This window comes from Clarias gariepinus, chromosome 10 (genome assembly GCF_024256425.1).
Source record: "Clarias gariepinus isolate MV-2021 ecotype Netherlands chromosome 10, CGAR_prim_01v2, whole genome shotgun sequence".
In the NCBI taxonomy this organism is placed as follows: Eukaryota; Metazoa; Chordata; class Actinopteri; order Siluriformes; family Clariidae; genus Clarias; species Clarias gariepinus.
In genome coordinates, this window is record NC_071109.1 from 13,645,717 (window position 1) to 13,717,805 (window position 72,089).

Here is a 72,089-nt window from a genome sequence, read left to right on the forward strand (position 1 = left end):
GCCATCTGCAAGGTTTTTTCTACCTCAATTCTCACTCTACTTGTTAAAACACAAAAGGCTCTTGAAACAGCAGAAAAACACTCCATTCATCATTTTCCCTACAAGAAAAGCACTCACCCGGGCTACAAATGTCTGGTTCAAGAAACTGAGCTGATGATTGTATTATCTTATGCTTGCTTAAACATGTCTTTGATCATGTGCCCTTGAGCAAGGAGACAAGTGAGTAGTTACTAAATGTAACCCAAGTGACACAAAAAAAAACACTGTGTAAACATTCAAGTTTGACATCATTCCTATAGTGGCACCAAGTTTGGCCACTACGGGAAGCAGATGAAATTGCTCTTAAGGCTGCATTTCAGTAGGGTCTAAACCCAAAAGTTACCAAATATATCATGTGTAGAGGTAACAAGATGACTCTCAATTCACTCGTTGACTTTTTAATCAGTCTTGGCCACCCTCTTTAGAACCAGCTGCCTCACCAGTACAACTGGGCCATAACAAACACACCCAGCAACTCAGAGCCCATGCAATTAGGTCACACTCAGCTAAACAATGAGGAGAGGGAGAAATGTTGCAAAGACTTATTGAGCTTTTACTATGGACAGCAGTATCATTTCAAGAAAATATACCCTAGCAAGCACAGCCAAGCAGAACTCCCAGAAGAATGTCAGCAAACCCATAGGCCCTTCCCGAGTGAGTCAAATGTTTTTACTATTTCACCAATCCTTTTCCCTGCCTGTAAGAATCCTTTGTGCAAATGGGGTTTCTGTTTTGGCAGTGCTGATTGACTCTGAAGCAGCAAAAAGCTTAATCAAACAAACCATGGTCAAGAATATCATTTTATGATTTCTCCCTCATCCTATGTAAGTTCATATGACTGGCAGAGGATCCATCAGGGATTTCAATATCATGATATTACAGCAAAACATTCCATCATGCTGGGGTTCCCATAAATACATGAGCACAATCCTCAAATTGCATGGACTAAAAGGAATTTCACCCACTGGTCTTCCTCTGATCTCTTCGCACTACATCTCTTTGGTATTGGGGGCAAGATTGGCCATCACTTGTGGGGGTAGAGGAGGAAGTAAAAATGGAATTATGAGTTATAAAAAAATACTTTCAACATATTCTTATTTTTTTAAATACACTGTATTTTTCTATACTTATATTGTTATCAATTTGAATGATACAACTCCATCATTGTTAGATTACAATAAGCACTAGCAGGTATCACAGGTTTCAAGCATCTCATATAGGTGTGCTAATGTAAGATTTAACACATAGAGTCAAAACTCAAATGTCAAATTTTGTCATTATCATATAATGGCATCAAATGTAGGACCACTTTCCATTAGCTTCAGTAACCTAATAATCCCTTGGTTATCATTGTTTTTTTTACACTTGCTTTCATAAAAAAGCACATTTCTCTAAGTTGATTTTTTTTTAAGTATAAATAATTTTCCTTTTTATTTTATTTGTTAAAAAATATATAAACTGCTTGATTGATTTGAATCTAGTTAAGAGTGGATAATGGACATTGATTTTTTTTAATAGTGCTGTTGACAATTGTCATTGTTGCAAAGCAGCTTTACACAAACAAAAGAAATTGTGGAAGTTTGTATGAAATGTGAATGTGTATGAATCAAAATGATTAGATTGTCCCTGATGAGCAAACCTAGGGCGACGGTGGCAAAAAAAAAAAAACTCCCTGAGATGGCATTAGGAAGAAAGCTTAAGAGGAACCAGACTCAACAGGGAGATTATGGAATTATGGCAAATATACAGTTTATGGGCTCAAACAGTGACCTGTTACTATCAGCGTGTTTTAATAGTCATACGGGATAGCATATAAATTCATTCACACTTCTGCTTTAATTAAAAAGCCCTTGTGCAAAATCTAGGTTTAAATTAAATAGCCAATGGTGACTGTTTACTCATGTTTGTTATTAGAATGCTGTGTAGCTTGATCATGGGTATGTCTATAAAACCAACAGGGTAATCAATAGCTACACAGAATGTTAATGAAAAACTCTATGATCTTTTGTGATGCTGCTCAGTTCATAAGCACTTGTAGGATCAATTTTCTCCAAATGACACCCATTATGGCTGTAGATTAAAGGTTTCTAAAGCTATAAAAAGGGCAGAGTTTCATGAATCAATTTTACCATAAGCCTCCAAAACTATTTTTATGGACGTGTTCAATATTACTCATATGTGACTAATGTTCTTGCATTTTTTATAGTAATCTACAATATTTAGGGTCACATCATTGCATATTTGATTGACCAACCTTGGTTAAACATATCAGATTCTTATCAAATTAAGCTAAATCAGATGTGTTAGAGCTTAGAAAAACACTCGGATAAAAAAGATTGGATGTAAAGCAGAGAACCAAGATTGATGCTCATGATCTAAGTAAAAATACATTTTACAGCATAGTTGACTCCATTATGTCAATGGTATTTATGCATACAAACAAAGATGGCTATTTCCATGGATGATCATCTACAGAGACTACAGCTAAAACCAAGCTGCCACCTATCAATAGCTAACATGTAGTATGGGTGAACCATGGCACCAAATATACACACACTTATGTGATTAATTAATAATAAATATTTAACTTATGTTGTTATAAACTGTTTTGGCCTTGTATCAAGCAGGCTTTTAATGGTGGGTGTATCCTCTTGGATGAAAATTGTGGTGATATAGTAAACATTTTAGTGACTTCAATTTAAATCATTGAATTCTATGCGTAGGGTACACTTTAGTTTTTGGAGGCCCAGGTACAAAACTGTTTGTAGGAATTTCAGACCTGAACTATTGAGCTACCATAGTCACAAGTTACCAGTTGTCGGAATCAGCCAAGTAAAGGATCTTCATGGTCATGGTCATGAACTTGGAGTTTACTAAGTGTCTATAGTAACTATAGTAATACCATGATGGAGATGCCAGATTAAGACGGTTTGGACATGTGCAAGGGGAGTAGGGGTATATCAAGAGGATAATGTTAGAGATGGAGCTGCTGCTCAGGGGGGAGAAGAGGTAGGCCCAAGAGAAGCTTTATACATGTGGTTAGGGAGGACATGTAGGAGGTTGGAGTGACAGAAGATATGGTAGACAGAGTTCGGTGGAGACAAAGTCTTTGTGGTGACCCCAAATGAGAGCAGTGAGGAAGAAGAAGAAGAAGAAGAAGAAGAAGAATTCATCCAACACTGAGGACATGAGCAGTACTATTCCACTGGTCATCAGTAAGATAACAGCCAGTATTTGCCAGGTTACATCAACTGAACAATCACCTCATACACTCACACAACTGTAAGCTAAAGTTTTGTCAGCTGTTCGCGAAAAATCAGTGAAACAAGAGCAATTTGTTCAATTTTTTTTTATTTAATAAAATTTTGCCCCTCCTGCCACTGGAAACCTGTGTAGAGGGCAAGATGGATTCAATCAAGTATACTTGAAAAAAAACATTAACGCCAACAAGATGAACTTTCAGTATCATTGGACCTTCCAACAGGACCTTCCATCATAGTCCTGGAGGGTCATCATAGTCCACTGCCTTGAATCAAATAGAAAATAAAGTAAAAAAAAAAAAAAAAGCAGTTGCAGCATGCATAAATAATCTTACTGAACTACAGGCCAGAAGCTAGTGTCTGGCAATATATCACATTTGTAGCAGGTCATAATATGTAAAGGGGGCTCTGAAAAGTACTGAAGAGCCTTCTCATCAAGAGGTTGAATTATTTGTATACTGTAGTATTCATTAAAAGTAGCATTTTGTGTTGACTACGGAGAAACCACTTGTTATATTAGTTGTATTTAACTATTTAAACACCTAACGTTGAGTGCATGCACAATGGTACATGCACGAGATTTACTTTGGAACAGATATTGTGAGACACAAGCCTCCAACCCTGGAGCTGCAAGGCAACAGTGCAAACTGCTGAGCTACCATGCCCCCCAATGTCTGTCATGTGCAGTTGCTATCTAAATTCTTCTGAAATATTTTGTGTTTATGACCTATAATATCTTGTGTTTAAATTTTTATATTTTTACAGCAGTGTATTACAATGTCTTAAATAATAAGGGCCATATTTTAATATTTTAACTATAAAATTTTATACAGATTTCTGATTATTTTGTTTCATTTGCATGTTGTTTTCATGTTTGCATTTATTAATTTGACAAATTGCTTTTAATACAGAATTCTAAGCAGATATTTAGAAAACAGATTATGTATTTTATATATGTATGAATACTGTATATGTATAATTAAAATACATATACTACCGTTTAAAAGTTTGGGGTCACTTGCAAATTTCTTTGTTTTTGTTTAGGGATTTATTTTCTACATTCTACAACAATACTGGTGATTTCAAAACTATAAAATAACACATATGGAATTAGGTAATTCTGTAACAACAAGAAAAACAACAGTTAGTTGTGATTTTAAGACACAGAGGTCAGCCTTTCTGTAATAGATCTTGCAAGAACAGTATTGTCAAGTGCATTTGCAAAATCCGTCAAGCACCATAATGAAACTGGCTCTCATGAAGACCATTCCAGGAGGGCGAGAACAAAACCTACCTCTGCCGCAGACGAGAAGTTCATTTAGAATTTTCAGCCTAAAAATGACCAATTAACAGCACCTCAGATTAGAGGCATTATGAAGTCTTTACAGAGCATAAGTAGCAGACACATCTCACCATTAACTGGTTAAAGAAGATTAATGCATTTTTGGACGCTTTCAAAAGAAACAATCATGGAGTTAGAAAGTGAATACAAACTTTTGAACGGTATTGTCACTCTCATTGATCACTCAGGTTTGCTGACGGTGAGGTGATTGTTTGCTTTACATCTCAGGAAGCCCTCATGTTTGTGTTTCCGTCTCTGGCTCTCCCTTTTAGTTATGCTGTCATAGTTAGTCCTGTCGGAGTCTCTGCTTGCACTCTACAGTTAATATACATTCACATTATACATTGTGTGACTGTGACCATACCTAACTGCCATCTCTCCTCTTCTTCTCTTTCAACCCCTCTTTCTCTTTCCTCTCTCCCACTTTCACTCTTTCTCTCTCTCTGTCGAGCTACACATGTCATTCCTAAGCTCCCAGTGATCCAGGCTCCCTCTGCCCTCCGGACCTGTCTGACCCATCCTGGTGCCCCGCTTCTGGCTAAAGATCTCATCACATGGATGCCCCGTGTGTCTCTCTGGGATGCGTCTGGTGTCTGGGGATTCTCTCTACCTAGAAGATGGTTCTGGCCCCGACTGGTGTTGGCAACTGTTTCTCTGGGGACTTGACAGTTTGATAGTTCAGGACTAAAACTTCCTACAAGTCTACCCCAGTCTTCAATAACTACCTGGACTCCATATTAACATCAATTAACATCAGCTATTATAGCTGAACTGCCTCAAACCCTACACACTGTATAAATGCAGATCATTTCCTGCTTTCTGTTTCACCCAAATGAGGATGGGTTCCCTGTTGAGTCTGGTTCCTCTCAAGGTTTCTTCCTATTACCATCTCAGGGAGTTTTTCCTTGCCTCAGCTTGCTCACCAGGAACAAACTGACCATTGTGATTGTGTAAAGCTGCATTGCGACAATGACAATTGCTAAAAGCGCTATACAAATAAAATTTCATTGAAATTGAATAGTGAATATGCATATATATATACAGTACATATTAGACTTTACTAATATTTTTTTTATTTTCTTCATTTTGTAATGCTACAATCTGGATCTTAAATGGATCTTTTAAAAAGGTTTTTTTTTTGACCATTTGCATCTTTTACAGGTATCACTGACGTGTGTAAAATCTGGCTAGCTTAACATTTTTGTAATGAACTTATACAATAGATGCAGTGTGGAGGAGAACCATTTCCACAATATATTTAGTTCAATTACATTTAAAATGCATGCATTCACCTTGATCCTGGGTTGAACCCACTTTTGCCTTCTGAACTGCATTAATTGTTTATGGTGTGGATTCACCAAGGTGCTGGAAACATGCCTTAGAGATTTTGGCCCATTTTGACCATCTGATAGCATCACGCATTTGCTGCAGATTGGTTAGCTGCACATCTATGAGCAAATCTACTGTTGGTGCTCTGTTTGATTGGTGACTATGGAGGACATTTGAGTACAATGAGCTCGTTGTCGAGTTTAAAACTGTTTTGAAATAAAATCAGGTAGTGACATTGCACAATATTGTAATGATCATAAAGGGAAGGACATTAAGACATTTGTCCTTCATAAAATCCTCTACAGGTTTCAGTTTATCCACACATTTATTACCAAATCATTAATTAACAGATTAGGCAGATTCCTACCTGGTGCTCACTAACTTCAGAGAAAATTAGCCAATGTGCAAAGACTCCTATATTAGATGTGCAACGATGATGACTTTATCTCTGTTTGGGTTTTCCTGGAAAAGATGGCCTGACACCTTTCTTTACTCTCCATTCTATGTGCAAAACTTGCTTTTTCCATGTTGTCCTTTGAAACAAACATAAACATGTCCAAGTCATTGAAAATATGGAGACAATTTTGGATTTTTATTCTTTTACAAAGTCCATCTCCATTGCTTAAAAATCACATCTTCAAACATAACATTTAAATTTTGCTACAACAAGGGTGTCACCACTGTCAAAAAATATATATAAAAAACAAAATTTTTTCATCTTTTGCAAAGCTCAAATCCCTAAATAACTTACCAAACTCCAACCTCTCCTACTTTTAAGATTTAGGACTTTGTAAAAATAAATAAATACATTTTAAAAATCCCCTTTTATTCTCAACCACTCTTCCTGACTATAGGGCTAAACCAAAAAAAAAAAAGCATCTCCATACAATAAATTCATTAGTTATTTGCACCAAAACCACTCTAAATTCTAAAACTACAGAGGAAGATGACCTAAAGTTTAAATTAACTTATAAGCAAAAATATTTGGCCTTAGGTTCTCTCTAGAGTTCACTCCTCTTCCATACATGCCCCTCATTGCCTAATCCAATGCAAAGTCTTTAATAAAGTTCATTACAAAAATATGATGTTAGCCGGAATCTGCCTGTCGGTCAGTGATACCTGTAACAGATGCAACAACCCCCTGCTAATCACATTCATATGTTTTGGTCTTGCCCTAAATAGCCATCCTTTGGGGAAACCGCTTAAGACACAACAGGTAGGGCCTATGGTCAGAATCACTTTCAGACATTTTTGGGATTCCCTTAAAACTCTAGCCTCTATGTGACGACAAAAGATGCTCTGACTTAATTGGTCCAGAATCTGATTTTGCTCAACTTGAGGCTCTCTGTCCTTCAAACTTGAATTCAAGTTGGATTAAAGGAACTTGTTATAATCTTAAACTTGAAAGCCTTAGATTTTCACTTTCAGGCTCTAATAAGGGATTTCAAAACATAGGGAACCCTTTCTTGAAATTTGTTAACACTCTTAATTTACTGTACTCTGTGGCACATGTTCATTATGGATATGTGCGCAGTTGGTCTTTATTTATTTCCACCCTTAGGCGGCAGATGTAGGTATGGGTAAGGCATACAAAGGTCATTGACATAATACTGTATTATTATTATTATTATTATTAACATCATCAGTTGTTCCTTGTGTCATATGACAAGCCTGAATAAGGAGTTTAAAAAAGAGAATAGACATGATCAGCAACTATGCTCTGATAGGCTGTGGCATTTAAAAGATGCTCTATTGGTTCTAAGGGGCCTAAAGTAGATTGATGCTTTTCTGTTGTTTTTAAATTCTGCAGAATTTACAAAAAAAAAAATCAAGACTTATTAAACTAGACAACATTTTTCCAAAATTGTCCAATTGTGTGAACCCATGCGAACTGTGGCCTCAGTTTCATGTTTTTAGCTGACAGGACTGGCACCTGTTGTCGTCTTTAGCTGCTGTGGCCTTCAAAGTTTGCATGGTGTATGTTCTGTGATGTTCTTTGGCATTTTTTTTACAATGGTTGATTAGATATTTGCATTAACAAGGGTGAAAAGTATATATATATGTTAATGCAATATGTTTGATAAAATCATTAAAGTAAAAAAAAAATACACGAAAATAACATCTGGGATATTGTGGTGGTGTACAGAGGGGACAGAGCACTATATATAGAAAATGCTGCGATTTCCACATCATTCACCTAATTTAAATATCCTATAATGCTACATTTTGGGGTAATTAACATAAATGGGGTAAAATACAACGATAACTTGAATAATGATAAAAATAGATATGTATAATATTGCCTTCGACAAATTTATCTCTAGGGCTTAAGAGGGTTGATACAGTATGTAGTAATTTGACACATTAAGTTGTCACAGTGGGTGATGTTGCTGACATTGGAAACCTGCATGTATTTCCTATCCATAATTTTATGAACATGAAGCCAACCTTAAACAAAGACCCCATCATAGACCACCAAGGTGGAGTATGAAAAGCCAGGAGAACAACAGTTTGTGATAGACTTAAACCTACCCACCTGGCATTAAAACACATTTGCATGATGCCACATTAACCTTTTCATTCGAATGGATCCAAGTATTTGGCACAAAAAAATCTGACATCAAGCAGATAAGCTTGACCTTGTGCCGCAAAAGAATACATAGAATTACATAATTGCAATTCTAATAAGTAAAAAAAAAAAAAAAACATATGTCCACTTTGGAGAGATTTTAATAAGCATCACATAAACACTATCTATTAAAGTAACAATGCTCATTACCAACAGAAAATATTCACATTTTGGGATTACAGTTCTATTTTACAATAATATTATTAAGCAACAGTCAGTAGTGACAGTTATCCCTTCTCATTCTGGTCATAATGCCTAAGGTTTTCTCTATTCACCTTTTGGTAATAAAAAGCATAGATGAAATAATGTATGTCACTGTCCAGCTACAGATAGAAATACTTAGGCTAATCAACACTGCCAAAGTGTCTGTTAACGATCCAGCTGAAATACTCCTCAAATAACACATTTTTCATACCTCAAACTCCATCTGTTTCATTCCTCCTACTAACACTCCATTACAGTATCTATGAAAATGAGCTATGTCCTACCATAAAAGTGGAGAGCTGAGTACCGCTAGGCAGAGCTGAGCAAAAAGCCAGGAGAAGGTAACTTTTTATATGACATCCTATTGGGAGGGATGAAATCTAATTAGTGGGTTTAAGCCCCGGCCAATAGAAAAATAGAAATTATATTCCTGTTTCCCGTTTGTACATGCACACCAGAGACCTACATCAATATTAAAAAGGGAGGGAAATTACTAAAAAGTAAATTTTTAAAAAGCATTCCCCTTTAAAGGCACAAGTTTTAATCAGGTACGAAAATCAAAGTATGAACAAATAATGTAGAGAAGCCAGCTGAGGAAAATTCGAAGGTTTCATTTATTAAGAGACATCCAGAACGTCAGCTAGGGTACATGAACACCTGCATACTTCAGTAAAGATTCGAATTTCATACTAAAAAAATTATCATTGTTTAGAAAATTTCATATAACAGCATAGTTTTGGATTAGCTGCTCATGATAAAATATTGTTTTTGAACTAATGCAGGGTAGGGTGAAAAGAACAGGCCATGTATCTCTGCCCTGGAATGTTTTTCAGATGTTTTTTTCTGGTATTCCTCCATACTAACAATAATACACTGACGTGGAAAAAAAAAAAAATCTAGTAAAAGAGACAAAAAGCAAGTAGACTTACTGCACATATAAGGTTAAAAAAAAAAAAAAAAAAAGTAGAGAATGTGGGGGGCAAAAAAAATATCACTTGTTATATGGTAAAATACTTTGGATAAGGGGGATAGAAAAAAAAAAAAAAAAAAATAGGGTAACCATTCAAACCTGTAGACGCATTTATGCTCTTATGAGACCAAGCTATTAACACTCACAAAATGGCATTAAAAAAATTTAGTGTTCATCTTGCAGAAACTAATATTTACTGCTGCAGATCTGCAAGGTATGCCGCATTCAGCTTTAGTTTGTGCTAAAAATCTGTACTGATACTTATAAAATCATTGATAAAAATATTCCTCTGTTAACAATATGCCTTGAAGAGAGGGGCAACAGCATGAATGAGAGCGCTTTTGAAAGATGGAAAAAAGGGGACTGAACAGGGAGACACGGCTGATGCGAGGCAGTGGTGCTACTCAGACTTTGCTTCCTCCTTATTTTCAGCTGGAGTCTCCTCGACCTGAAAAAAGATATTGTTCATGATTACTATGCAGGCTTCACTTGAACAGAACTTGTCGATTTCCATAAGGTTCATCTTCCCTATCTTTATTTTATTAGAACGTTGCGGGTTCCTATCCCTTATACATTTGTCTCAGATTATCTGTCTTATATTTTTAACAGTGATCATATTTTATTTCCCTCTGTATAACAATCATGGGGTTCTTACCTAGTGTAAAAATGTCATTTTATACCAGAAAAATACATTTGGAAGACACATGCCTACTACTATTCATTAGAAATGCAAGGCTTCTACATTACATGGTCTACAGCTCTCTCAATGTGTAATGAAAATTATTGTTTAACTATTTTCTGTTTTTATTATAGTATAACATAACTCATTCTTGTCACTGGTAACATGTGTATGAAACAGTATGCACAATGCAATACGGTCAACATCAATCATATTATTTAGTCAATTTCCCACCTCAAATAAATAAGTTTTCTAGGTTGCTTAAAATACTAATGCAATTAGTACTGATTTGAACAATATTAAACAAACATCTTGATCTAAAACCGGTGCTAAACTTGTAAAAGATAAAAATTAACAAATTTTTGAACTGTACCGCGTTGCTCTTGGCTTCTCCATTTTCTGAGTGGTTCTCCTCGTTGGCCTCTGGCTCTGTAGACTCCTTGGCCTTCCCTTTGTTCTTTTTGTCTTCTTTCTTGTCTTTAACCACTTTGTCTTTCTGTTAGTAAAAAAAAGGTAGTATATTTTTTAGTTGTTAGAAAAGAAAACATGAAAAGAAAGTTGTCTAAAAACGACAAGTTAACATTTACTAAGCAAATTTAAAACTAATTAAACATTTTAACAACCAACAGCCCCTACCAAACAAATGCTATACACTGGAGCTCACTTTAATCCAACTGGACCTTTATAAACACTGTACAGTGTTTATTCAAACACTCTGGGTGTTACGGAACACCGCATTTATGTGGTGAGAAGGGTATTTCTGGGTAATCGCTTTTGATAAGGAATACCAAACACCAAATCACCGCCCAAACCCCACCTAAATATGCTCCACAATTAGGTCAACATTTGCCTATTTAAATGTAACCTAATACATCTGATATTGAAGTGGACCCAGCCATGCAACACTACTATTTAAAACCATTTCTTCTACAAGTAATTATTAAGTGTCTTCATGCCTCCAGTGGAAGTACAAAATTATTAACATGTACATACCTTAGCTGGCTTTTTTGCCTTCGGTTCAGGCTTGGGGGGAGCGGGTTTCTGTAAAGTATACACAGTTTACTATACATCATTTACTGCAAATGGATTAAAACACTTAAGCAACTTAATAATTAAAAACAACACTTGAGTTTATATGTAAAGAATGCAAGTTATTTTGTAAAAAACAAATACTAATTATTTTCAAACAACACAACTGTTATTGTTGACTTACTGCAGATAACCTCGCAGATCTTCTCTGAGGCTGAAAAGGCAGAAAGAACATCAAACATTAACAACTAAATAAAATACATCTTAACAAAAACCATAACTTGGCATATTTCATATGAATAACTATGAGGGGGAAAAAGGCAAATAGAAAATACAAATAAATACACATTGTTACATGTAAAAAGGTTTAGATAAGTTACCATAGAATAAAACAAATGCAACAAAATGGGTAACATTACATACTTCTTCCTTTGCATCACCCTCAGCACCCTGTTGCTAAAAGAAATATTGGAGAAAAACATGATTATATAGATACATACATACATACACACAACCACTGGTTTTAATAAAAGCATTACACAGATAAAAATATTCTATTTCCTACGTGCTTCTTCTGAAAATACCATTTTAAAACAAAAGTACGAAACTTATATATAATAATTGTACATTCGTATTGTTATTAACAAACTATTAACGGTGACATTGGAATTTCCTTCGGTATCTGCGTCTCGTGGGGGTGTGTGCACTTGAGCTGAATCAATTTTATTTGCCGGTTCGACAACAAAGCTTTAGGGACGACTCTTAAGTTCTCAAAGCCTCGAATCAGCCCTAGGGGGGAGGGGCCGTGGCGAAAAAAATCCAAGGCGCCATCTGCCGACAAATGACCGCCATTGCAGCCATCTGGCAGCACGGACAAAGGGAAAAAAACAACAAATATATCTTTTCGCCGCCATTAAAGTAGACCTTGGCGAGTGCAACTGAAAAGAAATTCCATGCGCCATTTTTCAAGCCCCGGTTGTAGTCCGTTTAGCGGTTTAAAACGATTAAAACAGCGTTTGTTCTCAGCCATTTTCACAGTTAACTGTAAAAGCATGGCTGCTTGAGGTTTACCAGCATGGAGACCAAAACTAGATTTCAGACTCCACCGAGCAAGGCTGCTGAAGAAACTGAATACTAGTCCACTCTCGATAATAATGGAAATTGGAATCGATTTGTACCGCAGCGCTTAAAATACGACTAAATAATACTTAGGAATATTAGATATTTTGCAAAGAAATGGAATTTGCCTAAAGCCAAGTCTTGTGGACATAGCTTTACAATAAACAGCCAGCTATCAATAGCTAACTCCTTCACTATTTTCAAGTAAAACTATTAACACAAACAATAGACTTACTTACCTTTCTTTTAGGCATGGTGGATTTCTACGAGATGCCTTTAAAAACGACTAAAACCAAGACTTTCTGTTGAAGACTCAGAGCATATACGTGACTGTGTCCTTATCCTAAATACAGTAGTAAACACACAGGAACATTACAGCTAGTGGCTGAATGGGGGGAGGGGAGCGGCTAAGAGGTGATTGATGTCCCTTTCCACCAATCAGCGCTCGGAATGGAGACCCGCTTACTAAGAAGAAAAACCCAGCCGGTATTTTCCTCATACGCGCCAAAAGATAGTTACAGCAGAGTAGGAAATAAGAAAGTAATTTAATTATTCAGTTAATCAGTTTCACTCTTTCGGTTGTATTAAGAACGTTTCATTGTAAACGTTCCCAGTGCCCTTCCCATGTATTTCACTCATATTTGAGGAAGCCTGTATTGTTTCGAGAGCCATTCGATTTCAAGGCTTCCTATAGCTTTACACCGTGCTTTATATTTAGCATGATCCAAAATGGCGCCCTCCTCACCCGGTGCATTCATGCCGGTCTTTTTCTTCAGCCAAATTCACAAGGGGAAAAGACACTCATTGTGCGAGGGGCTAAGAAAACGCCTGTAGGTGGCATCATTCGCCCTAGCTAACTTGTACAATCTCTAGGAAGCCATTTAAAACGAAATTGAATTCACGGAGAGATATATGGAGCTTTGCATGTAACAAGTTAATACATAGCTATTTAGTATTGCATACGTTGTTATCATAGGAATTTGTAGTTTAGACATATTTTAAAGTTCAAGACATTATTTTGACATGTTGGCTAAAATGTCCCCCAAAGTTTACTAATTCATGTTCCATAGTGTAAATATAGATGTTCTTTAAAGTATTAAATCTGCAAGGTCAGTTCTTTTGTTCTTGCTACACTGGCGATGTTTGTTTATATCTAACATGGATATCAGACAATAGATACATATATTAGAACAATGCACATTTACTTTGAAGCCACCCATTTTTTTAAGTTATTAAAAATAGTGGAATACGTCACTGACAGGTCTTTCTTGTTGCCCAGATGTGCCCTGCTAGAGTGATTGTTTAAACAGGTAATAGCTCTTACTCTAGAAATAATGGAACAGGTTGGCCAATTAAACCCCAGCAATTGATAACAGAAACATTGTGAGAGCTGTTAACATCCTCCAAGAAGAAACAAACAAACAAAAACAGTTAGACATCAACAGCACCCTTCACAAAGCAAGGGCGAAGGTGTCACAATCAAATATTGCCATACTCCAAGCAGTCCACCCATCAACAGAAAGAACAGGATGGACAAAGTTCACAAAGGATTCTCTCTCTATATATGTAACTAGGTTACTGATAATATTGTGTACCAAACATTCTAAACACAGTTTATTCTTCAATTTACTTGCCAGAACAGAAAAGAGTCTTGATACAGTACATGCTTTGTACAATGAGAGATGGTGGGATCAGTCAAGCAGTCGAGCTACAGTAGTGTGGTGCGTTGCATTGTGTGACAAGTGCATTGGAGTAAATGGGCATTGTCCTGTTTCTGGCTTTGTAGGCAAGCATCAGTGTTTTAAATCTGAAACAGGCAGCTAGATGTAACCAATGGAGAAAGTGAAGTAATAGGGCGCTGTGGGATAATTTAGAAAGATTGAAAACAGGTTGCACATCTGCATTTTGCACAAATTGAAGGGGTTGAATGGTGCATAGAGGCTGACCTGCCAGGATCAAATTGCAGGAGTCTAATCTCAAAATGAAGAAACTAAACAAGCACATGTGAGGTATGTGTGAATGGAAATGAGCGATTCCATCTGATGTAAAGAAGATATCGATATGGGCATGTAAGGTTAGCAATTGACAGTTGACAGTTTGGCAGTTGATTGTCCGGTCACCCCGATTACCTGGGTGAACAACAGTTCAGTTTTTCTGTGATTAAGTTTTAGAAATACAGAGATAAGTAATGGAAATGTCTGGGTGAGCTGCCCCTCAGGAGAAAAAAAAGTAAATCATTATTTTATTTAGCTGTTGTATCTGCACAAATATAAGTAGGCCTAAAATTTACCTAAATTAAATTGTAATATCACTAAACTTTTATTACTTATTGATCAGCTTTTTATTATGTTCCAATAATATGTTCAAAAATAGTTCAGTTTAGATCTCATTTCAGTTAGATTCTCAGGTAAAATTTTAAAACATGTGCCAAAATCAGCTTTGCTTAGTCATCATTGTGACAAAGTCGGGGTGTCATGGTGGTGCAGAGGGTAATGTAGCTGATGTAGAGCTCCAGGTTTCAATCTTTAGCTTGGTTTACAGACCTTTTATGCATATGAGATTCATGTGTAAGTAAGTTTTTATCTGAATTGTTTGGTTTGCTTCTGCTGACAAAAACAGACAGGTGGATTGAACAGTATTGTACTGTATATTACCACTATTAACCTGATTAGAATAAAGGATTTTCGGTGATGCAGTGAGAGAGGACATGAAGTTAGTTTGTGTGAGAGGAGAGGATGCAGAGGAAAGGGTTAGATGGAGGCAAATGATTCGCTGTGGTGACCCCTGAAAGGGAACAGCCGAAAGACAAAGAAGAAGAAGAACCTGATTAGGATAAAGTGGTTATTGAAGATAAATGAATGAATTGATCTGTCAGATGATTACATTTTTACATACAGTAAAAATCATTCATCCATTTAGCAATCTCTTTAGTCCAACTTGGGACAGTGGAGGCCAGAGGTGATTGCCAATGTATTTATTCTTATCTCATGGCCGTGGTAAGGTCCAGTCTATATTGACACACTACAGGCAATTTGGAACCTAGTGTCTGACCAAGCATGGGGAGAACATGCAAACATACCCTTGCAGCGGGAACTGATCCCCGAACCCAGACTCCAGATGTAAAGCTCACTATGCCAACGTTCGTACAATGTTCTTATTAATTGAATCAGCTGTTTTTTGAACATGGGACTCAAATGTCAAATGTGCAAAACACTTGGTACCCAGGTATAAACAGTATACACCATCTCATAAGCTAACTAAATGTACCAGTTGAATGAAAAAAGGAAATGAGCCTGTGTACATCGTCCATGCAATTTAACACATTTTAATATAGGTGCTGTTTGTTTAGTTATATGTGTTGTTTCCAGTGTAAACGAGTCCGTCCTATTCAATGTGTATGGCTGCAGTACTAGGTAAAGGATAGCCTGTTGTGCACTATTTTGCACACGGTAGCAATGTATTGTTCCCGCGTTGTTAGCAGACGAGGGGTGGGGCGTATGTGTGTGTCAGAGAGAGAGAGAGAGAGAGAGGGGCGGGGAAGTTGGGAAGTCTGTCGAGAAGCTAAGGGAGTCTTGCATATACTCCTCCGTCAGGAAGAACACTAGTCTACAGTTTTAGGTGAAAAGGACGCGCAAACACACGTAGCAGCCTCCAAAGCTTTGTGTTTTTTTCCACGTCGCAAGAAATTTCGAGAACGATGGTGGTCAAGGTTTACATCGCGACGTCTTCCGGATCAACCTCAGTAAGCTATTCCAGCAAATTCGTTTATTTATCATGCCAAAGATTGATGCAAGGAAACGGATCCTTTTCAACGTTATTTAAAAGCTGTGCATATGAGCCAGTCGCTAGCATCCTCGCAGGATATCAGGTTGCAGCTGAAAAATCTGAAAATCTTTCCAGGAGCGTTACGTCTGTACAGACTGGCTGATTTGTTTAAGGAAATATGTACAATTTTGCATTTATCCATCGTAAAGCGTTTGTATAATATGTATGTAGATGTGAAGCAGAGCAGTGACTAGGTTAGGCTGATTTTGTTCTAAACAGTAAGTTAACGGAAGTCGAGAAATAAATAGCTCTATATATGGCATTGGAGAGATATTTTGCGGTGATGCAGCCACTTCCTGATCTGTCAAAGAATGAAATTGTTATGCTGCTTTGAAAATGACGTTGTAGTTTATTTTTTCTTTGGTTTTTTTTTTTTTTGCAGTTTTTCTTTCTTTTTTTTTGCAACAACTGCTTTTATATCCCTGCTCATGACTCTCAGCTTAAATAACGCAATAGTGGCATTTTATATACCCATAAAAAGAATATTAGGTTTGATATTTAGGTTTATTTTATGCTGTGTGAGGATTTCTAAGTCTTAAATGTTTTTTTTTTTAATAAAGAGAAAGTGGGATGTGCTGTTATAGTATTATATATCTGTATACTGCTATGACCTGCAACCCCAGACTCCAGATGTGTTGAGTTTAACTAGCTCCTCCTAATTTGGTCAGTTAACTATCACTGTTAAGCTCCAAGGATTGAAGTTATGTAACATTAAGACACACCTTCTAGAGTTGACCAACTGGTAGTTTTGTGAGGTTCAATGTCAACACATGGAGATCAGGATCTTGATGTATAGATTAGATGAAATTCAACCCTTGCAGCATTCGCTAGATTTTGATAGTTAGCTATTCTGGACATTGTAATGATCTATGAACAGAATGCAGCGTGAAAAGAAAAAAAATAGTTAATTGGTTTCTCAGGTTAGATACTGTATAAGATCTTCATCTGGCTATCTTCTTATAAACCTTCAGTAGAACCATCATTGTGACATACTTTTATGTAACTGTTCAAATGTGCTACTTAAATATGCATTTAGTAAAGAATTAGATTAAAACATATACTTAATATAAAAATATACATTGCTTTCTCTCACTTTTCTATTTATTTTTCATTTTATTGCAAATTTCTTTCCATTTATGGTTTATTATATATATATATTTTTTTGCATTACCTCTCCTCTTAAGTGCCGTAACTCAAGTCTCATGTCTACATTGCAACACAACTAGTTACCTCAGGACAAACTTCCACTCAGAACAATGTGGCAGAGTGCAACAGTTAAAGTAAATCAATCATGTAGTGCTAAGATGGATCTGCAGTTGAATTTGTTCTGCCAGCATTTTTGTCTGTGTACCCACCAATTACATCATGGAAATAGCAACAACGTTATTCCAAAATGGAGTTATTAATTTCAGGCAAGACACAGCTGTAAAAGTAGGGGTTTGTGTTTCAGTTTCAGAGTGGTTATGTTATTTAAAATGTTGTGCAATTTTTTAACTTCTCTTAGTTAACTATATAATCTTTCCCAAGTGTTTAAGAACACACAGTTATAATACCAGCCATTTACCATACTATAGCACTCTGAACCACATTTTTAACAGACTAACTGCTGGTGAATATTAAACAAATTGCTGACAAAATTAATTGCTTGCTATATGAGAGGGGTTAAGAAAAAAAAACAGTGCATTGCAGGTTGTTGCATATGGGTCTTTAAAGCTGCTGACTGGTCAGCATGCACATGCTGACCTCTGTCCACTGCTGTAGCACCTACTATAGACACGTGGACAACAGAACTGAACCATGGAGCAGTGGAAAAAAGTGGTCTGGTCTGATTAATCATGTTTTATTTTACATTATGTGGACTACTGTTGTGCATCATATATATTGGGAAGAGATGGTACCAGAATGCCCTCTGGGAAGAAGGCAAGCCAGTGGAGGCAGTTTGATGTAGCAGGCAATGTTCTACTGGGAAATGTTGGCTACTTGCATTAATTTAGATGCTATTTTGACATGAAACCTAACTTTTGTGTCTGCAAAAACTCTTTAGGAATGTTTTGTGGAACATAACAAAGTTTTCAAGGTGTTGACTTGGCTTCCACATTTCTCAGATCTCAGTTTAAACAATCATCTGTGGGATGGCTAGACAAGTAAGTCTAGTATAGTACATAGAAGCCCACCTTGCAATGTGCTGCTCACTTCTTGCTGCTATTTACAACATTAAATCTTTGTTGTCTTGTGGAGTTTATGTCTTAACAAGTTAGAACTTTTCCAGTAGCACATGGGGCCCACACAATATTACATAGTTGCTTTTAAAGGTATGACTTATCTGTGTATATAGTCACTCTATACACGCGTTGGTCATGACATTTGCTTTGGCCGTGACATCAGTTAGTGCATGCTCTGCTTCCTTCCTGCTTGTACCTGTTTTTGTATCTCCTTGTGGCATCCATTCCACCAATCACCGTAAAAATATTATTGAATTTTGTTGGCTTCTGCTGATAAGGCTTTGGGTTAGCAATGCATTTTAATAGTCATTAGGCTGATGTTCGTCTTCATATTAGAAACTGTAAAGGATAGGTCTTAGTTTTTTTTTTTTTTCCCAGAGTAAGAAAGGAGCTGAAATGTGTACACTTAAATGCAAAAATTGGTAAGTTAAAAAGTTAAACAAATTAAGAAAAATTATAATTAGATATTCATAAACAAATATGGATAAACATTTTAACATAAATGTTTTCTTAGTGATGAGCGGAGACAATTGTGCTCCTAAGGTGCTTCAGCCATCAATTTTCAGGCACAGATAAAGTGGCAATCCCCATTATCTTCTATGTGAAATATGTTTCAGGATGTCGTGTTAAACAAATGTTCATAACCCCCTCAAAAATGAGTTTTTAAAAAAAAAATTTAAACATTGAACAAAAGAAACTCAAGCAAAGTTTTCGACAGGCATTTTGTGTGCTTTTGTGCAAAATTCACCTAATGATGGTAGTTGAAATTTGGCCTGGCTCTCCACTGTAGCTCCTAATTCAAATTAGGAGGACAGATTCGGTTAATCATTTCAGCATTGTTACACTTAAATGGTTCTTTGTCACAGAATATAGTGAACTTTAGTTTTAGACAGTTAGAAAGAGGAACTATTCTGACCAACAGACCAATGGATGTGGTAACATGGTCACATACATGTGAAATAACAATGATCTTTGTTATCTTTATCATCAAGATGAAATATTTTATGCCACTGAAATGCAGGTGTCTGTGGATATGAAGATTATACTAGAAAATGCTCAGTAAGAATGTACTTTGTCTTATAATCAGGTTCAGACTGGATTTGCCCCCAATCAGTAATCACAGAGAGCATGAGTATGTAAACAAACTAATGGGAGTGAGAGCATAAACAAGTTTATATTACGTTATAATGTAACATGCAAGCATGTATTGTTCTTGAATTTGGTGGAAAGCTAGTGCATAATATTTGTTTGATATTTCTTTGTACAGTGTGATATTTACAGACTTATGGTAGTGTCTTAGCATTGGCTAAAAGGAGGCATTGGGGAGTTCCTCCATAGTTGTGCATTTCAAACTCAGTTAAACTCCATTGTTAGCCAGTCTGCTAACACTATTTGTTCATACATGGGCTCTGCTGATTGATTAAGCAATTACAAGGACATGTACAGATAAAGAGCTAACAGTATTTAAAAGACCAGCCTTTGTTGAGAGGAGTTACTCTTTCATCTTGTACTTAAGTCACAATGATGTGCACAGTCTAATTATTTTACTGTCATGATGCTAGTCAAAATAGAGAGTAGTATCTTAAGTTCAAACTTGAAGCCATATTGTTAAGTTTCATTATAAATGTGCAATGACTATTTCGATAAGCCCAACTAGAACTGTTTACAAAGCAATATTTTGTGCTGGGCTATAAAGTGTTTAATTAAATAGTTGTCATCTTTTATATCATTCCAATGTTAGTCCTTCCTTTTATTTGACATAAAATTATGTCTGCTGTAAAGTGGGAAATTGTACAATTTATTTTCTTGTCCCAGTGCAGCTTACTTGATTCTTAATGGTTTTGATACCTGCCAATGGGGGCTACATAATATTAGGCAGGTAGATTTAATATTATTGCTTGAAATATTTATTAGAATTGCTACCACTTTGGGGTGGGATAAGGTAGGACCTTGGGAATTTCTTTGCTACATCACTGTAAGCACTATCAAACCTGCAGGTATTTAGGCAATATGTATTTTCCAACATACAGTGGGGAAATGATTATTTGATCCTTTGTGGATTTTGTAAAGTTGCCCACTTACAGAGAAATTAAGGGTCTATAATTTTTATTATAGGGTTTTTTTAATAGGACAGAATGTCAATCAAAAATCCAGAAAAAAACATATAAATATTATAAATTAATTTGCATTTTAATTAATATTTTGGGAAAATAAGTATTTAATCCCCAAGCAAAACATGATTTAGTACTTGGTCGTGAAACCCTTGTTGCCAAGCACCGAGGTATAACATCTTACTGTAGTTGGTTATCAGGTTTGCCCACATCTCGGGGTATTTTGGTCCACTCTTCTTTATAGATCTTCTCTAAATCTTCAAGGTTTCTAGAGACTGGCTAGCCCACTCCATGTGCTTCTTCTTGAGACACTCCTTTTTTACCTTGGCGGTATGTTTTGGGCCATTGTCATAGTGGATGACTCATCCACGACGCATCTTCAGGAGGTTCCCATCCAAGATTTCACAATGCATGGCCCCATCTGTTGTCTGCTTTAGCAGATAAACAATCCCCAAGCATTTCCACCTCAGTGTTTGACTGTTTTTTAACAATCCTTCTCTGTTTACAATGCTTCCATGTTGGCAAACTTCAGATGGGCCTGTACATGTGCCTTCTTGAGGAGGGGACCTTGTAGCACTGTAGGATTTCAATTTATAGTGGCATGTTGTGTTACCAATGGTTTGTTTGGTGACTGTGGTACCAACTGCCTTAAGATCATTTACAAGCTCCCCTGTGTAGTTCAGAAGTCCCATGATTATCCTTACCCCATGAGGCAAAATCTTCAGACTGGTGGTCTTGTCGCTGGTTTGAATGTAAAATAGAGATTCTCTGGAATCAGCATACTATCATCTCAGAAACATTGCAAGAATTAGATGTTTTGTTTCCAATTAAGACTTGGAGAAACTTGTCCATGCCTTTATCACCAGCAGGGTGGATTATTGTAATGGTCTCCTCACCAGCCTTCCCAAGAAGACCATTAGACAGCTGCAGCTCATCCAGAACGCTGCTGCCAGTATTCTGACTAGAACCAGAAAATCTGATCACATCACACCAGTCCCCAGGTCCTTACACTGGCTTCCTGTAACATTTAGGATAGATTTTAAAGTACTTTTACTTGTTTATAAATCACTAAATGGCCTAGGACCTAAATACATTACAGATATGTTCACTAAATATAACCCTAACAGACCGCTCAGATCGTTAGAATCGAGTCAGTTAAAAATACCAAGGGTACACACAAAACAAGGGGAGTCCGCCTTTAGCCATTATGCTGCCCGCAGTTGGAACCAGCTTCCAGAAGAGATCAAATGTGCTAAAACATTAGTCACATTTAAATCTAGTCTCAAAACTCATCTGTTCAGCTATGCATTTATTCAATGATCACTGTGCTACGTCCGAACTGACTGCACTATTTTATGTTTATCTAATATCTTAAACTGTTTTATTTTTAAATTAAGTTTTAGATTAGTTTTAATTAGTCTTTTTTTATTACATTTCAATTAGTTTAAAGTTTTGTTGCAAACTGTTTTTATTTTTATTTTAAATGAAATTTAAAAGTTTTTGTTAAAAAGTCTTATTGCTATTATCTTTTATTTCATTTCATGATTATTTTCTTTTCTTCTATGTAAAGCACTTTGAATTACCATTGTGGATGAAATGTGCTATACAAATAAACTTGCCCTGCCTTGCCTTGGACAGGTGTATTTTATACACAAAACGAATTGTTGTTAGGAACACCTTCTTAAATGAATCTATGTATCACATGAGCACATAACCAGTCAGTGGGAGCAAGAATTATTGCTGGTTGGTAGTGGATCAAAGACTTATTTTTTTAATATCCTGTCTCTATCCTTAAAAAATAATCTATAATAAAATTATAGACCCTTCATGTCCTTTTAAGTTTAACTTACAAAATCTACAGGGAATCAAATAATTATTTTCCCCTGTGTTGTCCATGAAATTTCCATCTATTTTAAAATTTCTGTTGTTAGCTGGTAATGATTAAGTCTTTCTATCCTACTACTGACTTAATAATAGAGGGGGTCAATACTGTAGGCCATTACAGAGGCTATACTGACATTGGTTCAATTTTATTCCTTTAGCTATAACAGTTAAACAGATGACACTGGAGGTTCAGGAGTCTCGTACAGACACAAACTAAACCATGTCAATATACCTACTGTTATCTTACTTGATATGGAAGGTGGTTACAGTAATAAATAGACAACAAAGTTTCATGATCTCAGAGAACCATTATGCCACTAATCATTTATCAACATCCTAAGAGTTTTTTTTTTTAATGGTGCTCTTGTTTTGGTAAAACGTAATGCTTTTGCAGTGTTTGAAAAATTATTATGGAATTGGGCATCTGCAAGGGCTAAGGATTTAATTTTAATATTACATTTTTTTGTACTGTTGAATTCCACTAGACTGTATGCTGTAAAAGTGAAAGGAAAGTTAGATGCTTCTTTATTGCCACTCTTATGCAAGAGGAAATGAACACAAATACATGCAAAAACAGTTTATAGTTTGCATTTGGAAAATTTCAAGTTAAATATACAATAAAAGCAAAGTTACATTTGGGTTGTCTTTCAGGGAAATTTGGTACAACTTGCCATCAGTTAAATGGGTTATTTTGTAAGTGGTTGCACCCAAAGCTGAACTAAACGGGAAGGCTGCTATCCTCTTACACTCTCTCAGGAGAGCTTGTGCTTGCGCAACAACTGCTGAGTTCATGCTGCAACTCATTTCCAGACATTCCATAACCATCCAAGGCACAGCACCACTGTTGTTTGGTGTTTCCTGAGTGCTCTCCTTCTCATGACGTTTTGCATAGGCAAATAGGCTTTGCATTTGTCAGTTCGGAGTAACAGATTTCTAACAAATGTATCTTTTTGTTCCAGAAACTAACTTGGAATGTGTTATATCTGTGTGTTGAAGCAGCTGCTTGCCAACAGACTTATGAACCACATTCCTGTAAATGATTATTCAACTGGTTGAGCCTCGCTGATGTCTTAATCATGACACTCTATGTCTGTCTGTCTGGTGGCATTCAGCTACAGTATTTAGAAGCAGACTATTGCTAACCTCCCCACAGCAGACCTTATTTGGTTTGTGTTTAACTAAGTCCCTCCTCCTTTAGACCAGTCCCAAAAGATCTCGTAGTTTTTGTCTCCCCTTCTAGGGTCATTCTTCTCTACTTCTTGTTAGACTTGCCTCTGCTGTGCCTTAAACCCTGTCAGCCAGATGTAACTGATCAGGTTACTGTATGTGTGCATGCGTGCGTACGTGCGTGTGTATGTATATGTTTGTGCATGTATTTTGTAGTTTTATAACCCACAATGTAAATAGACTTAAATGGGGTTTTGGCCATTTCATTTACACAATAAGCCTAACATTTGAAGTTGCTCCTTTAGGCAGAAGGTGTGTATGGCCTCCTTGAGACAGAGATTTGGTTGAGTCACACTTTTTTTTTTTCTTCTTTTTTTTTTAATAATACATTATTTTATTTGGATTTAATAGGCACTTTAAGGAATATTCATGATAAATGAATTTCCTCGATCTTCAATGCTTGCTTAGTTAATTTTTTTAATAATCTACTTTCAGATACATATGTATCCATACTTAGATTACATACATATGGAGTCCATTGAATTAAATATTTAACTTGATACATTTTCCTACATTGAGGTTACATACAATACATTAATAAGAATGAATAAATCATTTACTATTACTTATGACATATTAACATGGTATATTAATAATTCATAAGTAATGTTATCAAAGTAGTATAATGTCTTAAATGTATTGTAGTTAATTTTGGAAGAAAGCTGTTGATGTTTGACTCTAAAGCTGTCAAACATCAACATATTGGAAAACGAACAAGTCTTAGTGTTGACTCCAAAGCCAAACAAATACACCCCTCATTCAGTGCTCCTTTAGAAGCTCTGCTCCCAAACTCATCAATGCGCATGTCAAGTCAACCGACAGTAACACCTAGCCAAGCTGACCAAGAGTAATATAAAACTTCACCAAACGAGCGACATGCAAGCATAGAAACACAGCATTGGCTATCTATGAACATTATAAGATAACAGTGTTCAAAATAAAACCTCACAGAGGTTCATTCCCAAGTAGGGCTATGCTCCCTATCTTGCCACACTACATGGAGAGTTTACACAATGGTTTTTTTGCTATACGTAGTGCACTCACACTAAAATGTGATTTGAGATTAAATGAGGCGGTCTGCCAAAGCACAGCTTGAGTTGGTCAAACTAAATTTTAAAAATCAAATATACTTTATTCGGATTATTAAAAATACTATGATTACAAACTTATTCATTCATATAAAGCGCACCACTGAGCTATCCCAGCATGTTACTCTATTTAAGGTTAGTTATGCAAGAACCCAGATTCACAGTTTTTGTACAAGACTAAGAGAACCACCTGACCTCCTTCTGGTTTTATTATTGATTTATTTGATGGTCTTAATGTATAAATTGACCTCTTTATTGGCACACGTACTATATATCCAAATGTATATGAACACCAAACCACATTTTTCACATGTGTATTAATGTAGAATTGGTTCCCCTTTGTTGCTATAATAACCTCAACACACCAGAAAAGACTTTCTACTAGATTTTGGACCATGGCTGTTGAGATTTGTCTACTCAGCAACAAAAGCAATTGTCATGTCAGGCACTGATGTCGAGAGACTACACCTGGGACTCAGTCGCCATTTCAATTTATTCTAAACTCAATCAGTGCAGTCAGGAGTCTGTGCAGGCCATTCAAGTTCTTCTAAACCAGCCTAAGAAATTCATGTCTTCATGGACCTGACTTCTACAGCAGACAAATGCATTCTTGGCACCCATGAACTTTTAATTTTTGTGGCAGCAGTTTGGGGAATGTCCAAATGATATTCAGGTGTCCACATATTTTTGGCCATATGGTCTAAAGTTGGCAACAAAATATTGATATTGATATGAATTTTGCTTATCTATCAGTTGTATCAAAGTTTTATACCACATGGTTAAATGGGAAACAGGAACTTTTATGCTCTTGTTAAATGCAACTTAGAGATGGAAAAGCAACTTATTAAGACTCAGTAGCTTGGTCCATGTTGCTGTTTTAAACATTCTAGGAAAGTGTTCTGTCAGTTAGTTGTGGTAAGCCAACAACATACGCTATGCGTATGTTTCTAAAAGTAACAGGCCAATTTTTGTAGTTCATCTGAAAAACTGTAATTGTGCTGTGAATTTTCAAAAGCGGAATACGAATCATATCAGATTTTTCATTCTTTTTTTCACAGAAACAGGTTACGACTCTGATCTATTATATGTGTGTGTATATATATATATGTCAAACATGTATGAAATAGTATCCATAGCACATCCTACTACACAAAGCTTATAGAACATGTCTTACATAGCTAGTCAGACTAGTAAAACTGTACCTGATGCACTAAAAAACAATATAGATTTTATTATATGGGTCATACTCGGTCTGACACAAATTGCATAAGATTAATAAATTCATCACATATGGGACTGCACCAGTCAAGCACTTCTGGTGTAACATGCACTGAGTAACATGCACTGTATCTGTCTTCTAAATTAGGGGTCAACATCTTAAAGGAACATACAACAGTTTTTCTTACAAAAAACTTACTTAATCGCTGGAAATCAAAGAATTATATTATCATACATTGTAAAAACCTAACATGGACTATGTTAACAATAGGCAAAACTTTAAGTGTCCCACATCCCATCTCAAGGCCAGCTAACTTCATCATAAAAAAAAAAAAAACTAACTAGCTTTGTCGTTTCAATTCTTTTAGAGGGGAGTGTATGTACATTACGTTTTTCATGCCTTTCCAAATAAGAAAATATATGACAAAACCAGTGATTTTAAACACTTTAAAATTTAGGGTAAGATACAAAAAAAAGCTCAATACTGTGCCTTGCCATAGAGGTCTTTAGTTTACTACAGGCCTATGTACAAATCCTACCAACTTAATTTTACTACGGTGGAACCTTGGATTACGAGCATAATTCATTCCAAAAACGGACTCGCGACAGAGCAGTGTTTGTGTGTAGAGCAGAGAGAGAGAGTGTGTTTGTGTCTGTGTGTGTCTTTAAAGGCAGAAGTAGAAGGGGTGTGTGTGTGTGTTTGTGTGGGGCACAGTGTCCAATGACATGTGCGCACACAGACACAGAGCATGCTGAGCCTTGAGCAGAGAGAAAAAATGGATTTTTAACCTCTCCAATGAGACTTGCTTTTGCTTTACACGCGCGCTGTACACACACGCATACAGACACAAAATAAGTTTTACACACACACACACGTGGTCACAGTGTTATAGTAAACAGTACACGCGTGCACGGATGTTGATTATACTAGTGATAGATGTGCACCAAGATCCAGCAGGGGAGACGATTACCCACAATTCTGCAGCGCAAGAGAGAAAGAAAAACCGTTGACCCAGTTGTGATCACATGACACTCGGCGTCAAAACAAGAAGCCCGTGCGTGATACATGATACTAGGTACTCGAAACCAAGAATTGCTCGTTTTTTAAGACAAAATTTATTAAAAATCTTTGCCCGTCTTGCGGAACACTTGCAATCCGAGGTTTCACTGTATATCTATAATAGCATGTGTAGGGAGTGGTGGCTCAGGCAGCTAAAGCTCTAGGTTGTTGATCCGTGTTCAAGCCCAGCTGTCAGTGGGTTGCATGCAGTGATGGTCATACGTAGGGTTGGGTATCGTTTTTTTTTTCGATATCGGTGCCAAATTGATACTTTTAAAGCGGTAACGGTGCCAAAACGGTGCCCGAATTGATACTTTACAAAAGCCACAAAATGATGGTGGATGTCCCAAAAATACATTTTTATTAAACAAACAAACAAAAAAAATTCTCCTTAGTCAAATTGGCCTTTTTTGCAATAGTAAATGGGGTCACTGTTGTAGTACTACTAGTAGTAGCTGGAAAGCCATGATTATAAACAGCATCCATGTTACATTAGTATTTTACAAATCGTTTGACCATTTGTTAGCATGAATGCAAGATTTGCATTTTGTCATTAACATTACATTAGCCTACGACTAACCTGCGAAAAGGCTGCTGTCGTCATCATAATCGGTGTACTTCTTTTTGCTACGGTTGGTATGACTGGGGCTGGGGTCACCCACACCGATAGTGCCAGCTGTTGTCCCCAAGCTGTCAAACACAGTGCCTCCCTCCGCTTTTAAGTTTATTCCGTGTGCCCTCAAATGTTTTATTAGATTTGACGTGTTTCCCCCTTTACACGCACTGCTGTAAAACATTTGCTGCACGTCGCGGTGTCGGAATTCTTTCTTGCGAAATATAGCCACACTTTCGACTGTTTAGCTTTAGCATTTTTACGAAAGTTGTTTGATTTATCAAGCTAAAATAGCGGTAGACCACCTGCTGCCGTCAGAGCAAGTCTCTCGTTAGTTGCTGCATTCACTCGCATCTCGGATGGTCTTTCATTTCCTGATGCTTTGTGCTTTTAATTTTTTTAAATTTAATTTAATAAACTTTTAATCTACAAAATTAAAATGGATAGTAACATTACTGCAACAATGTTTTGGATTTGTATTATGAAAGCTTTCCGAAGTTCTCAAGATTTTTCTAATTAAGGAAATAATTAATTTTTTGCATTTAAATGCAGTATTTAAATTTTGCTAGCGATCATGTGTGTTGATGAATCTGATGCTTATTATAACTGCGTCATTCAATCGACAGTTTAGGCATTTAAGTGGCACCGAAATGAAGCACCAAAATTCGGGTTCTGTTTCGGTCCGGTACATCCCGGTTTTAAAACAAGTTTTTGGTTCCCAACCCTAGTCATAAGCCTGGCTAGAAAAATGGGAGAAAATTGTTCAGAAAGGGCATCTGTTATAAAATCTGTGCCAAGTTGGATAATTCGCTGTGGCAACCCCTTGTCGGAATCAGATAAAAGAAAGTTTTGCGCCAGCGGCAGGCAATTGAAGCGACTCACGGTGCCTTACTCCGCATCTCACCGTGAGTCAAACCGCATAGGTGAGATAGGGGTATAATATTTCATTGGACCATCTTTTGCTTTGATTACAGCTGTGGCATAGTTTCAATAAGCTTATGCAATGTCACAACATTTATTTCTGTTTAGAGTTACCTTAATTTCTTTTTAAGATATTGTATTGATGATGGGAGAGTCAGACCACTGTGTAGTCATTCCATGTGTGAAAAGGATGTCTTATGCTTCCTGAACCATTTTTTACATTTTTTTGCCCAAGAAAGCCATCAGGGAAGAAAAAATACATTGATGGAATAACCTGGTCATTCAGTATATTCAGGTAATTAGCTGACCCTAATTTTAGGGCACATAACATTGCTGAACCTGATTAACAGAAGCAACCCTAGATCATAACACTGACCCACAGGCTTGTACAGTAGACACTAGGCATGGTGGATGTATCACTTCATCCATCTATTTTCTTACCCTGATCTATCCATCACTCTGAAACAGGGTACAACAAGACTCATCAGACTACATGACCTTTTTCTCAATGCTTCACATTCCATTCTTTTGCAAAATATAAATGCACAGCAGTTTAGTCTTAATCCCTCGAGTTCTCTTTGCCTTCTGCATGTTGAGATGCTCTTACTTTCACTATTTATCATAACTGTGCGTTCTTTTTTTTAATTGTTTTTTTTTTTTAACAATTTGATTTCACGAAATATTTAAGTGATCTCTCATCACGCTCATTCAGGAAGTTTTTTCCAACCACATTTTTTTTCTCATAGATGATTACTCGCCACCATCCTTCTAGGTTTTTATTAATGCATTTTACAGTTCTTAAACCAATTTTAGTAGTTTTAGCAATGTTCTTAGTTGTTTCCTTTTTTGAAGGACAATTTTACCTGTCTGAAACAAATATGGTTGTTTAAGAAACAAGAATACAGGTTATACAGGTAACTTGTTCCAAGCTGAACCATATTAAGTACTGTAACAGTTAACTAGTGGAAGGCCATTTTTTTGGTTAAATCCAGGTGGCGACACTTTTTTTTGACCAGGGCAGTGTATCTTCAATGGTCCTGCCTCTATGTATAGAAATCACATCTCAATTTAAGGCACATAGGAATTTATTTGAAATAGGAGACTTTGAGTAAGTCTTTGTACAAAACAGAATTGCAACATGCTTATAATAGTTATTCTCCATAGACATGGTAGTGACATGATGTCTGATCTTATACCTCTTATCAAAACCTTATATACATAGTGTTTATTATTCAATGGAACCTTGGATTGCGAGTAACTTGGTCTGCGAGCATTTTGCAAGACGAGCAAAAGTTTTGAATAACTTTTAATTTGATAATCGAGGGAGGTCTTGACATATGAGTAGTACGCATGCGCTTCGTCTGCCGAGCGACCCATGATCACAACTGAGCCAATGGTTGTTCTCTCATGCATGCTGCGAAATTGTGGGTAATCATCTCCCATGCTCAGTCTCATTTTGCACTGTTATTATAACATTGTTACCATGTGTGTGTGCGCGTGCACAAAGCAAAAGTCATTAGAGTGTGTGTGTTTGTGTATGTGTGTGTGTGCTCCTGCACGAGTGTCATTAGAGATTTTCCTTGTTAAAGAAGTTTCCCGACAGAGCAGATTGTTACTGTGTGTGTGTGTGTGTGTGTGTGTGTGTGTGTGTGTGTGTGTGTGTGTGTGTGTGTAAACACTGTATAATGTATGCTTCTGGGTACCTAGCCTGTTAACACTGCACTGTTATCAGTGTAATAGTAGGCAGCTAAATAAAAGTAATGATGATTTGGATGAAACCATGCACTATTTCCAGTGCAGTCCTATATTAATCAATATAGAATTTTAACCAGCTGGTTGCGTAGCAAGTGTGCACAACGCACATCCGCCCCCAGACATATTTTGTTTCTTCTTTAAAAAAAACATCCATGTTAGAATGTTGCTCTGGAACATTTGTATCAGTGATTGAGATCTGTCCATGCAGTTTTAACTGGAAGGGCATTTCGTTATTTAGCATGTAACTTTAGTTAGGTTGGAGTAAAATATATATATATTACATTGTTATACACTGCATGCAATCCTCGTTTATTTAGGAAGCACCTGTACATTTATTCAGTTATCCAGTGAGCAAATCATGTGGCATGAATGTGCATCCGGTACAGGTGTTACTATAACAAATGGTGATTGTATATACCCTCAAATGTATAGTGTTTATTTTTTCTTACAAAAATACTTTTAACCTTTGGGTAGTGACCAAAGCTAATCAGAGATGATGGAGGAAGTAAGATAAATAAAACCTCTTCCTCTGTGTATTTTAAACAAAGAATCTAACGAAAAATGTCTTGTTTTGAGTCCAACAGCACAGAGGTCAGTAACTCATGATAAGGGCATTGACTTCATTTTTAATTCCATTTCTCCCTGTTAGATCAAGAAACAGCAGCAGGATGTCACTGGGTTCCTGGCGGCCAATAAGATTGATTTTGAAGAATGTGACATTGCAGCCAACGAAGAGAACAGGAAATGGATGCGGGAAAATGTACCAGTAGATTCCCGACCAGCCACAGGGAACCCTCTCCCACCTCAGATTTTCAATGGGGAGAAATACTGTGGGGTCAGTCATATTTCTACTCACTGATTTTAATCAACCTGGAAAAGTACGCTGGCTTTTGACTTTACGTACACTACCGTTCAAAAGTTTTAGAACACTTGCAAATTTTTATTTTTGTTTAGTGATTTATTTTCTACATTCTACAACAATACTGGTGATTTCAAAACTATAAAATAACACATATGGGATAAGGTAATTACATAACGACAAGAAAAACAACAGTTAGTTGGTATTTTAAGACAAAGAGGTCAGCCTTTAATAGTTCTTGCAAGAACAGTATTGTCAAGTGCATTTGCAAAATCCGTCAAGCACCATAATGAAACTGGCTCTCATGAAGGCCATCCCAGGAGAGCGAGACCAAAACCTACATCTGCCGCAGACGAGAAGTTCATTTAGAGTTATCAGCCTGAAAAATGACCAATTAACAGCACCTCAGATTAGAGGCGTTATGAAGTCTTTACAGAGCATAAGTAGCAGAAACATCTCACTATTAACTGTTCAAAGGAGATTAATGCATTTTTGGACGCCTTCAGCATTCCTTTACAATGTAGAAAGAAATAAAAATCAGGAACGATCATGGAGTTAAAAAGTGTTCTAAAACCTTTGAACAGTAGTGTATACCTACAAATAGATACATCAACATACCTTACCATACTACAGAGCATCTAAAAAAATGTCATAAAAAAGTAAAAAAAAAATTGTAATTCAGTTTACAAAGTGAAATTCTCATATTCTTTATTCATTATGCATAAAGTGATATATTTCAAGCTTTTATTTTTTGTAACATTTCTTTTTTTTCCCCATTTTAATTTGTTTAATCATTTACAGGATTTACAATAGAATAAACTGAAAAAAAAAAAAACCTGCTCATTTATTCACTCAATACTTGGCGCCTTTAACACAAATTACTGCATTAATGTGCCATGGCAAGTAGGCGATCAGCCGGTGGCATTGATGAGGTGTTATTGAAAACCAAGTTGCTTTGATAGCAGCTTTCAACTTGTCTATATTGTTGGATCAGGTTTTTTTTTTTATCTTCTTCTTTAGAACATTTCATTGATTCTCTAGGAGGTTCAGGTCAGTTGAGCTGGCCGGCCAATAAAGCACTGTAATATCATAGTGAGCAAACCAGTTAACACCAGTGATGAGGGACATTCCTTTTAAAAGTAACTAATTACATTACCAAATTACTGTCATTTAAAAGTAATCAGTTACATTACAGCATTACTTTCTGATAAAAGTAACTAGTTAGAGTAGTTTTCCACTGCAGAAAATTATTCCTCATGCATGTTTTAATCATGACCTTTATAATTATTCTAACATCATCGTTAAGCGAAGTTTGGCCCATAATCTGTTAACTACTAATACCCCTATCTCACCTATGCGGTCATGTGCGGTGGCCGTAAGTATGGTTCATCATGATTAACCGCAAGTTCTGGCGCTGTGATTAGGTCTCCATGTTTTGCGCGTCGGTCCTTGCATATTCAAACCGCATTGGTGAGATAGGTGTATAACAGCAGGAATAACTGAGGGGGTGGGTTATCAGAGGCGGGGCTTGTAGGACGACCATGCATGCAGAGTCTTCCCCATGCATACTTTCATGAGTATTCAGCAATAATAAGCAAAATTAACAATATTTAACTTAACATGAAATAAATCTAGAACATATGAGAGTTCCAACTTTTATAAACAAAAGTAACTCTTTTATGATATTTAAATAGTTTGAGATGTCCTGTACACTTTGGGGTTGTCTGTACTTAGCAAGTAATTAATAAATGCAAATTATTACTTTCTCTTTTCTTTCTCTTTTTGTTAATAAATTTTTTATTGTTTGAGTCGTGCTTTCATGTAAAATGAAATTTCTCCTCCCTTCTCACAGAACTATGAGGACTTCTTTTATGCACGAGAAGAGAACGCTGTGTATGCTTTTCTAGGCTTGACTGCTCCCCCAGGTTCTAAGGTATGCATTTTGCGCCAAACATGAATTATATGAACAAAACCCATAATAAGGGCCTTTTATTCCCACCTTGCATATCATTGACAAACCCCGCTCAATGGAATGTGGCTCAAGCAAGTAACAATAACTGCACAGAGTCCAGGCCACCCTATTGGACTTGGCAAGCCTGTTGCAACCCTGCAGAGTAATGGCTCTGTCAAATTCCCAGCAACCCCAGTGTTAATTAAACTGCCCCTGCTAAAGGCCACCACTATGCCTCAGTGGGTCTAGCATCACTGGCTATATTCCAAATGTCCAGCTCACACTTCCCTCTGATAACAACTGATCTGATTAAGTCAGAGTTTGACAAATAGTTTTCACAAGTAAAGTTTTTTTTTTTTTAATGTTACAGCCTCCTCTAGCAGCCTTCTGAGGAACTGAGTTGGGTGGAGCCCTCTTAACACTTGCGTAATGAAGTAGCTTTTAACCACCCTAACTTCTTTAATCAGCAGGATATTTTACTAGTTAATATTTTATGGTTTGTTTATTTTGATTATGGCTGATTTCTACTGCAGCTATGCCTTCTGTAAAAAGAGAGAATATCCTAACCTAATGATCAAGTAGTATAACTGCCTGCTGGAAATTCCTTTTATTTATTTATTTATTTATTTATTTATTTATAAGTCAAAAATAAAAGCCTGTAAAACATAAATGTATGTCTGTGCTATTTGGCACACATCATATATGTTAGCAAAAACACATGCAGTGAATAAACATGGTGATATCTAGAATGTAAATAATTCTGGAGTCAACTGTGTATGAAATTTGAGGCTGTTTTGTCGTTACAGAATAGCTGTAGTAGAGCTCCCCCAAAGTGTGTGTGTGTGTTAATAACTCCCAAGTAATGGGTTTCTTTAAACTGTCTTTGTGTCACTCTTCTTTTAAACGCTGAATTTCTGTGTCTACATAAATGAGCTGCTGCTGAGCAGGCGAGGGGATCTTCTTATATGATGTCACAATAGGGGTGAAATCTTATTGTCTTTTTAAACCTTGGCCAATACAAAATGTAAAAAGTACAAAAAGCAGGGTATGCTCTCTCTCTCTCTCTCTCCCTTTTCACACAATGGAGACCAAACTGAATGTCTACGAATGACTAAAAGTGAATTTGGCAAAATAGGTCCCTTTTAAACTGAAATAATGTATTTACTTTTTTGCAGGAAGCTGAGGCGCTAGCTAAAAAAGAACAACAGTAGTCCACAGCATCTTCAGTTACCTGCTATCTCTTAGGCTGCGACGCAACTCTACTGTTTTCTTTCTAAACTAAGGATGTAACAATGTGTTATGTGCTTTCAATCCTACAATTTTATGCCTTCACTTTAATTATCTCCCCATAAAATTTGACCATGCCATCCTACTTGCTCCTGATGTCTTACAGACTGTGTGAAGGTCTTACAACTGTGCATTACTTGCTCTTTACTTGAAGAAAAATAGGCTGTCTGCCATTCTTCTGTTTGTGAAGTTAAAAAAAGGAAGCCACTGTCTGTTGCATACATCTGTACTGTGGTATTCATTTATAATGTGCCATAAGCAAGTGACTGATTATTGCCTGCATTATAACACATATTGCACTTAGAATTGATCAAAATGAATACTATAAACTCATGTTTGAGTTAAAACAATTTTCTGTTAAATAATGTTAAAGAGCTACAGTAGGAAGTAAATATAAATTTACTAGCCTTTATTAGAATAAAGTCTAGTCACTAGTGCTTTTGCTTTAGCCGTTGCTGTTTTGTGTCAAAAACTGCATTTTGTCTTTCAGTGTTTGAGCTTTTGGTGACCATTAAAGGTACACTATGTATAACCACATAAAGGTTTAACTTTGGGTTTGGTTTCATTTCTTGTACCAGTCATTTGTGGTATCTTCCTTAAAACCAGGAATCAGTTCAGTTATGAAATCTCAGTATAGTGTACATGTCATTTAAGACATTTGATTAACCATTTGTTAAATGTGATGTCCAAACATCAACTATAATCATATTAGTTACACGCTGCTTATTTTAAATATTACTTAGTGTACCTTTAACCCATTCTTCAAATTGTCTTAAGTGTACGTTTTTCTATTTTATAAGCAAATAGAAAATATGCCAAAAACTTTTTTTTTTTTTTTTGGAAAAACAATTGTATTATTGGAGGAGCAGGAAAATAAAGCACTGTTTTAATTAAATGTTTCTTCAGTTTTTAAAGACAAATGTAAAATATATATATAACTATCCAGACACGTTTGTTATTACATATTTGCCTGGTTGATCACTTCATTCTGAAACTTGAAAGGCACTCTTAAACCTCCACCAATACATCTACTCATGATAATAGCATACTCAGATTGAACATATTTGAAATTAAATATCATTACAGTTTCAGAAAATGATTTTCCCTTGAAAAGTTTACCAAGATTTTTTCATGACAATTCCTGTATGGAAATAACACTTAAAGTTACTTAAATGTGGAAGATTTTGCCTCATTGCAACATAAGGGACCTGTTTGTTTTGCAATCTGCTATGGTTTTGCCTCAAAGCATGATCACAGGGAACTAGGCAGTAATTCCTCTTTTAGACACCAGAAAGCTCATTTGTAGAAATCTGGTATTTTTCATTTGGAGAAAAAGCTAACAATGGACTTCACCACCACTACATAAACTTGCAGTTGGATATACCTCCTGAGCTAGCATTCATATCAATAATAAACTATTTATCATCTTTATTACTCTGGTAAGCAATTTTTTTTGTTGTTTATTATTGATTTTCTGGCAAGCCTTTTTATTTCTATCATATACAGTGGTTCAAAAGGGTTTGTATTGAATAGGGAAATTCTTTGTCCAAAAAACATAGAAACTGCGTTAATAGATTTGTTCAGTATTACATGCTGTCCATAAATTTTACAACATGGTTTTTGGACTAAAACTTTTTGTATTTTCTTAATTTGAATTTCTACAATTGGGGGTGAGGGTAGGCCATACCTTTTTAGTGGTCCTTGTTAGTTACTTTTGTTTGTCAAATAACATTGTGCAAACCTGCTTGTTAAAGGACATACGCATTGTGTAAAATTTTAAATAATGATCCCAGTAATGGGAGATAAACATTGTGAAAAATGTTAATAAATTGATAAAAAATGTTTTGTTTTTTTAAAGATATATTGGTCTTTTATCACAAATAATGGGTGCCAAATGAAATTTGCACCTGGAAAGCTCAAGATAGTAGCTGTCATTTAAGTAAATTTTCATCTTATTAAAAATATTTATTTTCTTTAGTGCTCATCCTGTGTACAGTTGGGGGAGGGGCGAAAACCTATTCTATAAAGCTCAGGACACAAGGCAGGAGGAATTCTGGGGCCCCTACTCAATGCAGGCGCATTGACTGCCCACAGAGCATGGGGGGACGTCCATGCCCACAATGATAAACGCCAAGCAAACATATCCAAAACAGTAATCAAAAGGCAAAGTACAAAAAAAAGGCAAGCTCATGGCAAGAATCCTCAAACAAAAGTAGTCAAAAGCCAAACATCAAAATACAACTCAAAAGCTTAGTAAATTTAGACAGAAATGTACTAAATAGTACTTTGCACTGCTGCAAGCTTTTCAAACTGCTAATCTAATTGTAGTTAATGAGGAACAGGTGAGTTCAATCAGAACTCCAGTGAACCTGACGGTGGGCATAGATGTTGGGTTTTGTAGTTTCTGGTGGTCATGTTTGTAGTCTGTTCTGTACCTGTTCACTGATTCTCTCATACAGTACTAGGACAAACATACACCTGTGATAGAAAGCAATAGATAAAAGTGATTGTTTTAATGGCCTATAACACTTTTAGTTAAAAGATGTACAAACTTATGAACTTGTTTGCTTTTTTTGTCTTAATATAAATATATATATATATATATATATATATATATATATATATATATATATATACACAGTACCCTCCTTAGATTTACATATACTGTACATGTACATATAGAATTACTCTGCAACAATACTTTAATTCAGTGATGATCTGTGACATGTTTTCTACTACAGTTTATTTTACCCATTTTCTATTGCTACTGTGGCCAAATGGTCCTGTTGTAGCCAAAGGCCTGATAAGAAATGCTTGGAGAGGGCTTCATACTCATGTTACACTACAGAGAGGAGGGTCTTTTTGAGTCCAAAACTTTTACACCCATGAAAGGTGAGTTGTTTTTTTAAAGAAATTCCAAAATTTATTATAGAGCACATACAGTATTAAGTCATATAATGGCCCATTGTAATGTACCTTACCAGGCACACAGTCATCTCTTAAGACAGGATCAGACATCAGGCCTGTGCAGAAAGCTCCTCACCACAGATCTGGTCTCTACATCTCAAATCATGAAGAAAAGCCCTATATAAGCCTGAGTCAACCTGATGAGTCTGACACTAAATTGAACAATCAGTCCTTAGACTTGCAACTGAGTAGCATTGCAGAGAGCAAACAGGTTCATCCTCTGTCTACAAAACCACAGCAATGGTACATCTCACAGCTGTTTAACTTCAAACCTGCATCAGCTCCCCTCAAGCAGGATGACATCCATGATGATGGATACCTTGTCATGGACAGCAGCATTATGTGTAATGGGGAGCCACCAACTAACTCCATGCTGAACGGTTACCTGGACAGGAAGTTCCAAGAAGTTTATAGCCAGTACTTGCAGGAGAGGCTGGCATGTACTGGATGTTCTCCATCCTGCAGCCTACTGCTACCCTTTCACCAGACCAGCCTTATTCCTCGCAGCCAATCACTAAACATAGACTCAAGTTTGGAACCAGATACTAGAGGTGGTCATGGAGCTGTCAGTCGACAGGCCAGCTCCACCTTTAGCTCCCCAGTACTGCACATTTCCAATGCAGAAGCGCCCATAAGGCCTAGGCATTCTGAATATTTGTGAGTGGGGTAGTAACATCTCGAGGCAGTTGCATAAACCAACTATTAAAATAAATAAAAAAAATTTTGTAATGTAATTTAATTCATATATTTCCAGAATGTGTTTTTTATTAAAACTGTTATTTATTGTTACAGTGTAATAATAGTATTTGCATAATTAATATTTGCAAGAGTAATAGATAAGGAAACATTTATTCTTTTAGTAATCTATCATTACATTAGTATATCAATGAGACAGGTCTCTAGGCATTAATACTGATGAGCAGATCACCAAATCTTTATCATTTCAGCAGTTTCATCAATTTTCAGCAGTAATATACTGTACACTACCCCTAAAGGATTATTAGGAACACCATACTAATGCGGTGTTTGACCCCCTTTCGCCTTCAGAACTGCCTTAATTCTACATGGCATTGATTCAACGAGGTGCTGAAAGCATTCTTTAGAAATGTTGGCCCATATTGATAGGATAGCATCTTGCAGTCCACCACATTCCAAAGATGCTCTATTGCGTTGAGATCTGGTGACTGTGGGGGCCATTTTAGTACAGTGAACTCATTGTCATGTTCAGGAAACCAATTTGAAATAATTCGAGCTTTGAGCCATCAGAGAATGGGTACATGGTGGTCATAAAGGGATGGACATGGTCAGAAACAATGCTCAGGTAGCACGTGGCATTTAAAACGATGTCCGATGGGCACTAAGGGGCCTAAAGTGTACCAAGAAAACATTCCCCACACCATTACACCACCACCAGCAGCCTGCGCAGTGGTAACAAGACATGATGGATCCATGTTCTCATTCTGTTTACGCCAAATTCTGACTCTACCATTTGAATGTCTCAACAGAAATCGAGACTCATAAGACCAGGCAACATTTTTCTAGTTTTCAACTGTCCAATTTTGGTGAGCTCGTGCAAATTGTAGCCTCTTTTTCCTATTGTGGAGATGAGTGGAGATGAGTGGTACCCGGTAGGGTCTTCTGCTGTTTTAGCCCATCCGCCTCAAGGTTGTGCGTGTTGTGGCTTCACAAATGCTTTGCTGCATACCTCGGTTGTAACGAGTAGTTATTTCAGTCAAAGTTGCTCTTCTATCAGCTTGAATCAGTCGGCCCATTCTCCTCTGACCTCTAGCATCAACAAGGCATTTTCGCCCACAGGACTGCCACATACTGGATGTTTTTCCCTTTTTACACCATTCTTTGTAAACCCTAGAAATGGTTGCGTGTGAAAATCCCAGTAACTGAGCAGATTGTGAAATACTCAGACCGGCCCGTCTGGCACCAACAACCATGCCACGCTTAAAATTGCTTAAATCACCTTTCTTTCCCATCTTGACATTCAGTTTGGAGTTCAGGAGATTGTCTTGACCAGGACCACACCCCTAAATGCATTGAAGCAACTGCCATGTGATTGGTTGATTAGTTAATTGCATTAATGAGAAATTGAACAGGTGTTCCTTATAATCCTTTAGGTGAGTGTATATTAAGTAGTAATAAGTCTTAATGCCCATATTCATTGGTTAAAATAAAAAGTCCAATAAAGCTTAGAATAAAAAAAAATAATAAAATAATAATTTAGAATGTGAGGTAGAAAAGAGTACATATTCTCTTTTTTTAAAAAGTAATATCATTCATTAAAGCTACATCAATTGTACAGGAGTAATATGAGGGGTGTCCAAGCCAAACCAGGACAATTGATGAAATTCCTCATGTATGAAGGCATAATATTAATTAAAATTTACAGAAGACTTTAATTACAGTATGGTAATTAGATTCTTAGCTGCATTAAAACATTTGAACAGTGCAAACAGAGAATATAGAGAATAGAGAATTTCCATATGTCCATGAATGGCAATCCTAAATTAGGTGGCTCAAAGACCTCTGTGCACATCTGCGGATGTGGGAAGTACAAACAATTATTCATGAACACAACTTGCATAATACAGGAACTTGGCTGGGAATTACTGTCAAATCGCAGATATACAATCCTGACCTTACTCCAAGCTTTTTTAAAAGGGTTTTAATGGCTTGTGCCATTAAAAGAGTTCCTGGGGGGCAAAACCTATAGCAGACAGTCTGATCATGAGAAATACAGAAAGATTTCTACCTTAATGAGAAAACTCTCCATCCAAAAACTAGTAAAACTCTGCTATAAGTGCACTAGTGTAGCACTAGTGTGGTTATAGTGTGACTTATATAGGGAAATAAAGTTTTTTTTACTTGAATGTCCCTTGTAAATGTCTCAAAGACATGATTAGACATCAGGGTTGGGGACTTATTTCAAGAGTGGTTGCTGTCACCGACTGTCACCAACTGCCAGCTTTTTGGCCACACTCCTAATGAAATTTTAATAGAGATAACTAGATTGTTAATAGAGACCTGGCACATTACTTTGTATATTCTTTGCACAAACCATTCCTAAACATTTTTCCAATGTGACAGCACACATTGTCCTGCTGAATGAGGTCACTGTCATTATGGAATGTCTTCACCAACAAGGGGGGGAATTGGTAAGCAACAATGTTTAGGTAAGTGGTACATGTTACACATGAATACTCGGACGCAATCTTCCTCAGCAGAAGCCCAGAACAACAACCTGCGTCTACCAGCTAACCTTCTTTAAACAGAGAATTATGGTGCCTTCTTTTTACCACTTAAGCCATGCAAGCGCCATCAACATGATAAAAAATGGAAATGTGATTAATCAGACCAGGCCTTCTTCTTCTACGGCATAGGCATTTTTGGTGAGGTCAGCAATAATATCTGACTTGCCCCATACCCAGCAAGCTACAATGCACAGTGTTCTGAAACCTCTCTATAATAGCCGGCATTAACTTTGTCAGCAATTTGTGCTAAAGTAAGTCTTTTAGACCAGATGGGCTAGCCTTTGGGAGACATACATGTGTTACTGTGTCGTCTGTTCACTGGTTGTCTTCTCATGGATCACTTTTGTTTTATACTAAACACGACAGACCAGAAACACCCCATAATACCTGCTAATACCTGCCAGAGATGCTCTCACCCAGTTATCTAGCCATTATAATTTAGCCAAAGTAGGTCAGATCCTTACGCTTGTTTTCCCGCTTTTAACACATTAACTTTGAGAACAGACTGTTAACTTGCTGCCACTCCTTGACAGGTACCACTGTAATGAGATATTTAGTAAAAATATTGACTCCACCTGTGAATGGTTTTAATGTTATGGCTTATTGGTGTCTAAATAGTAATCTACAATGTAGCATACATATAAAATATAAGGGTAAGTATAATGAAAATACTTATTTTGCATTGTGTGTAGCAAATAGGTGTCACAAAATTCCAGTGGCCCCTAGATACAAAGTGCATACAATGGGAAAGTACAAATATTATGGAAAGATGTTTTAAAATTTAAAAACACATACTAAAAAAAGGCAAAGCACATGCAAAACTTAAAATGCTGTAAAACCAAAAACATGCAAAAGTGAAAGCACATGCAAAAAAGTAAAATCCCACAGATCCAAAAACACATACAAAAGTGAAAGCACAAACGTTACGGAAAAGCACTGCAAATACAAAAACACATACAAAAGTCAAAGCATGCAAAAACAAAAAACGCTGCAAGAACACTCACCCACAGACATACAGTACACACACACACACACACACACACACACACACAAAATCTAAGCACATGATTAAAAAACTATGGTTAAATGAATTGCTGCTTATTTACTGTATTTACTAATGTATTTACTAAATGTGAATAAATGTAAATTTCATAAATGTTATCATTATCTTAAATGTTGTCCATGGTTGTAAAAATAGAGTACTTTATTAATCTCAAAGAGAAATTGTATAAATGGGAAACTGTATAAATAATAAAACTGTGTGTGTGTGTGTGTGTGTGTGTGTGTGTGTGTGATTCCCATGACCTTGTACAGGATAAGATGTATAGAATAAGAACGAGTAAATAATTAAGGAATGAATAAGTGAATGAATGTGTGACTATTTTTGTGTGTTTTTGGCTTTGCAGTAATTTTCTTTTTGCATGTTCTTTGACTTATGTGACTTTGGATTTGCAGCTTTTTTTGTTTCTGTAATGTTTGTGCTTTCATTTTTGTGCTTTGTCCCTAGGGGCCACCATACAAAAGCATATCATTATGTTTATCAGTCGCCTGTTTATAAGTCCTATTGGTGTAATTTTATACTGCTTTGTTTGCTGCCTCATATACAGATTCTTTAATATAAAATCTAAAACTATATGTTGAAAAATCACATGGAGTCACAGGCACTTTTGCAGCAAAACAAAACTAAAAGCAACAAAAAATGTCCAAAAGTGACGGTGGTTTTCTTGCTGAGGAAGTGTGACTGCAGTGGCACAAGTTGTAACCTTTCACACTGATTCAGGATATGGTTAACCAGCAGCTTCCTCTTTGTATATTAGGCAGATGTCTTTCCTGAATGGAGCCAGACTATGTTTGTGTTCATATGTTTTATCTTCCTATATTCAGTAATCAGATTGAAAATTTATAAAGAAATTGGATTTTTTTTTTTTGTTTGGTTTGGTTTGGTTTAGTTTAGTTTGTTCTTTAGCAGAAAGATCCGCCAACCATTGAAACTTTTACTGTACAGCTCATTGCTGCCACCTCTTGTCCACTACTTTGAAAAAAAAAAAAAGTACAGTTTGTTATGATGTAAGGATTTTTTAACCTTATAGTTTGATCTAGTAATAAATCCCTTTAATTTCTTGGTGATTTTGATACATTATCTCAAATGTGCAATTAATTAATAAATTATTAATGCACGAATTATCTACTTACATAGTCACATTTTGTGCCCAAGAACTATGACATTGGTCTTATGTCATCCTGGTGTGTCAGGGCCCTCTTCTCTTCTAAGGATTGCTGAAAAAGCTTTTTGGGAGTCTTAAAATGCATAAAAGGTTATGAAAATTAACATACATATTGGAAACTGCTGCCTATGATTGTAGGCTAGACAAAGATATACTAATGACACTATATTTATAAGGTATGAACAGAAATTTACTCAAACTCAAAATTAAATATTCTACTATTTTGAAATAATGGATTTTTAACCTTGGGGTGAATCGGATACAGTAACAGAATACCTTTGAAAAAGATCCTAGATGGCAGTGCAGTAACATGTCAATCTTGTCTTGCTGCTGGGAATTCCTCACTCAGTCCAGGTCAGAACAACTTCTCCAGCACCACAACACTGGGCACTGGGGCCCCTACACGGCTGTGTGCACATCCCACTGCGGTTCACTCTGCAGGTGAAGAAAACTAAAGAGATTTTAGCAGAGCACAGAAGGATCACTCCCGCCGAACACTGATAGCTCCTCTGTGGAAATCAAAAACACTAAATTCCTCTTTGATCTCACTCATCCCATCCTCACCACATACCACAAAGGAAATATAAAGAGTATCCTGAGCAGCTGCATCACAGCCTGGTTTGAGAACAAGGTGGCAAGACCCTGCAGCATATAGTGAGGACAGCTGTAATTATGTTTAGGGTCTTTTCCCTCCATCGTAGAAATATCACACACTCCATCTGAAAGCTTCCAGCATTAGGGATGACCTAACACAACCTCTTCACCCTTCTGCCATCAAGAAAAAAGTACCAAAGTGTTCAGGCCCACAAAACCAGACAGAGAAACAATTTCTTTCCACAAACCATCAGAGTTCTCAGTATCCAGGGACTGACAGTGACACAAAGTAAGAAAGAATGGAATGGTGGTGTTTGTGTGTGACTACACACACCACCACCATTCCATTCTTTCTTACTTTTTTACATTCTCGAATTGGCTGTTAAAAAAACAGTTAAAATACTGTTCTGTATTATGATACAGTTCTGATGAACATCATGTTTAAAATTCTCGCCTTTAAAAAAAAAATAATAAAGTCACACTAATATTTTGTTGGACTGCCTTTTGCTTTAACGACGACGACACAACTTTTGGTAAGCTTATGCAATGTCACAAATTTTATGCACAAATTTCTCTCCAAGATCTTGTACAGATGATAGGAGTGTCTGACTGCAGCGAAAAAACTTCTCCAGTACATACTAAAGATTTTCAATGGGGTTAAGGTCTGGACTCTCTTGTGGCCAATCTATGTGTTAACATGTGGCTTATGCTCCCTAAACCACTCCTTTCCAGTTTAAGCTCAATGAATCCTGGCATTTTGGACCATGCCCATGTCATCAGGAAAGAAGAAATCCATTGATGGAAAAACCTGGTTATTCAGTATATATTTCGGTAATCAGCTGACCATATTTTTAGGTGCATAATGTTGCTGAACCTAACCAGCTGATGCAACCCCATCACACTTTTCTGATCATATTCACCAGTATCCATTCAGGTTAAAAAAAAAAATAATAATAAAAAATAAATAAATAAATAAATAAATAAATAATAATAATAATAATAATGCATTGGACAGTTTTTAACCCAGTTTTAATAGTATCTTTAGTGGGATAGTATCTTTGCCCTGATGGCAGGATATGTTATATTGAAGCTAGAGGGGTTGGATAATGAAACTGAAACACTGGCTAATTTATTGTTGGAGTATTCATGGCTAAATTTGACCAGCCAGGTGGCCAATCTTCTGAAAGGGATTGTATCTAAAAAGCATAAAACTTTTGCATAAAACAGCTGTAGAATTAAATGTGCACCTCAACTCTCCTGTTTCCACCAAAACTGTTCTTCAGGAAACTCCCCAGGGTTTGCCAATGACAAACGTTGGTTTAAATGGTGCCAGCAGCAAAAATCTTGGGCTGTGGACAATGTGAAAGATGTATTGTTTTCTGATCTGAGTCCACCTTCACTGTCTTTCCCACACCCAGGAGAGTTACAGTGTGGAGAAGCCACAGAGAAGTGTACCACCCATGGGGGTGGGTCAGTGATGGTTTGGGCATATCATGGCATTCCCTATGCCCAATACTTGTGCTAGATGGGCGCGTCATGCCAAGGATACCTAACCAATCTGGAGGACCACGTGCACCCAATGGTTCAAACATTGTATCCTTAAGGCGGTGCCGTGTATCACATAGTGACCTGGCGACTATTCTGCAAGAAGAATGGCTCAAAAACCCTCCGGCCACTGCGCAGGACTTGTATCTGTCATTCCCAAGACAAATTGATGCTGTATTGGCGGCAAAAGGAGCCCTTACACAATACTAATAAGTTATTGGGGTCTTAAACAAGGCGTTTCAGTTTCATTGTCCAACCCCTGTACTTAGCATCAGTTAGAGTTAAATACATTTTTGCCAGCTGAACCATATTAATCACTGCAGCAGTTATCCAATGGAAGGCTTTTACATGCGTGTACTTGTGCACTTTAGGTAGTTTAGAGTTCTTAGGGTTATAGGATTATATGTAAACATGTGTATTTTTTAGATTCAAGATTCAAGATTCGAAGGTGCTTTATTGGTATGACAAATATTTACATTTGCATAAATTTGTATGATAAATATATATGTATATAAAATGAATACAGATATTTAGTCGAAGATAAGGTGACTATCGTGAACATTATAAAAAACCTACAGGTATACATATATGTACATAATAATAATAATAATAATAATAATAATAATAACAGTGATCAGTGCGTATTTGTGTGTGTGTGTATGTGTCGCTCTCTTTGTGGCAGGTGGTTGTGTATTGTGCTGCTAGTGTGCAGCTCTCCCTGTGCAGTAGGTGGGACAGTTTGTCGGGGTCAGGGAGGCAGTTGAAGCTGGGAACGATTTTATTGAATTTAGTGAACAATTCAGTGCAAATGTGGTGATATTACAGGAAGTGTAGCTCTGTTTCTATTTTGTTGAACATGCACTTCTGGTACAGTCTCTTCTCTCATGACAGCTAGGTCTGTCTGTGTCGCCCGTCTGGCCAGACGGTGCTAACTGAGTCTGTACTTCAGGGTGTCTTGAGTCAGTCACTGTGCTGGTCAGATGACTCAGTCTGCCACGCTATACTGTCTGTTTAGGGCCAGATAACACTTCATCTTACTCTGCAGTTTAGTGTGTGTTTCCCAATAGTTCACATAGTTACTGTTTTGTGTTTGTGTAATCTGGTTTATTTTAATTGTCTTGGCTAATTTTGTGAATTTGGTCTGGTCCTAAGTCTTTATTATATTAGTGTGTAAACATTGTGATGTGGTTCTGTGACTCAGGATCTCTCTCTCTCTACCTCTCTCTCTCTCTCTCTTTACTCTTGGTTTTAAATATGTCCAGAGAAACAAATTTATATGCCAGTTTATTAATTTTGCTATTGGTCAAGCCAAAATGGCAACATACATAAGCAGAAAAAATAAGCTGGCACAAAGTACAGACTGCAACCCCGCAAAGATCTTCTCCAGACTTATTAAATTAAGAATCTTAATTGATTTTAATTTTTACAAGAATATGAAGGACATAAATATTTTAAAAACAATATGGTGTTGTGAGGAGACCCTGTGCTCTGTAGAAGATGACGAAATCATCTTTGCCAGAAACTTAAACTGAAGAAAGCACAATGACTATATATGTTTTATTTATTTATTAAGCTCAATCTCTTTTCTATTTTATACAACAAAATTAAAAAAATAAAGGATTATAAAAAGTCAAAAAAGTTCCTCTCTCTTTCTCTCTCTCTCTTTCTCTGTAGACATATAAAATGACCACAAGAGGGCAGTGGAAGCCTTCCCTTGGTACCTTATGTCTTATTTATTATAACATTAATTTAAAGAAGTGTAAGCTTTTATATAAAATAAGGTTCTGTACTACCCGGAGGTTAAATAGCCTGAATAGAACAGCCAACATTTCAGTGACCATTTTGACTATGTCCTAAAATATCCCATGCCCAAAAAAGACAGACTCACCCCTCCACCCCCAGTCACAGACACGAACAATCACCCTAAAGACGAACTATTTAGTGATGGGAAGTTAAAAATTTTATTTTACAACATTGTACAGGATTTTATTTAATTTCTGATCAAAATAACGAATCTTTTTTTTTTTAGTTATTTAGTTCATTTCGTTCTTTTGATCAGAAATAAAATAAAATGTTGCATATTCAATAAAAAGACCCACAACACGTCTACATACACAAATTTTGGCTATAGTTATGTAATGAAAGTAACATATGTAATAAATAATGAAAATAATTCAACGCAGCTAAGGACATATTATAATAAACGGAAAGAGTAGCTCACCTCTCATATCTTCCAGTCTGAGTCGTGCGTTCTTTGGAATCTATTGCACCGCATAGCGTCTATGGGAGTCACGTGACGAAGGAACAAATGACTCGGGACTTGAAGACTCACTAGCAGAACCGTTCAATTCTGTTTAATGTGTACTGCACTGTATAGCGTCTATGGAAGTCATGTGACAAAAGAACAAGCGACTCAGGACCGAAAAGACTTAAAGGTAACTACTCATTTCTGTTTCCTGTATAACACATATGGAGGTTTTGCGATGCTTTGCCCCAATAGAAAATGAACGAATCACTCTCCGAGACTGCGCGTTTATTTAAGTCATGTTAAAGATTTGTTTTAAAAGAATGAATCATTCATGAACGTCCCACCACTAGAACTATTACCATTGCCCACCTCACTCGCTTTGGCTGGCTGAAACATGAATTTTGGCTGCTTTTTTGGGGGGAGGCTCGTTATTGGGATTAAATATGGATCATGGGTTACTAGTGATCGATTACTGCAGCTGAGGGCAACAACATACAGTACCTTTCATTTCAGATCAACAGCATGTAGACATACAGACTCTCTATGATCTAAAGAAATCAATTGATCATGCAGAAACTTTTTTGTTGTTGTTGATAATCTGCAGAAGAGTTTTTGAACACTTTAAAAAGCTAAATTATGTGAAATAGTATATTCATTAAGTATCTGCATGGTACTTCAGCTCAATTATCAGCAATTTAAACCAGGAGTTCTGAACCCTGGCCCTGGTGGACCACCTGCACTGCATATTTTAGCGTTTTCTCAGCTCCCAGCGCACCTGATTTAACTAATCAGCTATTTAACAGCCTTTTCTGAATAGAAGTGGGTATGATAGAGTAGGGAAAATACTAAATATGCAGAGCAGGTGGTCCTTCAGGGCCAGGGCTGAGAACTATGGATTTACAACACACTGACACAGCAAGATTGTGAAAGAGATTGAAAACACTCTTTTAAGTTTTTTATTCAGCTCATGGGTCTCGGAAGACAAGAAACAACAAAATAGCAGAAGAGTTGCAGATTAAAGAAAAACAAAAGACATTAGTTGGAGTAAAGCATATAGCTAAAGCATAAAGCATGTACCAAAATTTTAACTGAAGCCAAGCCCCAAATGACGATAGACTCAAAAATAGGTCCAGTTAAAACATTTGTTGTACATATATCACAGCTAACATGGTATTGTTTGCAATAAACGGGGTTTGTTTAATACCTTACAACATATTAGTTCTTTCACATATTAGTACCACTGTTGACTGCTTGTGGCCACTGGAGGTGCTTTCTGTATTGATCTCCATTCAGCATGGCGGGGGCGCTAGTGGCTTCCTGTTCAGCATTGCTACCACTTCCACATCTGTAATATTTGTCAATCTGCCGAGTGCCATTACGTTTCTAAGATTTCAAAATTCAGTATAACACTGAATAAGTTGACTGTCCATCAACTATTTTCGGGCTCAAGTGGTGTTTTTACAGAAATGAATAAGAAAATGTCAAAAGTTATAATTGCAAATTGCAAGTTGGACAAGATAATGCAATGAAATAAAATAATTTTAAGAAATACATTCTGTTAAACTTTATAATGATTGATTTTGTAAGTAAAAAAAAATGTTCATTTGGATTCACATAATGTCACATGACCTGAGTGCTAAAAAAACCACATTTTAATACTAAACTGCAGTATGCAACAAGGTCTTTACTTCTACATTAGGTAGGACACTGGAGTGGTAGGACACTAGAATGGTGTGTGTGTGTGTGTGTGTGTGTGTGTGCGTGAGAGAGAGAGAGAGAGAGAGAGAGAGAGAGAGAGAGAGAGTGCTTGTGCATGTGTACTCTCACTTTAATTTGGATAAGAGTGGCTATGCATATTTTATAGTTTTCAACACAAAATTAGTTTTAAAAGAGTACATGGAAAACAAAAGCATCTTCAATGGTTATTTTAAGAAATAGATATCGTTCGTAGAATGGTTCAACTTGGTAAAATGGTTCAACAGACTTTTGGTTAAATAAAATTCAAGGTGGCACAGTGGTGTAGTGGTTAGCATTGTCGCTTAGTGGGTTTCCTCCAGGTACTCTGGTTTCCTTTTACAGTTCAAAGACATGCAGGTTAGGCAAATTGCCTGTAGTGTGTAAATGAGCATGTGAGGGTGTGTATGTGTGTGTGCTGTATAGACGATAAGTGTGTGAGAGAAAGTTAGTAATAAAAGAAAACTGACTTTTTATGAAAATTCATTCATTTATTCTATATCTTCTGCACCACTTAACTATGTACAGGATCAGGGGCCTGGCACAAGGCGGGGTGTGCACACACACACACACACACACACATACACACACACACACACACACACTATAGGTAATTTGCGAATGCCAATTAAAACGATCTGCATGTTTTTGAATTTCCATCAATGTATTGTGCTAAAACACGTGAAAGGTGAAACAGCTCTAGACTTCCTCCTGTGTATGTGTTGCCATGACCAAAAGTCAGGTGACCAATGCCATTATAGAATATATAATCATGATAATGTGGCATCCTCTAACAGCAGTTCAGGAAAAACTGTGTAAAAGGCTGTGTAAACTGAAAGAATTTTTTGTTTGCTTTAAAGTATTTTGATTCATGCACTGGTTATTAACTTACTGCTATGTTTGAAAAAAAATCTTTCTGAAATTATCATAAGGCCAGCTATACTTCAAGACACAATTCTACCTAGTGTTCTCAGGATAATAATTTGTGTACTAACAAGACATCATCATGAGATGACAGTTGGTTCCACTTGGTTCATATAGTTTCTACATTAAAAGAAAATGAATTTTCCATTCTCTCATGCACCTTACCTAGTTGTATTAAATTACACATTTCCTTGTTTCCAATGTAGCACCTTGACTCTCAGTCAATTTTTATTTGGGTCTCAAGGGTGACAGACTTGAGTCTTTCATTTTTAACACTACATCATGAGCAATTTTTTGGCATTGTCTTTTGCAGAATGACCCCACCCAACAGGTGTTACAGGCTGTACATTTGAAACACAAATGTCATTGTATATAAAACCATTTTTTTTTCCAGTTGCATGCAACATACAACATTTAATGCTACAAATAAGTTTTGCATAGCAAAGAGGGTGCTCTTAGGCTTTTCTTTGTGTGAAAAGAGACAGGATAATGGGATGATTACAAACTCATCAAGTCATTCGGACTAGAGCAAACAAGCTAAGCTTTGAAATTGCTCCAAAAAAAAAAAAAGACTGTAACAGTTGACACAGGAATTATGTAAACTGTGTTAAATATGGCTTATAAGCCAGAAAAATGCAACAATAAGTTTGTAAAACCAGATAGTACAGCATATGTACATCTAACAAGTTATGCATACTGGTGTTATTGATTTTACTAATTGCATTGGATTAGGATTACAGTATTAGGATTAGAATTAAGTTCTACTGTCATTTTGTACTGTATGTTAACTGTATTTAAATTTAATTATGTCATACCACCACTTATTAAACTGGTTATTCCTAGTTTACCAAGCAAACAAAATGTGTGCTGTACCAGTTATTTAGTAGACTGTTAGCCAATACATGTCATTGTAACCAAGATTGTTATATTAAGAAATTTCGAGTGTTGGTATGATTATTATGAATACGATCATTTTCATGCTGTAAAAATTGCAAAAGGGATTAAAAACAAGTAACAGTTGCCAACAAAATCAAAGATAAAAAAATATACGGCGCTCATTCTGGGAGCAGGATTCTTCTCTGGAGTCCTCTGGAAGGTTATTCTGTGGATCATGGTTTGGGTTCTCCTGGGTGTTAGCTCAACTGAAACCACTTGTCCACTGCAGGGTGAAAAGGGTTGAGCTGATTGGCCATATGTCTAAGTGAGTTTTGGGCATTTTTTATTCCAGAAAAAAAAGTGAGCTAAAAAATCTCTGTGAAGTAATGCTGAACAGCGTCTCCTCTAAATTTAGGCAGATGAAAACATTTAAAGTCAATTGGACACAACACATAAAAACTCAGAGATTTACAGCAGTATCCATGAGTTACACTCGTCATAAGTGTTCACTACACTGTGCAGGGGGAAGGAACTGAGAGCAGCTTGTCTTCATGGTATTCCTGGTAAAGTGTTTAGAGCATGTGCAGAGCAATTCACTGAAGACTCCATTGACATCTTTAACCAGTCGTTGACTTAGGTAGCTGCCTCCACTAGCTTTAGGGTAGCTACCATTGCATGTCTACAAAAGCTGCAATTGGCTGCAGCAACGTGCCATCCCATCTGGTATGCATTTAGTGGGCCCATCATTTGTTTTCCAACAGGAGAATCTTCCAAACACATCTCTAGGTTATGTAGGGACAGTGATGGAGTGCTGCATCAAATGGGACCTAGCCTCCACAATTACCTGATGTAGATTCAACTGAGATGGTTACCTTAAGGTGGATACCTTGAAAAGGTGGATACCTACATCATTCTGTATTTGTTCTATCATAATTCCATTGTTTTTAGTATTAAAGTATAATGTATTAATAATGTACTTTAGTACTAATAAGTACAATGTTGAAAACAATAAAATAAAGAAAAAAATTAAATAAGAAGGTGTGTGCAAAGTTTATTCTGTTTAGCATCTTATTTCCTAAGCATGTCTTTACCACTGCATAATCATTGTACGTATTTACCACACATATCCTATTTATAAAACCTACTGCACCTGCTGTATATGAGACATCCATAACCTTGTGCATATGATCTACATAACCTAAATTTGTTATTTAGTGTAAACATGCCACTTACGCACTTATTTAGTTATTTTGCAATAACAATAAAGTTGAATTTTGTTTGAATAAAGTTTGTTTTGTGTCCACATGCTTAGGCACATCAGGCAATAATTACACCCCACTCCGTTGTTTCTTTTTTAGTTTCTTATTTGGCCAGATTGCAAATTCAATCGCCAAATGTCTCTGACCAGTAGAGGGAGAATGAATGATTAGCAGTCCTACACCTTAACCATTGGGCTACCCCTGCCCCATTGAATTCAATCAAATCTAATCGAATCTAATCAAATTTATAGAACTGTCCAATGTATTAGGTAAACATGAAAGCATGGTGTTGGAACATCGACTTTGCAGAAAAAAATTAGTTGGAAAAAAATTATGAATGATAGTGGTCAGAGATCACTCAAGCACTTGGTAAAGCTGCCAAATAAAATATTGACAGAAGAAATTGTAACTGTGTTTAATATTGAAAGCAAGAGCATTTCCACATTTCACAGAATTGTTAATATTTATCTGGCCATAAGAAAACAACTTGTTAGTGAGGCTAATTGGAAAAAAAGGCTTCAATTTGCTAGCATACATAAATATTGGATTTTGGAGCCACGGAAAACAGGTCATGTGATCTGATGGATCCATATTGACCATATTCCAAAGCAATGGCTGTGTCAGGGTAAGAAGGAAATCACATGAAATAATGCAGCCATTATGCATAGTGGCCACTGTACAAGCCTCCGGAGGCAGTATTATAAACTGAGGTTGTATTAGTTAATCCGGTCTAGGTTCAGCAACATTATTTAGCAATTTAATGAAGTCAGCTGACTACCTGAATGTGCTGAATGACCAGGTTATCCCATAAATGCATTTTTCTCCTAATGGAATAGACATATTTCAGGACTGTAATTGTAAAAGAGCACAAGGCATAATTTTCATGCATGAATTGGTCCCCACATTGTGCACTGTAAAAGCTAAAGTTGGTCGAAAGAAATGTTAATGTGCATTTTTTTTTTGATTGTGATTTACTCAAGGCTTGATGCAAAGCACTTTCACGATTTTCATAAATGCATTTTTCATTTTAAAACCTGGAGCTTTTTAGACAGTGCTTTGCAACATCCATTTACCTTAAACATTAACCCACTTTCTAAATCAGTACAGTTATATTGAGAATAAAAAAAAAATATGCAAAATAATAAACATTTTTGGGTGTGTAAAATGGCAACCATTGCTTTAAAACTTCATTAATGTATAACTGTTAGTCACAGTTGATTTATTATTAGCACTGTAACACGTGGTGACATTTGTAATCATGTCTGTGCTGATTGTATAATTGATCCATCCATTGTCTACACTGCTTATCCTGTGTAATGTTGCAGCGGCCTGGTGCCTATCCCTGGGAATTCGGTTAATGTTTAATGCATTTATTTATGCATTTATTAGTTAGTTTGTCTATTTGTTTGTGGATTCTGGACTATGCTTTGAATAATGGTTCTTGTGGCTAATGTGACGGTATGACTCCTGCTGATGTATACAGCTCCCTTCTTCTGCTACAAACCATACAGGGTAGGTGGTGCTGCTCTTATCACAGCAGGTACAAAGTGCTTAGTAATTTGCAACAGTTTGCCTGTATTTTAGGAGCAATATTGAGCATTTGCAAGTTTGTAGCTGGAAGCCAACAGAAATAGAAGTCAACATTTCAAGAACATTCAAAATGCTAATGCACACACATAACTGAAACTGGACCACACCCAAGTTGCAATAGATGATAGAGGATGCCTATGATTTTACAGATTGCAGTAGGCATGGGTATTTAAAACTAAAAAGTGCTCACATTTTTAAGGCTGCAAAACACTTCAGACACACTAAGTGATAAAGCAAGTTTTGTAAGTTGTGTAAATCTTCTTAAAGTCTGAGGACCTACATCTCTTTATGTAATTTAGGTGATAAGGTCTAGCAGCTACTAAAAATAAATCAAAATGTAATAAAACACAAAATGAAAAATAATCATAAGAAGTTCAAGTTACTAGAGATATCCTGACACTGGGTCATGATATTGTTAAATAAATCAAAAGAGCCAGAAGAGTTAAGGTAAGAGATACAGACATTACATCTAAAAACTATATGCTAAGTATGCTACATACTCTTACAACAAAGGTTACTTTTAAAATTCTATACAAATGCAGAAATAATTTTATCTTAAGCTTTATCAAGTTGTTTTTTCAAGTCTTAATTTCCACAAAATATATAATTAAAACGTAAAACTCAGCAGACCCTGTTGCGGCTTTTGACCTTCTTGGACCACTTTTGGTAGGTACAAACCATTGCAGAGCTTGAACACCCCACAAGATGCTCTGACCCTGTTGTATAGCACTCACAAACTGGTGCATGTCACTCAGATCCTTATGCTTGCATTCTTCCTGTTTTCGACACACCAACATTAAGAACTATGTGGGTCTGCATATAAGTTGTCATATCCAGTATTTGTGTGAGTTTAAGTTTAACATTACCAAGTTGAAGTGACTTATTACCAATTACCTTACCCTAATGAGACACAGATCGACTTCTTAGGGCTGTCTTAAAACACAAATCTGATGCTTTTTAGAAAGGATCTGAGTCATGTTCGTATGTTGTCCTGGACTGGATACATAACCGATATGTGATTATGAGACATAAAGGAGAATGGGCAGATCAGAATTTATGCAACTGTTTATCTCGTAAGGCGCTGATGTCACTCAGCACCAGCGGCGTTGTGATTTAATAGCAGTGCTGGCATCAGCTGTTAAAACAGTTAAAGCTACTGTAGATGGCTGAGTTTCTTGCTTCCTCTAGACCTCAACAAACACAGCTGACTGCCATCCTCCAGAGCAAAATTCCAAATATATTTTTGCTAAAATTGTTTGAAATTAATGAGAGGCTACACAAATATGAGGTGTTTTAACCTATGTAGTTAATATAGGCAAAGATGTATTTTCAGAGGACAGACATGTCCATATTAGAATATGATAAATTGGCATTAAACTGGAATTAAACAATGTGGCACTATTTGTGTACGATAGACAAGTTTGATGCCTTTGAAGTACACTGGTGATCACTGGTCACATCCAAACTTAAGCCAAGGTATAAGTGTGTGTCAATTATTTGCATAGCAAGACAAAACTAAATGCAAACATTGGAAGGCATTTTATGAAATGATTGATCATGTGCACAGTCATCTCTGTCATGATCTATGTGCCATTTCTATCTCAGTCAGGATATATGAGCTTTGTCCCCGTTTTATCTCTAACACACAAACACAGACATGCACATTAGTTCCACACACACACACAACTCTCACACACAAAAACCTCACACACAAAAATCTCTGTGACTGTAATGAACCTTGACCTTGACACACACACACAATATATATCTATATATATCTATATATGTCATTCTAGAATTGCGGGTACATTTTGCGTCTCTGAGATAAACCTTTTATAATTTTTTAAAAACAAAAAATTTATTGAAAGAGTTTAAAAAATTACACAAATTATATCAAGCTATCACTAAAAATAATGTTTATATGTGTATTTAGGAACATTTTGTCATGAAAATATTCAATTAAAGACTCCCTTTATACCTATTTTTGACTGTCTATGCCTCCTGAATCATACATTTAGCTTCAATTATCATGAAATAATTTTGTCTAATCTTAATCTTTTTTGAATGTTTACTCTAATTTATGTAAACAGTTGCACAAAACATCTATTTTCTGTATTATTTGTAATTTTAGTAATTAAAAAATACATTTTGTGTCTGTCCCTACGTTCTGGTCAACACTGTTAACTCTGTTATAAAACGGCACAACAATCTTTAAAGCACTGATAAAAAAGCATGTGACTTGCTCCAAGTGACGTCACTTCCTCTGGCGGGAAAATCTGGAAGGCACTGAGGTATGTCATTATTCCTCTCTCATTAATTTGTACAAAATGTGTAGGATACACCAATAGTAGATTAATTATTTGTCAAATATGTTATTGTGATATTTCAGTGAATCTCTCATTCACTTTTTTAAAAACAATAACATGATGAAAATACATAAATTTCTGTTTTATACATGCCATGTGGTATCTGGTTTGAGGTTAGCATCTTGAGTTAAAGCACAAAATGGTGGAAAATGTCAACTCTGTTATTGTCAACTCTGTTAGTGGTTGACAGATTTTTCTGTTCGTACTTTGATTTTCAGATCAGCAAATATTGAAAGTATTAAATTTGAAGTGTGTTCTATGAAAATAAAAAAGTTCAACATAAAAAAAAAAAATATATTTTTTGTCTTCTTTTTCTATTTGAAATGTACCCGCAATTCTAGAATTCTAGAATGACCCAATCACAAAAATAATTTTTAATAATAACAATTTATATATAATTATACACATTACATGTAAAGTAAAGCATAAAAAACTTAATATTAAAAGACTGGGGAGGTGACTAGAATACAACCACTGATGATCACAAAATTATCATCAACACACTCCACAAGGCTAAGCCACATATGGTATAGCATTGAATCATATTAATGAAAAATATGTTGACGCATAGGAAAAAGTGCACAAGCTAACAGTTAAGCAAAGCTGATTCATGTATGATGGCTTTACATGGAGTGAAGTGAAGATAAAGTAAGTCTATGAAGAGCCAGCATGCACTGATATCTTCAGGAAATAGACCATCAATTTACTTTTATCTCAAAATTTAGGTCTTTGGACCACTGAGCAATGGTCCAGTATCTTTCTCCCAGGTAAGAAACTTCTGACGTTGTCTCTGGTTCAGGATTAGCTTTATACTCTTGCAACAGATGTAGCCTGTTCCCTGAAGACTTCTGTGCATGCACCCTAAAAAATGCTGGGTTAAAAACAACCCAATCTGGGTTGTTTTTAACCCAGCTGCTGGGTAACTATTGGACTAACTAAATGCTGGGTTAATTTAACCCAGCAAAATGGGTTATTTTTTTAACCCAGCAAAATGGGTTAAATATTCAACCCAAATGCTGGGTCATATTTAACTATAATGCTGGGTTAATTCTACCACATAAATTGGTTAAATGTTCTACCCAGATGTTGGTTCATTTTAACCAGAATGTTTAGTTAATTCTACCTCACAAATAGGTTATTATTATTTTCATGTTTTACAGTAAATCTGTAAAAAAAAAAAAAAAAAACTACCCACATCTATTAAACAGTTAAATTACTTTGATATACTGGTTTATTAAAAAAAAAAAACTTAAAAGTTTTGCAAACCATACATATATGCAATAAACAACATCCTATTAAATTTTCGTAGAAAAAACGTTTATTTTTCAAAAGCACAAGAACAGATAATCAACAGCGACATCATTACTATACTATTACTCACAAGGGCAGAATAGAGTAATAACACAAATAAGCTGAGGCAGCTTCTACAGAGCAGGATCTCTTTGTGACATTAGATATCTTTTTTGCAGAACAAAACTATTCAGCCCTGGTTCCGTTTTAACATACAAACACTGTCTATGAATTTTCAAGTAGGCCTTGCTATTTCATAACAACATTACAAAAAGTCCTATACAAGTGCACACTACTTTAAATAGGTAATGTCAAAAATATAAAATGCCTCGAAGCACACATCACCCGCCCCAAGTAGTGTGCATTGCTCCAGAGCCTGTCCCACCAGAATGACGAATGCCTGAGAGCAGCGCTGGTCATCATCTCCCAACGTCAGGATGTACAGTAGGAGTACGGCCTTGACACTTCAGCCTGCTGGAGGTATTTCACCATGTTGGTGCCAACCTTAGAAAGAAATGAAAGAAAGTTAAAAATTTGTTGAATAACAAAGATTAAACTGAATAAGACTATCAATTTAATGTGTAATAGGATTTATACTAAATAAAAAAATGACAAAGCTAGGGTATAGGTAACCTGAAACAAAAACATGGAAACAGCTACTACCAAAAATAAAATAAGCAAAATAAGCATGGCTTTTGGGATAAAGCTCATAGCTTTATCAGACTAGTTGATCTTGTGGTCTGCGCTGATTTTAAGCTAATTACCAAGGAGATGCATTGTCATAGCTGGGGTCATACAGGCACATTATAATCACCCAAATATTAATACTTCCATCTAGTAGTTATCTGTACAGCTGACTGATAGTTAATTTAGTCTGAGTCACAAGCAACTTTGGTTAAAGAGGGCTACCTGGTTAGCTTACATGCAGCAGTCATATTTGCATACTACTTGCTTAAGGGGGAAAGGTGTAAAATATTGTTATAACTCGGGAGAAACGCGGCGACTTTTGACCGCGGAGTAAATTACTAGCTATTGAAAAACGGGAGGTTATCAGGTGTGTATATTTGTGAGAGGGTCAGTGTTTTGTAACACTCCAGCATTTTATTGTCTCAAACAGTAAGATTAATAAAGTTCTAATGTTAATGTGGTTGCTAACGCTAGCGACCTAACTAAATGCTAGCGTCACGATAATACTACAGTTACAGTTTCGTCACCCTGCAAACATTCTACAGAGAAAGATAAAAAGCTCAGACATCTTATCCGTTTCCTTCACACACAGATGGGGTTCTTTGGCTAACTATAGCAGCTATTGTAAGCTAAATTATCTTACCTCAGACCAGCCTGAAAGTTTAAGTGTAACCTTAACACGGTAACAGTAATAAATGTTAAATATAGTAATAATTTTTCAGTCATATGTGACTTAGGTGAGTGAACATGTGTATATAGACCTTGTATTTAACGTCATTTTCCCTTAAATGAACCGTCATCAGCGGTGTGGGAGCTCAAGGGAGACACGAAGCTCTGACTGACAGCCGCTGAATCCACCGGTGAACTTTGGGGGAGGGGCCAAGCAAACTTCAACCCAGCAGCTGGGTTACACAAAAACTACCCAACTCTCTGTAAATAACCCAGAAAAATGACCCAACAGAGGCAACCCAGCGCTTGGGTAGAAAAAACAACCCAGCGTTTTTTAGAGTGTGGTGACTTTTGATGCACTGGTTCCAGCCTCACTCCACTTCTTGTGGAACTCTCCCATGGTATAAGTCATTGAGCTCGGATTCTTGTCTCCCTGCATCAAAGACATGTCCATACCTTTTTAGCAAATGTAGGAAGACCTCTCAAGGAAGCACATACTTATCAGACTGGAAAAGCACAAATAATTATGGTCAATATGATTGTTTAAGATGGCCATGAACAGGTTTGTGTACTGCTCCTGGAGGTTCTAAGACTGAATCATACACCAATGCTTTTGCCCAGCTCAATTGTCAGGATCTGATGTGAGATTTGCTGACTTTTTCATTTACAGATATGAAAGCCTCCTTTGGTCTTCATTCCTTCATTAAGGCTTTAAGACTTTCTTTGTTTGCAAAAGAGAACACCCATAACCCACTGCTGCACAATGTCAAAGAGCACATCAGTTTATAAAAAGATGGGTTCATATTTGTTTAACATAAAAAACAAACTCAAAAGTGTCCTTATGAGGCTTTTGACAGGAATAAATATGTCCTCCTCTGTTATGGTGTCATCCTCCAAAACCCTTCCAAAAGTCTGCAGGAGCCCATCATAGTTGTTTGACAGTGCTTACTATCCATAATGTGAATTTCCATTGAGTAGAAGCATTTCTTGACAACTGAGAGCATCCTGCTGACTCAAAAAAAGCCATCCTCTTGGTGGATTTGCCATAATATGTGGCAAACCCTGAAAAAAAGAAACATACTGTATATGTCAAGAATAAGTGCCAGGTGTCTGATTAACTTGCCATGCAAAAAAGGAAGGAGTTGTATGCTTTGTTTTTTATTTCATCAAGGCCAGTATCTGAAATGGCAGAAATTAAATAATTGAATGAAATTAAGGGAATGGGACATGTCAGAGGCCAGAAGATATGACATTGTCATATTTGGCTAACTCTTCAATGAACTCCCTGTAATTCCCCTTATTTACAGTATCACTGCCCCCAGGGTTGCCCCTGATAGCCAGGTCTTCATGGCCAAGCAGTGAAGTAAACATGCAACAACATAATGCAATTATTCCATTACCATGAAAAAAGTTTATTATGTTGGAAGCAGAAAAATGGGCAAGCATATGTATTTGAGTCACAATGACAAAGACCACATTCTGTTGGCTAGATGACTGGGTCAAAGCAACTCCAAAACTACAGCTCTTTTGGAATAATTCCTCCCAAAATGTGAATCAGGTTTTTTCTCCACATGAATTCCAATCATGACTCTGTCAACTGATTCCCTCTCTCTTTTTTTTTAAACAAAACATTTATTGCATACAAGTAAAAACACATGCTGTCTACACAAGACTTTGAACTATAATAAAGTACTGGACTTAAAAGTCCCTTGTAACAACAACAAAAAGTCTCTTTTCATATTTTTGAACTTAAAACATGGTAAACAAATAATAGAATGCTAACGAAAATAGAAATAATCTTCAGGGAGGATTGCAGGCATGTTACTATGACCCCCCCCCTGCTAAAAATTCTTGGTGATTCTGATCTTGTTCCAGTGATACAGAATTATTTCCTGGCCAGCACAGACGTTCTTGGATATTTTCCCTTGTGGTTCTTCCACCAGACTACGGGGTCATCTTTGCTGTTGATGTTTTTTTGTGAGCAAATATGAGCCTATAGCTACATGTGAACATTATGCTCTTAAAAAAAAAAGCATCAGATGGCGTTGCTGCCTAATTGCTTTTTGCTGCTTTAAAAAGCTGCCCAAGTTCTTTCTCTCCTTTTTCGCAGGGGCAGCGCAGGCTGTGCTCTGGGGGCATTTCTGGGCAGACTTTTCTGGAAATGAAAAAAGATCACTTAAAAAATCTTATCCTACCATCTCATCTTGTTGGTCTTACTAACAATGCTTAGTTTAAACCATGAATCCACTGCCCTGGCTATGTCAAACAGCATCTAATGTGATACCATCGTTTTCGCAAAGAGGTGGAGACTATCGTGACTGGGGTGATGATAACATACTGTTAAAGTGTTTAAAAAATAAGTAAAGTTTGCCAGCAGAGTGAGGTGTCTAACCTTCTGGTAAATGAAGAGAACATGTCTAATAGCAGTTTGCTTTTTAAAGATCCTCTGGACCACAGCTTGTCAGAATCCCTGTTTTGTTGGACACTCTGTTTTAGGATTCATGTAGGACACTCTGTTAATGGTATTCATGTAGGTTGAGCTCCTTTTGGACTGTAGCAAGCTCTCTCGTCTACCTCCAAATATGGCTGAAGTAGGACACAAGCTTTTTTTGTTGCAAAAACTCATGGCATGGTCAATTATTATCTTTCATTACATCCCTTAAAAATAAACAAACAGTTTTCATTTTTTGCATAAAAAATGTTAAAACAGCTATTCAAAATACAATAAGACATGCATATGTTCACAGGATAAACTTAATTATGCCTGCTAAAAAATTCTTTGGTCTCAATGTAAAAAAATTAATTAGTTGCAACATACAGCAGAATCCCTAATGGTAATTTAAGTGTTAAAATAAAAGTCATCATGTAATAAAAGATAAGGACTCATTTAAAAAACATTTGAGAATTTTACAGTGCAAATAATTGTAATACGTGGTTAATATACTGTACAGCCAGCTCTAGCCTATGACCAAAACAATGAATCTTTGTCCTTGGTGCGTGTTATGAAATGTACTGTCAGGCTTAAAAAGGCTTTAAAGTTCAGCTTGAACAAATATCTGCACATTTTAAAATGCTTTCTTTCATTTGACACCTTGGGAGAACAGACCAGCCAATGCACAATGTTGTGAGATGGCAGAGAATAGCACTCTTCTAAATTATTTATCATTCATTTGTTTTCAAATGTGTTGATTCCAGGCAGGTTATTAGCAAATTGATACTGTATTTGTTTCTTTGATTCAAACTTAAAGGCGGTTAATGCATTGTAACATCTGTGTTATAGATGATTATGTGGTTTGGCGACTGGCATGTTCAGATGTGTTCTTTTTCATCAATTATAACTCATAATGTTTGACTTTGTGGTGATGCAACAATGCACAGCTTTAAAACAATCACAGCTTACAGATTGTGACTCTTTGCCCATTGTCATTAGGTTTAAACCTGAAAAAGTCACTCTTACCAATGCCACCGGGCTATTCCATATAGACACTCATTTATGTTTTCTTTTACACCAAAACTGCTGTTTCAACTCCACCAAGTAAATTGATTAGTCTGTGTTAGGGTTGCCTCCTTGTAACATGGCATGTGGCTGACAGCAGAATGTCTCAAATGAGGAATTAATATGGAAGTAGTGGTTGAGATGTATAACTAAATTGTTCACTAATCTTGGGCGGATTGGTAAATTAATGGTGTTTTGTTTTATACTATGTGATTGGTATAGTGTCTGGGATTTTTGTAAGGTACATGGGTGTACATGTGAATACAGCAGACCAGTCCACTGTGTGTCCACTGCCAAAAGTAACTATAATGGGAATGTAAGGATTTGAACTGGACCATGGAGAGATGGAAAAGGTGACCTGGTCTGACGTTTTCTTTTGCAACATGTGGATCCCCAGATGTTTGCAATGCTTACCTGGGGGAGGAAAAGATGAATCAGAATGCATGATAGAAAAAAATAGAAGCCAGCAGAGGCAGTGTCATGTTTGGGGCAATGTCCCACTTTTAAAACCTACCTACAGTAAGGGTATTGTTGATGAATAAGTACACCATGGAAAAAGTATTCCCTGATGGCATTGGCCTCTTTCAGCAGGATAATGTTCCCAGCCACACTGCAGAAATCATTAAACAACAAGTCCAATCCATGGATGCCCCAACTCGCAAATTACAAGACATATAGAATCTGCTATTATTTAAATAATATTTAAGATTTTTGCATTGGCTTTTCTGTGAGACCGGACCAGGTGGGCTGGAAAGACCCTTGGGTACCCATGATCCTGTCACTACTTGACTAGTACTCACCAGCCACTTTATTAACTAAACCCTTTAAACTATTCTAACGCAAATATCTAATCAATTCAATTCAATTCAATTCAATTTTATTTGTATAGCGCTTTTAACGATTTACATCATCACAAAGCAGCTTTACACAATCAAAAGAATTAAGTTTGTAATTCAGCTAATCAATTCAGAGGCATGGTCAAGCTGATCTAATGAAATTCAACCTAAGTATTGGAATGGGGAAGAAAGTTGATTTAAGTGACTTTGAATGCGGCATGGTTATGGGTGCCAGATGATCTTGTCTGAGTATTTTCAAACACAACCATCTCTTAGGTTTACAGAGAATGGTATGAAAATAACTAAATATCTGCAGCAGTTATTTTAATAGAAAAATACCCACCATAAGTCAGAAGAGATTCACCAGTATAGTTTAAGCTGATAAGAAGTACCACAAATAACAGTAACACAAATAACATCTTTATACAACCAAGGTATGTCAAAGTATGCATCTCTAAGTGCACAACACATTAAACCTTAAAGCAGATGGGCCACAGCAGGAGAAGAGTTCATTGTACCTACATGGCGTCTACAGTCACCTGATCTCAATCCAATAGGACACCTTTGGGAAGTGGTGGAATAGGGTATGCACATTGTGATGCTATCATATCAATATGGTCAAAAATTCATTTGCACACTGTTTAATCTATACCATGAAAAAAGGCAGTCTGGAGGCCTTGTGTCTTTGTTCAACTTTTTTTTGTTCTTTCATTTATTTGTCAGTTTTTAAATTTATGCCTTTCGCAGTTCTCTTTTAGATTTGCCCTCATTAGGTTTGTCTTTACATAGATGTTTTGCAAACCATTCCAGTATAAATTAAAATAAAGAAAGTATGAATTTCAAAACTTGTGGGGAAAGTATTTGCATACCAACAAAAGAACAAACGCACTCAGTAACTAAGAATTAAACGTGTTGCAAGGAATCGCCACTAGAGGGCACTGTTTTGCCCTTTGTAGTTTTTGTTTTGCAGACTCAGTTTCCCAGAAGGCACCTTGGTGAGGTGATGCGGGAGCACACCTGAACCGAGGTAGGTCGTTAAATCTTCAATAAAGAGCTGATCAGTCTGGGAAACTGGGTCGAGCATTGAACGTTTGTACGTATGTCAAGTGGGCATTTTGTTTTGTGTATTGTTTTTCTTTGTTTATATGTTGGTTTATTTTATACTGTTATTTTGTAGTACTCCTACATGTTAACCCATAACTACTAAGCATGTCCCCAGGCTAAATGTGTTTGCATGTACGTCTTTGGTGTTCAAAGCGTGTGTGTGGAGCTGATTCGGTGTTAAGTCATGTTGTGTTGTTTGTTAGAGAATAGGTAAGTAGTTGGCCTCTGTGTGTCCCTCTAGCCCAAGTCCCTAGTGTTGTGGTAGCTATTTGGTAAGTGTAGCTAGTTTTATGTTGGGCTAAAGACATGCTTAGCTAGATGTATGTGTAGCTGACCGCCATGTCTTTAGCCTTAGTCCTGTCTCTAGTCTCTCCGAGTCTCTCGTCTTGTCCCCGTTTTCAGCTCCATTCTTAGCTTAAGTCTGTGTTGTGTCTCTACATAATGCTTATATTCTGAGTAATGGGTATTAGAGCCTGTGTTGTGTCTCTACATAATGCTTATATTCTGAGTAATGGGTATTAGAGCCTGTGTTGTGTCTCTACATAATGCTTATAATTATGTGCAGTTGGTGTATTAGAGTCTGTGTCTTGTCAGTTAACCAAGTATATCAGCATAATGCTTATGTCTTGCGTCTTGTCCTCTAGCCTGGGTATTGGTCAGTTATGAGTTGTATAATTTAAGGGTTCGTTTCTTTGTTCGTTTTTGTTTTTTTGGGAGTCCTGTTTTGGCTATATCCTGAATAAAGACTCTTTTGTTCAAAAACCCCCTTCTGCGCCTATGCCTGCCCTTTTCTGCCCACGGCATTAACAGCCAATACCACCCGATCCTGACACGTGTGTACATGATGCATGCAAACAAGAAAAATCATTCATCGTTTTTTAAATTCCCCTTAAATAATATACTTCATAAAAACAAAACTTTTAGACCTCTTTATCAATAAGGATATGTATACAGTTAATTTGAAAGGCATACTACAAACATTGCCATCATACTAAAAGGTCTGATGTCATAAACAGAATGTTTAGAATACTTCGTTATAAAGAGTACTGTAGGCATGTAGTATTGAAATATGTTTTGCATTTTATTTTTTAAAGTATTGACATTCTGTCAAGTATTCTGACAAATTTTACAACTACAGTGAAGGAACAGCATTTTTGATCTGTGTATTTGCTAATCATTCAAACATGCTATAATTTGCATTCTCATGGAGATTCCGACATTGTGCAATTTTAATGAGGGTAAGAATTGGTTTTGGGTACCCACCCCATACCAGTCAACTCCCAAAACCACCACCCTTTACTGACCACAGATCACCAGACTTCTATAAAGGCAAATTATTGAAACAAGCATGATTTAATCACAAATCACAAACTATCATATTTAAAATGTCATTTAAATAAAAGAATAAAAATGTTCTCATGTTCTTCAAAAACCCAGCGATCAAACTTGCAAAAGGATGAAAGGCATGCTAATGGACGGTTGAAGAGCTGCCTTTAATAGGCTCTCACATCGAATACATATGCACACTCACAGAGCCACAGCATTATGAACCCTCCAGCAGTTTGATGTGTCCATGCCTGATTTTCTTGTGCGCTCATGTGCACTCACATAAATATACATACAAATGGAGTGCTCTCTACCTAGCAGGGTTACAAAAGCATTTTAACATGGCATGTAATTGTTATTGGCACCTTTGTAATTATAATTATGTTGTGCCTATTAAGTGACTTGGATGTTTGTGGCTTAAAGGGTAATAATTATTACAGGCATGGGTTCAAACTTTGAAGTTGTTGGCTCTTGTAGTAGCCAAGCAAAGTAACAAAACAAACAAAAAAAAATCATAATTGTAGGATATACTGGAAATTTTTGGAGTATGCTTTAATGGAGGTAAGTTTTGATGGAGGCTTTTGAAACAGAGAGTTAGTTTCAGGGCCATGTGACAAAAAAGGCTAAAGAGCAACAGCAGAATAGCACCCTATATTTATAGCATTTATGCTGCTTAAAGTTAGGTTGCACATCACATGCATTTGTGGCCCGTTAAGTTTATAACAAAACATCATAGAGAAAAGGACAAATGGAGTAGCATTTATTTATTTATTTATTTTTCCAAGCAATTGTCTGCATCTTTGCCAAAATTTGTGTTGTAGAATTGTTTAATTTTCTTTGCAAAATATAACTGTGAATTTTGAAAATACAGCAACGTGAAAATCAGTAAATGACATTGCTCACGATTTAGGCATGTTACACTTGTGCACTCCAGCTACACTGTAGTAACCCATATAACTTTCCTAAGTGTATTACTGTACTGTAATATAGTTCACACAGCATCCAAACATAATGTCTGGTTTTATTGATTTTTTTCTATTTGGCTGTTTCCTCATTTAATGGTTTGGTAAATTGAAATAGTCTATTATTTTTTAGATTATTGATTTTATTCTTTTTATTGATTTATTTTTTTATTTTATTGATTTTATTATTTAGTTCAGTAATATTATCAATAATCAGTAACATTATGAGCTCGCAATGGGCCGCTGTTGGTACAATGTACTGTTGCACATTAACCTTCTCTACCAGGAGAGATAATAGAACAGCCACAACAAACTGAAATATAATTTTAGTATTTTAAAATAAATTAAAGGAACAAACATTACAGACATTTTTCACATTATTTACTCTATTTATTATCCGATTTTTGGAATTGTGAACTGTAATGGAACAGTCAGTGTCTCCAGTAGGGGGCCTTATTGTTCCACATGCCTGAAACAAACCACTTTGAACTCAGCAGAAGCAAGCTAGGCGCAACATCTAAAGGTGAGCAGTATGTTCTCTGGAGGAGTATAGACATATATTTTGGAGTTTGTTTTGAAGTTCCTACCTCTGGAATTTTAATACACACTAAAGGGATTGATAAAAATTTGGTGCATGGCTGTTTCTCCAAGTTTATACCTCAGACACATGCTTTACAACAACATTAACATCACTGTGTCTACTGACCAATACAGCTTGGCAGAGATCATTAATTAACCTCTAATGTAAACCCCTTGTCAGTACTAACAAAAGTATTATCACTTCATATGTTACAAATCACAAAAGGCCATTGTTTGCCAGTGAGCATGATAAAAATAATGACCCAAAATTATACATCAGTGTATAAATAATATAACTTAATGATTTGCAAATTAACCCTGTTTGACTGTAAATGACTCTTTAGGGCATTAGTGAAAGCTGGTGAAGCCAGGTGGTAATAGATCCAGCTCAGAAACTTGTAAACAGATAAAGAGCATTATTTGGCTTGACAGCGATTATGCCAAGGAGCTTTATGTCTAATGTTTCAGGGTCTACTGCAGGTTTTATGCACCATCATGGAAAATAATTGAGCACTCACTCATCGTCTAAACCGCTTTATCCTGTATTCAGAGTCGCAAGGGGGGCCTGGACCCAATCCCAGGAGACTTAGGGCATGAGCCAGGGTACACGCTGGACAGGGTGCCAATCCATCACAGGGTACACACATAAACACACACTTATTCATGCCCTACGGGCAACTGGGCAATGCCAATTAGCCTAATCTGCATGTTTTTAGGCTGTGGGAGGAAAAGGGAGTACCCGGAGGAAACTTAAGGAGAGAGGGAGAACAGGTGAACTCCATGCACAAAGAGACAAAATAGAACCTGGACTCTGGAGATGCAAGGAGGCAGTGCTAACTACTACACCACCATGTCTCCTGATGAATGAGCAAAGATGGGAAATTGTATTTTGAAATCAGAGTCTAAGATGTGCAGGAATGGTCAAGGTAAATGAAATTAAAAGTGTATGGACACAATAACACTTTGAATATATCCTAGACAAAGGGGAAAAATGTTCAGTACAACCATTATTATTATTACTCTTTCTTGACAGAGTTTGGTGAGTTTCTGTGGTACTAACAAAGTATGTACTACTAGTGTATACATAGGTTCTGATAAATCTGTATAAGTTTAATATTTATTGTTGTATATATGGTAAGTCACAAGTGGGTGTTCTCAGTTTGTTTTTACAGCAACAGTACATGTCAAATACAGTACATTACAATAGTCAAGATTTTGCTATTATTAATATTAGTGAAGTATTATATTAGTTATCTCACCCTGCAAAAACTCATTTCAGATCCACATGGACACCAGTAACCTAACCCAGACCATTATAAATCAGAAAACATTATCTTCAATAGTTGATGCTGTGCTTACACATCTGGAATTGAAGGTTGAAAAACATGAAAAAACTGACAGTTGTGCAGAAAACCATCATTGACATCCTCCATAAGGAGAGAAAGCTATAAAATGTAATTGCAGAGGAAGTTGGATGTTCCCAAAGTGCTGTATCAAAGCACATTAATAGAAAATTATGTGGAAGGGAAAGGTGTGACAGAAAAAGGTGAACAAGCAGCAGGGAAGAGGACTGTCAGGTAAAGTCCATTCAAAAAGTGTTGGGGACTTTTACAAGGAGTGGACTGAGGCTGGAGTCAGTGCATCAAGAGCCACCACACACAGATGGATCCTGGACATTGGCTTCAAATGTCGTATTCCTCCTTTCAAGCCGCTCCTAAACAACAAACAACATTCAGAAGCGTTTTACCTGGGCTAAAGAGAAAAATAACCAGTCTGTTGCTCAGTGGTCCAAAGTCCTCTTTTCTGATAAGAGAAACTTTTGCATCTCATTTGAAAAGAAAGGACCCAGAGTCTGGTGGAAGAATGGAGAGGCACACACTACAAGATGCTTGAAGTCCAGTGTGAAGTTTCTACAGTCTGTGCTGATTTGTGGAGCCACTGTGCTTCATTTAGTCCAGGGTCAACGCAGCCATCTACCAAGAGATTTTGGAGCACTTCATGCTTCCTTCCGCAAACGAGCTTTATGGGGATGCTGACTTCCAGCAAGATTTGGTACTTGCCCACATGGCTAAAAGCACCAAAACCTGTTTCAATGACTGTGGGATTACTGTGCTTGATTGGAGAGCAAACTTGCCTTGACCTAAACCCCATAGAGAATCTATGGGCATTGCCAAGAGAAAGATGAAAGAAATGAGACCAAACAATGCAGAAGAGCTGAACGCTGCTATTGAAGCATCCTGGTCTTTCATAACACATCAGCAGTGCCACAGGCTGATAGCTTCCAAGCCATGCGCCATTGAGGCAATAATTGCTGCAAAAGGGTTCCAAACCAAGTACTAAGTACGTATGCATACTTATATTTTTTAGAGGTCTAATATGTTGTATGTACAATCCTTGTTTTATTGAGCGCATGTAAAACTCTAATTTTCTGAGATTGTGGATTTGGGTTTTTTATGAGCTGTATGCCATAATCATCTTAATTATAACAAATCACAACTTAAACGATCTTGCTTTGCATGTAATGAGTCTATTTCATATATTAGTTTTACCTTTTAAGTTGCATTACTTAAATAATTGCTAATAATAACTTTAGTTCTTGTTTACAATTATAGTACTTTGTTTCATGAGCCTGTATATATACTGTACATGTGGTTTGATGAGTCCAGATAGACTATATTCCAGTGCGATGGCCACGTCAGTGTAAGAAGGGAACTGCATGAAGCAATCCATCATGCATAGTGCCCACGGTACAACCTTCTGGAGGTAGTATTATATTTGCTTCATTTGGTTAGGGCTAGATGAAGCAATGTTATGTGGCAGCAAACTGAAGTCAGCTGCCTTCCTGAATGTACTGAATTACCAGGTTAAACCATCAGTGGAACAGTGACACAAGCATTACAGGAAGACAATACCGAGATTTCTTATGCCAAAACTGTGAAAAAGTGCTTCTAGGAGCAAAAGGAATATTTTTTCCCAATCTGGCATGGCATTTCAGTACACTCTGGACTGATTCAGGGAGAAGGTTAGTCTCTCTAAATGAAGTCCTGCCTACTAAGAAAAGTTCATTTTGCAACTAAAAGTTTCTAATTTCTTCTTTTGTTCAGCCTTTTTTTTAAAGGAAGAAAGGAATTATGTCACTTTACTATTAAGCAGAACAATATTTTCACAACACAAACTAGCCCACCAGAATATTATCATAAACAATTCAAAATGTGCACATGGAGCTTTCTCATTATGTTTGGTTGGTCATCTGTTTCAGCTCTACACTGTGCAATGCACCTCTGTTGTTCTTGCTTCTTTAACATGCAAAGCAGTGTGCCTCCATCAAGCTTGAACTGATTAGCGAAGATAGTCCACCTCCTTATCATTCACACGCTTTCTGCATCTCCACTCATGCCTACACTCACATTCTCTCTCACTTTCAGTCCCTGACTCCCTAGTGCTGACTTTTCTCCACCCTGCTTTTGTAATTGCTGTCATCACTTTTAGCTTTTCATTACAGGAAGATTGGAATGATTAGGTTAGGGATATTTTCCCCTTTTCAACAGTTTTTCACTGAATTGGTAACTCAATATGGTTTTGAATGCCTATGACAAAAAATATACAGTTTCATTGTCTTCCATACTTATTGGAATATTTTGTTTTATTTGAAAATAAATAAGGGTTGAACTGGGTCCATATATTTAAACCTTAATAGTGCTGGAATGGACAGCATGAATTACATAAAACTTTGCCCGGGCCTTTGTCCAGTACCCACTGACTATGAGACCAAGACAGCCAAATCATCAAACTAATGTCAAGCAGGCAAGCGAGTGTGCACACATTCACATGCAACAAACACAACTAATTAAGAAAATTTACAGTGAGGAAATAAGCATTTTTTTTTAATAAGCTAACAAGGAAAGTAGCTTCTCTAGTACTATTACCTAGCATAGCATTTCCAACATGCTTTAATCCTAATAATAAAATTGTACTATTTACAATTGTGAATGTAGGTTCTTGAAGTGAATGTGTTGCTTAGACTGTGTGCTAAATAATGTACTCACAGCCATTTGCATTGGCCAGCAAACAAGCTTACTCGTATCTTACCTCCAAGTTCCTTTGGGCGGTAAAACGCCACATTGGTGTCAGAAGTGGGATGGGGAATAACGAGTTAGAGCGCACTATAGAGGACCTACGGAAGATCCAAGTAGGCCGCAAGTAGCAGAGCAGCTAAGGAGGAAGAAAGAACATCTTACTGACAGAGCCAGCGCGAGCAAAGCAGAGCGACCAAAGCGGAGTGGTGAGATGAGCATTCCGGCACTGGACCTCGGGACGGGAGCGGATTCTGGAACAGGCTCATCGAGGGTTCTACCGCCGGAGCAAGATACAGCTCCATGCACCGTCAGCTAGGCGAGGTGCAGCTACGGCTACGCATTCCTCCCTCAAGTAGAGCTAGCCGGCCACTTCGCGGGCTGGTCCCCGGCAGAAACAGCCATCCGAGTAGCACTCTCGCTGGAGGGCGCTGGAAGACCTCAGGGCCGATGAGCGAAAGGACTGGGCAAAGCTACGGGAGTCGCTCCACTATCGGTTCGGACGCAGGTGACCGTAAGGAGGCAGCATGCGAGGAGTTGGTGGTCCGTGAGCGGCGCGTTCGCCAAGGATTTAAGATGCCTCGCGCGCCGGGGCTATCCGGAATTCGAGCACGACAAGCAGAAAGAGCTAGCTTGTCGCGCATTTCTCCGTGGACTCAGACCGCCGCAGCTCCGCAAGCACATTAGGTTAGCGGCACCAGCCTCCCTTTCTGAGGCGCTGTGCGAGGCCGAGCGCGCTGAACCCATAATGGTGGAACATCACGGCGAAAGAGCTGAGCGACCTCCCGCACCTCGGGGCCGCTCGGTTGGTAAACCTAGCCCCCTTCGTGGCTAGGCAATGAAAAAGCCTCCAAG

At 36.8% G+C, this 72,089-nt stretch overlaps 3 protein-coding genes across 4 annotated transcripts; 2 read left to right on the forward strand and 1 right to left on the reverse strand.

Annotated features, from left to right (window-relative positions):
- Nucleotides 1–9,394: 9,394 nt before the first annotated feature.
- On the reverse strand, nucleotides 9,395–12,998 carry hmgn6 (high mobility group nucleosome binding domain 6). The gene is made up of 6 exons (XM_053505127.1): nucleotides 12,840–12,998; nucleotides 11,905–11,937; nucleotides 11,666–11,695; nucleotides 11,446–11,493; nucleotides 10,826–10,948; nucleotides 9,395–10,221 (listed from the first exon to the last, which is right to left on the reverse strand). Exons 1-6 carry the CDS (start codon nucleotides 12,852–12,854, stop codon nucleotides 10,174–10,176), a joined length of 297 nt encoding a protein of 98 aa, XP_053361102.1. The 5' UTR covers nucleotides 12,855–12,998; the 3' UTR covers nucleotides 9,395–10,173.
- A 3,134-nt stretch (nucleotides 12,999–16,132) lies between these two features.
- sh3bgrl (SH3 domain binding glutamate-rich protein like) lies at nucleotides 16,133–35,169 on the forward strand. The gene is made up of 4 exons (XM_053505726.1): nucleotides 16,133–16,342; nucleotides 31,174–31,359; nucleotides 33,236–33,316; nucleotides 34,510–35,169. The coding sequence occupies exons 1-4, from the start codon at nucleotides 16,298–16,300 to the stop codon at nucleotides 34,543–34,545; spliced, it is 348 nt and encodes a 115-aa protein (XP_053361701.1). The 5' UTR covers nucleotides 16,133–16,297; the 3' UTR covers nucleotides 34,546–35,169.
- Nucleotides 35,170–35,363: 194 nt separating this feature from the next.
- Nucleotides 35,364–38,526, forward strand: LOC128531665 (uncharacterized). Of its 2 annotated transcripts, none has more exons than XM_053505724.1 (3): nucleotides 35,364–36,060; nucleotides 37,363–37,513; nucleotides 37,606–38,526. In XM_053505724.1, the coding sequence occupies exons 2-3, from the start codon at nucleotides 37,432–37,434 to the stop codon at nucleotides 38,247–38,249; spliced, it is 726 nt and encodes a 241-aa protein (XP_053361699.1). In that variant the 5' UTR covers nucleotides 35,364–36,060; nucleotides 37,363–37,431; the 3' UTR covers nucleotides 38,250–38,526. The 2 variants fall into 2 exon arrangements, with proteins under 2 accessions (XP_053361699.1, XP_053361700.1); XM_053505725.1 differs by having other exon boundaries at nucleotides 37,414–37,513.
- The last annotated feature ends 33,563 nt before the right edge of the window (nucleotides 38,527–72,089 follow it).

Excerpts from the sequence above, each read along its gene's own strand:
- hmgn6 (XM_053505127.1), bottom strand. Across the intron at positions 11,494-11,665 it reads GATCTGCGAGGTTATCTGCA|AAACCCGCTCCCCCCAAGCC; the intron begins GTAAGTCAACAA and ends TATACTTTACAG. Across the intron at positions 10,222-10,825 it reads GAGAAGCCAAGAGCAACGCG|GTCGAGGAGACTCCAGCTGA; the intron begins GTACAGTTCAAA and ends ATCTTTTTTCAG.
- sh3bgrl (XM_053505726.1), top strand. The coding sequence starts at position 16,298 with ATGGTGGTCAAGGTTTACATCGCGACGTCTTCCGGATCAACCTCA. Across the intron at positions 16,343-31,173 it reads CGTCTTCCGGATCAACCTCA|ATCAAGAAACAGCAGCAGGA; the intron begins GTAAGCTATTCC and ends TCTCCCTGTTAG. Across the intron at positions 31,360-33,235 it reads ATGGGGAGAAATACTGTGGG|AACTATGAGGACTTCTTTTA; the intron begins GTCAGTCATATT and ends CCCTTCTCACAG.
- LOC128531665 (XM_053505724.1), top strand. The coding sequence starts at position 37,432 with ATGCTTGGAGAGGGCTTCATACTCATGTTACACTACAGAGAGGAGGGT. Across the intron at positions 37,514-37,605 it reads AACTTTTACACCCATGAAAG|GCACACAGTCATCTCTTAAG; the intron begins GTGAGTTGTTTT and ends GTACCTTACCAG.